The 72,089-nt window shown below is 36.0% G+C and overlaps 2 protein-coding genes and 3 pseudogenes across 2 annotated transcripts; all 5 read right to left on the bottom strand.

Annotated features, from left to right (window-relative positions):
• Positions 1 to 11,319: 11,319 nt before the first annotated feature.
• Positions 11,320 to 13,285, bottom strand: LOC113352942 (cytokinin riboside 5'-monophosphate phosphoribohydrolase LOG5-like). Its single transcript, XM_026596687.1, has 7 exons — positions 13,132 to 13,285; positions 12,907 to 13,004; positions 12,777 to 12,807; positions 12,596 to 12,695; positions 12,445 to 12,515; positions 11,757 to 11,900; positions 11,320 to 11,445 (listed from the first exon to the last, which is right to left on the bottom strand). The coding sequence occupies exons 1-7, from the start codon at positions 13,261 to 13,263 to the stop codon at positions 11,347 to 11,349; spliced, it is 675 nt and encodes a 224-aa protein (XP_026452472.1). The 5' UTR covers positions 13,264 to 13,285; the 3' UTR covers positions 11,320 to 11,346.
• A 23,294-nt stretch (positions 13,286 to 36,579) lies between these two features.
• On the bottom strand, positions 36,580 to 37,996 carry LOC113350620 (annotated as a pseudogene).
• Positions 37,997 to 41,242: 3,246 nt separating this feature from the next.
• On the bottom strand, positions 41,243 to 43,132 carry LOC113346776 (expansin-like A1). The gene is made up of 5 exons (XM_026590283.1): positions 42,949 to 43,132; positions 42,690 to 42,799; positions 42,418 to 42,596; positions 41,823 to 41,955; positions 41,243 to 41,711 (listed from the first exon to the last, which is right to left on the bottom strand). The coding sequence occupies exons 1-5, from the start codon at positions 43,061 to 43,063 to the stop codon at positions 41,448 to 41,450; spliced, it is 801 nt and encodes a 266-aa protein (XP_026446068.1). The 5' UTR covers positions 43,064 to 43,132; the 3' UTR covers positions 41,243 to 41,447.
• A 944-nt stretch (positions 43,133 to 44,076) lies between these two features.
• LOC113346775 lies at positions 44,077 to 50,389 on the bottom strand (annotated as a pseudogene).
• Positions 50,390 to 68,324: 17,935 nt separating this feature from the next.
• LOC113354654 lies at positions 68,325 to 68,424 on the bottom strand (annotated as a pseudogene).
• Positions 68,425 to 72,089: the final 3,665 nt, after the last annotated feature.

Below are 72,089 nucleotides of genomic sequence, written 5' to 3'. Positions count from 1 at the left end.
TCTCACTATTCTTCTAATCTACACCAAGATAAACTAATCGCACCTTCTCTACACTTCTTAATTTCTTATAATATGGATTCTCAATCTCACGGAAAAGGTAATGGTAAAATGGACAAAGTTCGGGGTCCAAAATCCACTCTCGCTGAAGATGAATGTATTTGTCGTGATTATGTTGTTTTTTTTTTACTTAAGATTGTATCGATGGTGTACAACAACATGGTAACAGCGTGTGAGAGAACATATTTCGGAAATATCAAGAAAAAACCATGAATATCAATGACGGTTATGCAATTGGGTTGGCACAACGGTTCATTATGGTAAATAAGGAAGTCGCCTCTTATATTGCTACGATAATGCAAGCCAAGAGAGGTTGTTGTGGATGTTGATGTGGAAAGACAACATCGTACAGAGTGGCAACGCAAGCATGAAAAATTTTCAAATCCTAAAGTTATTATCATATTTTAAAGGTGGTGTATGAAGTGTTAGTAGCTAATTAATCAACAAGTAACTGAAAGGTCACCATACAATTCTTTTCCCTCAATGCCAATTTGTTCAACTTTTTCACCAGGTCCATAAAATTCTTCACCAGATATCCCAAGAAACCAAAATGTCATCTTAGCTAAAGTTTTAAATTTCAAATCAACATTTGAGGTTTTGTTTGGTGTTTCTTCAGATTATGCTTTTCTTAAAACTTTTGGAGTTATTTGTTATCCTAATCTTGCTTACTCAAGAGCAGATATACTCTCACCAAAATTAGTTAGATGTATTTTTACTGGCTATAGTCCCCTTCATAATGGCTATAAATGTCATAGTCTTGTGATTAAAAAGCTTTCTATTTCCAGGCATGTTGTTTTTTCTGAATCATATTTTTACTATGCCATTCAAGATTTACCTTCTTATCATCCTTCCTCTTTTCCCGAAGTTCATTTTATTTCTTCTCACGAAGTTGTTCCTTATAGTACTATGGTTACTAGGTCTCAAAAAGGTATTTCAAAACCAAAAACTTATCCAGATCATGTTTCTCATTTTTTCTGTAAAACATCTTATTTCTTTTAATTATACAACATCGTTAACTACTTTAACTAATCCTAAGACTTTCAAGGAAGCAATTAAGAATCCAAAGTGGCAAATATCCGTGAAAGAAGAATATACTGCATTGATGAATAATGATACTTGGAAGTATGTTGCACCTGAACCTCATATGAATATATTAGGATCGAAATTGGTATATAGGATCAAACAAAAGTCTGATGGTATTGTTGACAGATACAAATATTAGTTGCTAAGGGATATAATCAACAAGATGGCATTGATTTTAACGAGACTTTTATTCCAACTGTTAAATCTCCAACAGCCAGAGAGTAGTTTTTTGTTTGGATATTACTTACAATTGGCAAATAAAACAATTAGATGTAAGTAATGCTTTCTTACATGGTTATTTGGATGAGAATGTTTACATGTCACAACCACAAGGGTTTCTTAATCTTGATTATCCTTCTAATTATGTATGCCATCTTAAAAAGAGTTTATATGGGCTTAAACAAGCTCCAAGAGCCTGGTTTCATAGGTTCAGTTCTTTTCTTGTCAAGTATGGTTTCAAGAAGTCTGTATTTGATACTTCTATGTTTGTGAAGTCTTCTTCATGGTATTCTTATTTTACTGTTATATGTTGATGACATCTTATTGATTGGTAGTTCTTCTCAATTGATTGATGATATTGTTAATTCCTTGAAGAAAGAGTTTGTTATGAAAGAATTATGAGATTTAGCAAAAAAAAAATCCTGGGCATTGAAGCAGTAAGGGATAGTGATTCTATTACATTAACACAAAAGAAATACACATTAGAGTTGTTACCTAAAGAAAATTTATTAGATTGTAAGTCTTGTGATACACCAGTGGTAAAGTCTAGTAGATTTTCTATACCTGATGATATTAAATTGGAATATCTAAATGCTTATAGGACTCTTGTAGGTGGATTATAATATCTAATTGTTACCAGACCTGATATATATATATATATGTTTTGCTGTGAATTATGTTTCACAATTTATGCATTCTCCTTTTGATATGCATCTTCAACCGGTTAACAAAATTTTAAAGTATTTGAAAGGTACAGTTGGTATGGGTATTTCATTCAAAAAGTGTGATGTAACAAGTTTAAAAGCTTATGTGGATTCTGATCGGGAAGGATACCCAGATACAAGAAGGTCCACCTCTGGCTATGAAGTATTTTTGGGTTCTAATTTAGTTTCTCGGTCTTCTAAAAAGCAGTCCACATTGTCTAAATCTTCTGCAGAGACTGAATACAAATGTCTCTTTGTTGATGCTACTGAATTACAATGGTTCTCATATTTGTTAGCTGATTTGCAGATTGTTGTTAAGTCAGTTTTATTGTTATGTGATAATACTAGTGCATCAGTTATTAGAGTCTTCTTCAACTTCAACTTCAATTTCTTTTATTCTTAAAATATCAAAACTTATCTCTTAGAGTTTCTTCTTTTGTTTCTTCATATTTTTTCAGTTTTTCAATTTGATATTGTGTCTGTTAGTATCACATTGAGGGGGGTATATTAGATATATGTAAGTGTGTCAATAAAGTGTGTGTCAAATCAATGTTGACTTGACCTATGTCATGTCAGTTTCCTGGTCTTGTTAGGACAACAAATAACTGTCCTTAAATACTGTGTAATACTCTTTCAAAAGATTATCTGAAAATACGTTTCTCAATAATATTAGATCATATGTTTCTCACAACTAATTTGTCATGCCACCTAATATGCTAAATAGAACTTTTGACATGCCATGCCACCTAATATGCCAAATAGAATTTTTTACATGGTGCACGAGAATATGTCTAAGTTCCGATAAGAAAATAGTACTCCAACTCTCAAGTCTCCAATCAAATTATTAGTTCCGCCACTGTTTTTAGAAGCGGAAAAAGTGAAACTTCGAGGAAAAAAAAAATACAGCTCCATGTTTTTGTCCCTAAAGTCTGAATAGGATGAGAATATGCACATGTTTCATAATACTTCGTTCGGACAAGTATACCACTCGATTTTAGACGACTTCGCTTTTAACACTCGATTTTAGACAACTCCGCGTTCATAATAGATATTTGACATTTCCACCATAAAATTATTTACATTAGCATGAAACATGCATAGTTGTTGTTGTTTTGAAAAGAAAAGGGCAAGATATATTAAGAGCTTCATTCATCAAAATGATGAGATGAAGGGCAAGCAAAAAGTTAGTTGTTATCAATAACACCATTCCAGATACAGATTAGAGTACTTAGTGAATAACCTCAAAGAGCTTAGTATGCACAAACCAATTATACATAGTACATTTTACAGAGATAATAAGATGTTCCAATCTTCTCTTCTTATTGTTGTATAGTTTGCAATTCCTCTCCTATGTTCCCCCAAATTGCAAAACACGAAATTGGCCAATTAACCCCAATAATGACAATTCCTGGGTGAAAAAGACATGTAAAATTTGATACTGTTTAAATGGACGAGAATGTAAAAATAGCCAGGATGTAAATAGTTTCATCCTAACCATTTTCAAATACTTTTTATTATTTTTAATTTACATCAGGATGCATCCAGTTTCACCCTCACTATTTTTTAATTTTAAGCCAAGATGAATCCAGATTAATTCTTGCTATTTTTTTGGTGTCAATTTCACCCATACTAATTTTTACTCGTCCATTAGAACTATGTTTTAAATATGTTTGGGCAATTGACCCAATTTCTCATTGCAAAAGGAAGAATTCCCCAAATTTTCTTCACCATTTAATTACTTTTTTTATTCCTCCACTCCCAAATTTTTGATTTGACACTCTCAGAGAAGACCCAATTAACACCAAAACTCTTCAGGAAGTAATTCTGAAGTTTTCTGGTTTCAGTACCTATATACAACAATAAAAAGAGAAATCAAACACCTTTTGCTTCATAACTATATTAGATTCCATGCAAGTGACAAGAAAGAGAAAAAATGGCCGTAGGCATTGAATAGAGTCAAGGTAAACTAAATTCTTCACATCAACACCGATTCTTGCTTCTTGTTTAACAAAGAACATTCTTCCAATCGTTACGTGTTTAACCCTAGATTCGTGCAAGATTCTATACGATTTGGGAAACACAACTGGAGGTTCTTCTCACAAGACAAATTGGTGTCTGAATTACAGAGAATTTTTATCCCTTCTTTACCATCACCTACGTGAATACCAATGGAAAAACATGCACCTCCTTCAACCACCAATCTTTGGCGCGCTACCTCGACAACAAACCTGCATAAACCAATTCCTCACAACTCCTCTTCTGAAAAGCAACCAGGAAACTCGCAACAAACACCATGCGTGGTTCCCCCAGAAGATCCATCTCCTCAAAAAGATAACCTAAAGGAGAAGAATAAAAACCTTTCTTAGGATTCTAATCAAACCTTCTTCTCCTTTTCAACTGCATCTGTCTCGAGTAGCACCGAGAAAATTAACAAAAAGGAAGAATCTAACCAAAACTTTTCTCAGGAACAATCACCCGACCATCATAATCAGAAAGGTAACAACAAATCAATCCATCACAAAACCCCACCATAAAACAAGTTAAAATAAACTTTTTTCCACACAAAAAAGGAACTTCATATCCCAATCTTCCAACTCACAGAAAGAATGCAGAGTCTCATGCAATCTCAAAATGAACACAATGTTGCAGTCAAAGTGGTAGGAGGGTATGATGACTTTTACCAAATCAAAAGAGTGTTAGATAACAAACTTTTCCCCATCCAGATCCACCACATTGAAACAAGTTCAACCTTGCATGTCATTCAGATGTCTCTAAAATATCATAGAGACAAAGATTTCATTATCGCAAATCAACCATGGGTAGCAGGACCGCATGTCATCTTATTTGAAGATTGGAATTTTTTTGCTCAATACCCAACCCTCTGCTTTAAGTTCTCCCCCTTTTGGCTTCAAGTTCTAAACCTACCCAGATTTTTTACTGATGAAGACGCGATCAAGGACCTCATAGAAAGATCTGAGACATGAACTGTATTGCAAGTGGACATGGAGAGTTCACCGCCAAGAGTTTATGTTATGATGGATCTAAACAAGCCATTCATTCCAGGAGTGATGCTAAATATTTTCAAAGGTACATGGGTTCAATCTTCATATGAAAACATTCCATTATTATGCTTCCTATGTGGATTCCCAAGGCATATGTTCAAGGACTGTACAAACTTCTTAGGAGTAGAACAATCTATGAACAATAGAAGTTTCCCAAATTTTCCTTATGGAAAACTCAATGCAAAGATTGAGGCTTCAACCCCAAAAACTTCAAGAGTGAACTGCATGCAACAATATCGAGCTACAAACATAGTTTTAGGGGAATCATCATCAACACAAGCTGAACTTGCAAGAGAACAACATCAACAGGATACTTCCCTCCAGAACGAACAACAACAAGGAAAGAACTTCACAGAACCAATACAAGATTCTCAGAAGGAGAAGATTTACATTTCTAGGGTTACTAAGTCATCAAACCCACCACCGTTCCCAACTCGTCTCTCTGATGAAATGACTCGGCGCGGTTTAGCATGGAGCCCGGTAACCCCGCAAAAAAAGTCTGACAAAGTTACTGCAACAAGCCAATTATCTCAGCCGTAAAAAGAGTGCAATAAAGATTGTGCCCATGCAAAATCTACGGAGAAATCCTCCGCAGAGTTAAGGAATGTCGGGAAAATATCTGAACAACAGGACCCATATAACGCCATGTCAGATATGCCAGCTCAGAAAATACTGGGAGTCGACTCACAGGTGGAGCACCATAAGCACAGAGGTGATAATTAACCCGGGCAAATCCCGGTAAAAAAGGCGAAGGAAAGGCCCACCTGGATGAAAACCCTGCAAAAGATTCAAGTTCATCGGATCAGCAGCAAGACCCGAAATTGAATACTTCCCCACAACCCAGAGCTAAACCGGGTATCAATAGAATGCTAGCTTTCTTCACAAATGATTATACTAAAGTGCTATTGAATGTGTTACAACGCAAGGATGCTAAAGTGAATCTTTTGTCCTTAATGTCAATGGAAAACCGGAAGTAATTGTAATCACAAATGCTGGACCGGAAAATCACCATGAAATTATGAAACCGTTAAGAACCTACAAAAGAAGGACTGTCAAAGCACCAACAAAGCTACCAGAAAACCTGATGCTCCCTAACACACCAGAATTTGCGGCATAGCCTCCACCAGCTAAAGCACGCAAATTTGCCTCCATAGCTCAACTGGAACTACAATACACAACTAGACCCAAAGTGTCGGCATTTGAAATCCCAACTCCAAGAATTAGAAAACTGAGGATTACCAGAGGACATAATCAACATTCACAGATCCCCAATGTTTCTGACACCCCAACAAACCAAAGAACGCACACAAATGCTGAGATGAACAAAGAGAATGGATCCAACAATCCTACTAATCCAGTCAAACTAGCACGGAGATTATCCTTAGATGCAAGGACTATTGCAGATGTTGAACAAAAAATTGCGCGAGGTGTTGGCTTGAACCAACACCCGCATAAGAAATGAGTTACATGGCCTGGAACTGTCAAGGTATTCACATTACCTTGACAGTGTCTAAATTGCATGATTACTTATGCAAATTTAGACCTTCTTTAATTTCCTTGTCTGAAACTTTAGAGACTGCTTCGCATATGTTTTTTTTGGGAACTTCTTTAGTTTTTTTTTGGATCTTTTACTGTACCTTGTGAGGGACATAGAGGTGGCCTCTGCTTGATGTGGACTTCCCACCTCAATGTATCAGTCTTAGTTGCGGACCAAAATGTTATTCATGCCTACATCAGTCCAACTCAACTCAACCTTCTCAACCATGGATGTTTACTGGCGTTTATGGACCCCCTCGACCAACTCCAAGAATGTTTTGGCAAAACTTTGATACCATCGTCTCTACACCAACTGTCTCATGACTACTTATGGGAGATTTTAATGAAATCATTGAACAACATGAGAAGAAAGGCGGAAGACCTGTGACAAATAGCCAAGTGAGAATTTTCAACAATTTCATCAATACTCATGGCCTTATTGATTTAGGCTTTCAGGGTGATGCATACACTTGGACCAATAACCAAATTGATGGAAACTTTATCATGGAAAGACTAGACAGAGGTATGGCAACCCAACATGGTTGGATGATCACCCACATGCTTTGATCATACATCTACTGAGAGTTGGTTCAGATCACGCTCCACTTTTGTTGCAAGAGAGGGCTATGACAAGAAGGCACACTAAAAACTTCCGCATAAAACATCTGTGGTTTCTACACCCACAAATGAAAGATATTGTAATAGCAACATGGCAAAAGCAGAATTCACATGACAATGCAGAATATGCAGGACAAAATATGCTAGAAAAGATGAAAGGAACATCCATAGCTCTCCAACAATGGCACAAGCAAACCTTTGGTGACCTACCTGAACTGCTAAAGGAAGCAGAATTCCAAATCCAACTGGCATAATCAAAGTGTGCAACAACAACTGGTGGTGAATTAAAATTCTGGCTCCAACATGAAACAGAGACACGAAACACGCATTTAATGTTACTTCACTGTCATGATGAATACTAGAAGCAGAGAGCCCAAACAGAAATGGTTGAAAAATGGAGATCTCAACACTAGGTTTTTCCACACCAAAGCGACCATCAACAATAGAATCAACCACATTCACCAACTACAAGACCAACAAATGGGTTTACAACCCAAGACAAATTGTGACAATGATGGTGCAACATTTTGAACAACAATACATAGCAGAACCCACGGTGATAGATATGAAACTATTCACCAACATTTCCCCAAGAATATCACAGTATCACTGTACTCAACTGATGAAACCACCAACCAATGAGGAAATACACCAAGCTCTGCAAATTATTGGATCAGAAAAAGCACCAGGACCAGATGGATACACAAGTAAGTTCTTTAAGGTTTTTTGGAACACAACAAATACCCAAATCATCAACCTGGTGACCAATTTTTTTTAGAAACTGGAACTAGCAACACCTTTCAACCACACCAACATCACCTCATCCCAAAATCAGAAAACCCAAACAATCCAAATGATTTTAGGCCAATCAGACTCTGTAATGTAGTATACAAAATTATATCCAAACTTCTGGTGGATAGATTAAGACCGATACTACAGTTCATGATTAGTTCATACCGAAGTGCTTTTGTACCTAATAGAGCAATCCATGACAACATAGCCATTACCACTGAGATTTTCCACCACATTCGTTCGACACCACCAACAAAAAACCCAAAAATTTCCATAAAACTAGATATCAATAAAGCATATGATAGTCTAGACTTGGGTTTCGTGAAACAAACCTTAGTTTCCTTGGGTTTCCCAGCTAAGTTTGTGGAATATATAATGTTGTGCATAACATCAGTGATATACTCTATCAATATCAATGGATCTCCACTGGGTCACATCAAGCCAATGAGAGGCCTCAGAAAAGGGGACCCCTTATCACCATACATATTCATTATGTGTGCTGAAATTCTGTCTACCAATCTAGCTTTACTAGAAAATGAAGGAAAGCTGAAAGGATTGAGTATTTCAACAAATACTCCACATATACTTCACCTGATGTATGCAGATGACTTACTCATCTCTTGTTCAGCTGATCAGAAGACTAGTGATAATCTCAACAGAATATTGCACAGCTATTCTACTTTAGCCGGACAAGCAATCAATTTACATAAATCAGTCATCATTGTACACCCAAATACAACACAGAATACCAAGGATTGGCTATCAGCAAGTTTCGACATACCAATTACACACAACCCACCTAAATACTTAGGTGTGGAATTCAAGCAACGGAGAAACTCTTCACCAATTTTTGCTTAATTACTACAAAGGATGGAGAGAAAGGCCAAAGGATGGATGGCGAAGTGTCTCAACCAGGCAGGCAGATGGCTTCTCATAAACTCAAGCCTCCTGCCGACAGCTAACCACATTATGCAGACTCAATTGCTACCTGCACATGTCCACCACAAAATAGAAAAAATTGCACGAAACTTATTCTAGGGACATGATAAGGCAACCAGGAAATTGCATATGGTTGGTAAGGAGAAACTCAATCTGCCAATAAAACAGGGAGGACTCGTAATAAGGAACACCAGGAAACATAATTTTGCACTATTGGGTAAAAGGGTATGGCAGATACATGCTAAACCAGATACACTCTGCAACAACATGTATAGATCCAAATACATGCCACAGGAGTCGATTTTGAGAAGAATACCACGGCCTCAGACTTCAGCAAGCCGGCATGGAAAAATCTAACTAAAATTTCTCCCTTTGTGCAGGCAAATTATGCAATCCAAATAGGAGATGGAAAGTCAACTGCAATTAATGAGAACTGGATACCCATGCATGCAAATACGTTAGCTATGTGAGCGGCAGGTAATAATCTGGTTAGTACATTATTTGAACCACGCTCATTTAATTGGAATACCAATATGTTGGATCAGCTGTTCCCACTGAACATCAGCAATTCAATCAAAGCCATGCATATTCCAAATCCTCCAACCCCAGACAAACCAGTTTGGCCGCACTCTAAAAAAGGGCAATATACAGTCAAAAGTGGATATGAAGTGCTAATACAGCCACACCCATCCACAAAAAATCCGAACAACCAACTAGTACCAGTTACATGGAACAAAAATACAAATCTATTTGGAAAGCAGATTGCCCTCAAAAAATCAGACTTTTCCTCTGGAAAGTCAGCTATGATGGACTACCTACATTCGCAGCTTTACACTATAGGCGCATAACGAGCACCAACATATTTCCTATATGTAACCTACAACCGGAGTCAAACCAGCATTGCCTTTTTGAATGCCCTATGGCCAAAAGGGCATGGGAGCTCGGGTGTAAACATGCCAACAGTGATGCAGAACAACACAATACTTATAATGGCATTGTCCTACCACCACACTCACTACCAGCCATAATCGGTCAGCCACATCAACAGACTAGGGCGACCCCGCATCACCAACAACAGAGAGGAGGAGACACGACAACACCGACACTGCAGCTACCAACAAATTTTGAAGAATTCTTGAAGTTGAATGCATCCCAAAAGGACTTCACACTGTGTTGTTTCATGATATGGAATATCTAGTTACAAAAAATGCTAAGGTGTACAACAACATCATCCAAACACCACGACAAACTTTCTATATAGCTATGCTGCTTAGTCAAGAATACAAATGGGCTATACAACATCATATCCACAACCAAACGAAAACCGGCCAACATACAAGAAGAAACACTACAACCATCTGGGTTAAATGGAATACACCAACACCAAACTGGATGAAAATTAATACAAATGGAGCTAGGAAAATGACAACCAAGGTAGACCGAAAGCAGCAGGTTAGATATGCAAAGACTCACATGATCAGTTATCATGGCAATGGCGGCGCCAATTGGTATCAAAACATCCCTGGTGGTGAAAACATGGGCTTTCCTCTTAGCTACTAAAATGGCGGTTACAAAGGAATGAGACAATATACAGTTTGAAACAGACTCGACGACGTTGTTGGCTCTCATTGTGCAGCAAGCTTCGGAAACCCCGTGGATCATTCAATCTATGCTACAGAAGATTCGCAGTCATCTCAATCACATTCAACAATACGTGATAACACACGTATATAGGAAAGCAAACCAAACGGCAGATGGACTAGCAAATTATGCGGCAAAGAAACAACTACAATCAGGAAATAACAACAACAACATTTGGACAAACATATGGGAGCATACATGCCCCGATTTCCTAAACGTAATTGTAACGAATGATTCGATGGGATACCATACACCAGAGAAGTTCATATTTAATAAAATAACGAGACTTCTTTTCAAAAAAAATAAAAAAAATAAAAAAAATAAGATTCCGTATACCGACATACACCTTTTGCTTCATAACTATACATATCCAAACCAACCATATTTCAGCTGATTTACATCTACTACTTGTAGTTGTACTTCCTGGTTCCTACTAGTCATATCTTATTTATCAAAACGCCTGAAACAATAACATATATAATATAATACTAGTACATATGATTAGAGAAAATAAGAAGTATGCACCCAGCTAAATTAGTGGTATACTGGTATATATAAAGTAAAAACGAGAAGCCCAGAAAGTCCCCCCATCAGCTGCTTTGATGCATGTCAGCATGTAATATATGATCTGTTTTCTTCTTTAACTTAGGCAAGCGTTTTTCCATCTAGGGCTATCATTAGTTCTTCGGCTACAGTTAGCGAGCTATCTCAGCCGGCAAAGTAGCATTTAATTCGACCTGTTCCATTTCCCATTTATCTTTGGCGACAATCCCATCATGCACAGGAACGTACTCCTAAGCAAAACAAAACCGCCATCCCTTCCGCTCATTAGATAAACCTTTTGAAAGTAAGCAACTAATTCCACATGAAATAAATAGACCACGAAGAAAACGGACTTAATTTAGCTTTCATAAAGCAGCAGTGAGTAGTACTAAAGTGAGTAAACGGACTTTAACTTTATAAAGTAATGCCTTCCACTTTGTCCATCTATCTTAGTTTCTACGTCCAAAGTCATGAATTTTAAATGAGGTAATTCTATTCATTGATTCACAATGGTTTTCATAAAGCAATAGTGAGTAGTACTAATTAAAGTGACTAAACATACTTCAAGTTTCTGAACAAGTTCTTTAGGGTTTGTAGCAGAGACAATAATATGACGTTGAGAAGGAGTGACGAAACCATCATCGATAGCTTTCTCTATGAATGTAAGGAGATAGTTGTAGTACCCATCTACATTCAGTAATCCAACCTGCACGGCAGTATCATTACTTCATATTATTACATTTTTCATGTTAAAAAATACGTCCAACTTTCAAATCCCTAACCGATCATCCTACATTTTTAACACAAAATTGGTTAAAAAGATCAAAATCAACAATTTCTGGGTGAAAAGGACATTTAGATTTTAATACTGTTTAAATGGATAAAAATGTAAAAATAGTAAGGATGTAAACAGTTTCATCCTACTAACTTTTAAATACTTTTTCTTATTTTTGATTTACATCAGGATGCATCCAGTTTCATTCTTGCTAATTTTTAAGTTTAAATCGGGATGAATCTTGTTTCATCCTTGCTAGTTTTTTATATGTCCATTTCACTCATGATAATATTTACTCGTCCATTTGAACCATGTTTTAAAAATATTTGGACAAATGATCAATTTTCCACATTTTTTAATTAGCATTGCAGTACTATCTATAATATTTATTGAAGACAGCTTTTATTCTGCTGAACATATTGATAAATATCCTCAGCTTTCTAGCTCACTGATCTAAAGAATTTACTTCTCTTACGGGTTTGTCATGGATGCCAAGCTGTGCCCAACTTATGACCTCTAATAGCTCCTCTAGAGTCCCATATCCACCTGCAAGAAAAGAAAATACATTAAGAAATAATAAAGATTAATTAAAGAAAGAGAATAGCGATCATTTATGAATACTATACCTGGCAAGGCAATGAAGCAATCAGAATGACGAGCCATTTCGGCTTTTCTTTCATGCATGTTTGCGACGGCTATTACTTCTCCAAATGTTTCACCTGTTAGCTGCAGTGACAGTTTTCAAGTGAGTTAGCCAAGATGCATGTATATTTCTAGTAAAACCATGACTACTTCACTATTATGCACCTCTTTGCCCATCAGAGTCTTGGGGATGATCCTGAAGAAAACAGATAATGAGAAAACAAAATCAGAAAAAGAAAAATAAATAATCAGAAACCATGCTGAAAAGAGAGGGGTGGGGGATAGAGAGACTTACCCAAGAACATGGCCGCCACCCTGATGAACAGCTTGGGAGACCAAACCCATCAACCCAATACTTCCACCTCCATACACAAGCCTCAATCTTTTAGAGACCTGTACAGGACGAGGTCATCAACATATACAAAAGTGAGGACGTATGGGGATCGTATCATCATATATGGGGTTCAGGAAATGCAGGAGATGGAGAGAATAATGCACAGAGTACATGACTTTAAATTACCAGTTCTTTTCCCAAGTCAAGAGCTGCATCTCTATAACAATCTCTTTTACCAGTACTACTCCCACAGAAGACACAAATACTATTAAATCTTGATTTTTTCATCACTCCCCCAACTTCTTTCTCTTCCACCATTTTCTCTGTCCACAACTTTCTGTTGATAAAAAGTTCTCTAGGAATATTTTGTTATCAAGTTGAAGCACTCCGAGTTAAATACCACACATCTAAACGATGACTTCATCACTCGTTCCATGTTTTTATAGCATTTAGAGCAACCACAGTCACGGCCAAATTTGGGGACTAAACTCAAATTTGGTCTCAGAATATGCCGCAACGGAAGGGACCAAACCCAAATTTGATCGCCAAAATTAGGGTTTCAGACCAAATGTGGTCGTTAACCCAGACTAAACGAAATATAGTGGGACGGAAGTATTAATAGCGTATGAAAGCAGACGAGATTTTAGTGACCGTATGAAATCAGACGGAAGTATAATTAACGTATGAATCAGGCGCATCTATAAACTCCGCCTAACCAAACGCATGTAATACATACGCCCCAACACAGACGTAGTTATATTGTACGCCCCAATGGGACGTTGGTATATTTTACGTTCCAATGGGACGTTGCTTTAATGTACGCCCCAATGGGACGTTGGTATATTCACTCGTTTAGTGGGCTAATACGTTATTAGAAGAAGATTAGTGGCTAATATTTATGTAAATTCACTAATCAGGCGGTCATTAAAAGTGCGCCTGAATCAGGCGGTCATTGAAAGTGCGCCTGAAATCAGGCGATCATTAAAAGTGCGCCTGAATTAGACGGACATTAAAAGTGCGCCTGAATCAGGCGCACATTAAAAATGCGCCTGATATCAGACGGTCATTAAAAGTGCGCCTGAATGAGGCGGACATTAAAAATGCGCCTGAATGAGACGGTCATTAAAAGCGCGCCTGAACTGGGACGGTCATTAAAAGTGCGCCTGAACTGGGGCGTTTGTTATACTTCCGCCTGACTAAAAATAGTCTTCCACGACTGTGGTTGCTCAGTGTAAAATGCCAATTTTTTTTAGTTTTTGGTCTGCTATTTGGCATTTGGTCGACTCCATGACTGTGGATGCTCTTAGATGAGTAAAGTATATCTGTAGTCAATCTCTGTCTCATCTAGCCTTCTATGAAACGTAAACCTTTCCAGACATCGAAATCCAACGGTTGCCCGAAATTACAAATGTCACCGACTACTCTGTTTAAAAATTATACGTGTGGAATGCAGTGATGTTAGGACCCACTTTTGATGAGATGGGGGGGAGTGTAAAGTAGAAAGTAATAATGGTAATAAATAAATCAGTAGTAATAAAAGTGGGGAATGGTGAGTGAGATGAGAAATTAAACCTACCTACAAGACTACGTACAGATATGATGATCTGTTAGGCCATCACCAATGCACAAAAAAGTGCTGGTTTCAATGTAATCACCGTCCTAAACCAGCCATTCATCCACTATTACTTGCTCATCTTTCTTACACTTTTCACCTTTAAACGCAATCCTTCCCTGCCGATGATTTCTTAACAAGTAACCCCACCCCTACTGCTTCGTGCGCGCATACATGCATATAAAGGTGAGCTCCATCTGATCATTGATCAGAACAAATTACAGATAACGTACTCCTTAATCATATACTGCACTCAAAGTTAGATGCTACCATGGTTGATATCAGCACTGGAATTGATGGCACGGAGTACTCTAAGATAACACACACTTTGGAACATGTCGTTTCTTAGCACGAGGTGAAATATGTATTTCGGAAATTCGTAACTAAGAAGAAATAACCCACGTGAGTTAAATTAGAGAGATGATTGTGATGGTGGGTGGCCCCTAATAAAATGTAACTAGTTCCATGTACGCCATGGTTTATTAGAGAGGCGACAGTGTGATAGTAATGTCCCTCTACTTAGTTGGGGATGTCCTATAAAAAGTGTAAATTAACTAGATTACTCTCCCCGTTTTTTAACCTAAATCAAAGTTAAATTGAAAATTTGTTTTCTTTCTTCTTCTCTTTTCCTCCTCCCATCAACCGTAACCTCCATTAAAACTCAAAATTTCATCATCTTCGACTAATTGACGATTCGAAAATTAATCAAGTGTAGTGTAATGACTTATATGAGGTATGTTTTGAAAACCCAATTAGGATTTGTTTATTTTGTTCGATTTAAGTTTAATTTATATCAAAAATTAAGGTTTTAAATGAAAATTAAAATTGAAATTTCTGGGTTTATGTGAGTTACGGTTGATTTTAACTCAATTACGAACCGTAACTGGATATTTTGATGTTGTTACGGTTGGTAATAGTTCAATTACCAACCGTATGTTCTTATATCTGAGAATTTTCTTCAGTTACGGTTGGTAACCATTTTAGTTTACGAATCGTAACTCAGTTACGGTTGGTATCGAGCATTTGGTTACCAACCGTAATTCAGTTACGGTTGGTATCGAGCATTTGGTTATCAACCTAACTGAGTTACGGTTGGTATCGAGCATTTAGTTACCAATCGTAACTGGTTTTACGATTGGGTTTTCTTCAAATTTAACCAGTTACGGTTGGTAGTTCATCTTTTACGAACCGTAATTTCGATTTACGGTTGGTTATGAGCAAAATTCCAACCGTAATTAGCTCTGAAAATGTAAAAAAAAATGAATTTTTTACGTAATTTAGATAACTTTGAGCAACAAAAAGCTAGTTGGGACTAATTTAGAAGTATACCCGATCATTTTGAGGTCCTGGTTCTTCATTTTTGTTGGTTAATTTCCTCAATTGATTGAGATTGACCTTCTCCTCTAAACTTTTTTTTTAACTCTAAAAATCTGATTTTGGTTTTGATTTTGAGTTAATATAAGTGAAATTAATCATTAACACTAAACTTAATTATCATCATTAAAGTAGGTTATCAATTATGAGGATTAATTTGTCATTTCTAATATTTTTTTTATAAAAGACACAATGATCATGTAATGATCCTTTTTATCCTATTAGAATACGGTCCCTCTAATAAACCATGTCGCCCCAATAACGGATTACAATAAAGTGGAGATACTCATTTCTCGTTTATTTAAGTTTTTGACGGCTACGAAACAGACCCTTAATCCTGAGTAACTACGTACCATTACCACGTAATAATGATTATTACTCATCATCTGTGATAGGACCCCTTTTTCAATTGGAGCCGCCTGCTTTTTCAAACGCATCACATCATAATCCCAATCCCATGCACCTAGCTCGGCATAGCTAAGCTAGAACGTCCACTTTAAGATATGACCTATGAGATTGCCTCATCGAAGATTTCTGCCCCCAAAGCTTGACCCAATTTTTCCTCTTAGCAAGTGTCGAACAGTTATCCATAGTTCTCATCTTCTCGAACATGATTACGATGAACAGGGGTGAGCATTTCGTCAGTAATTCGCGGATTTAATCGGGAACAACCGTTCATTTGCGGATGGATGTCCGGAGCGTTCTTTAATGGATTGGATGCGGATGGAATTTTTGAATTCAACGAATAATGAATCGAGCGCGGATGCAACCTTGAAAATTCGTTGGACATACATATCCGTTAAATGAAGGGCATCTATATAATTCTAGAAAATACTATGGATCATTTAGAAATTTTGAAGATGTTTGCTTGGAGTATAGTACATAGCATTTTTATATTCCAATACATATATAGGATATGTAGGTTTTATGAGGAGTCATTTGTGTTACCTTTATTTTCTTTACTATAAATTTTAACTAAAACAAATCCATTGGATTATAAGCATCCAATCCGTCCATCCGTGCATCCATTAGATTTAAATCCGTTGGATATGGATTGGATGCGGATGTCAAATTTGAAATCCGTAGTGCAATGGATTGGATGCGGACGAGGCGAAAACTGGTCCATACCGACCCATACTCACCCGTAATGATGAATCATGTTGGTCCTAATAATTCTGCCAGCCCAGATAGCTTCATGGACTTCTTTGGAACAGCTTATTAGTCGTTACAAAATGAAGGATTTGTAGGGGACTGTTGTCATTTCTACTGGAAATACTTGTCTTTTTTTTTTTTTTTTTCAAAAATGAAGGTACAAAAAATTAGTATCGCCCGAGAAAAATAGGCAATAACAGTCTACTAACCAACATACAGAAACAGAAGCAAAACAAAACTCCTTAAATAGTAAAATTAGACTCTATTAAGGTGGATTGAAATATGCTCTTGGCCAGTTCTCTATTACATCACCGAAGGAAGCATTTTGAAACTCCTTAAAGACCACGCACCATGTAAACATATCATATAGAGCTGTACGGATGACTGCATTTCATTATTTTGCTTGCCAGTAAAAACTCTAGAATTTCTTTCTTTCATAAACTACATAGAATCACAGCTGGATTATGCACCAAATTTGAGATTGAATCTTTGTATCAAGAGGTGGAGACCATGCCTAATGAAATCAAATTTAGAGATATAATGATCAAGAACCACTTTAACTTCTCGATGAAATGCATCCAGACCTTTTTGTGCAAAAGCACAGTGAATAAAAAGATGACATGCAGTTTCACTTTCACTGCAGAAAAGATAAGACTGTGGCACTTCCAAACCTCTTCTTTTGAGCATATCTCTAGTAGGCAAACTAGAGTGAGCCAAAGTACATAAGAAATAACCTATTTTAGGTAGTACCTTAAGCTGCCAGAGTAATTTGAAGATATGTTGAGTAGGTAATTTCACTCCTTCATTAGCTATCATAAGCCAATTTTACTGAGAATTTTTTCTTCTGAGAAAGTTTCCACTTCATTATATCATCCTCATTTAAATTGAGCTTCACATTGTTCAAATCACTCTACAACCAAGTCATTTCGGTTCTGACATTAGAGTTTAGCCTCCTGGTCAAACCCATATCCCAGTTATAACCACCTGCAACTTGAGTAAAACATTCAGAGACAAAGCAACTCTTTGTTCTTGAGATTAACATATATATTGGGGTAGACAGTATGTAAAGGAAAAGGATAAATCCAATTGTCTATCCATAATCTAAATTTTCCTATCCAATTGTCCTTCCATTTCATAACTCCCTTCCAAACAACTATACCAAAAGAATTACTTGGTAATTTTGATAACCAAAGAATATCTCATGTCCCATGTTTTTCCGAAACAATTTCTTTTCCAAAGACATCATATTTTCAATAGCAAATCTCCACAACCATTTAGATAAAAAAGCCTTACTCATATTTTTTTTAAACTCTTTATACCCAAACCACAAAATATTTTTTTCTTCTATGTAAAACATTTAATTTCACCAGATACATCTTTTTTCTACCTTTATTATCATTCCACAAGAAATCTCTCATCAATTTTTCTAGGTTTTCAACAACTAAAACTGGCATCTCAAACAAAGATATATAATAGGTTGGTAGACTAGATAAAACACTGTTAATAACCGTAATTTACCTAATCTTGTTAACAGTGACTTTTGCTAACCTACCGATCTGATGATGAATTTATTTATGACTTTGTCCCATTGAATAATACATTTATACTTATCGCGCAAAGGTACTGCAAATCATAAAATTGATGCAAATCACCTTCATAGCCCACACAAAAAATTTGCCTCTTTGCAAAATTGATTTTGAAAATGCAGGGGTCTAACAAATACACCCAACAATTCGTTTGGTAATCTGAGAGGACTTACTCCAATACACTTTCTAGAGAATCAACTAGACAGTCAGACTCAATCTAGAGTAAAGTATATCAAAGAGCTTAATATCTCCAACTCTTAATTCAATCCGCAATCAGGAAATAGTAATCTGCGAGTTTGATTGAATATAAGAGGAGTTACTTGAACGGTACCAAAGACCAATGTTCAAGTGTCAATCAATATAAATCAACAACCAAAGGTTGGATATTCTAATTGATTGATCTTAACGCACAACCTGTGATATTTCAATTATATAACAAAATATAATGCGGAAAAGAAATAACACAGACACCAGAATTTTGTTAAAGAGGAAAACGCAAATGCATAAAAACCTCGGAACCTAGTCCAGATTGAACACCATACTGTATTAAACCGCTACAGACTCTAGCCTACTACCAATTAATTTCGGACTGGACTGTAGTTGAACCCTAATCAATCTCACATTGATTCAAGGTACAGTTGCTTTCATTATGTCTCTGATCCCAGCAGGATACTACGCACTTGATTCCCTTAGTTGATCTCACCCACAACCAAGAGTTGCTACGACCCAAAGTCGAAGACTTGATAAACAAATCTGTCTCACACAGAAAAGTATATAAATTGAATAAATCTGTCTCCCACCGAAATACCCAAGAGTTTTTGTTCCGTCTTTTTATAAATCAAGGTGAACAAGAACCAATTGATAAACCGGACTTATATTCCGGAAGAACAACCTAGTATTATCAATCACCTCACAATAATCTTAATCGACTAGCGAAACAAGATATTGTGGAATCATAAACGATGAGACGAAGATGTTTTTGATTACTTTTATCTTGCCTATCGGAGAAATTAATCTCGAGTCAATTATTTCAATTGTACTCAATATGATAGAATCAAGCAAGATCAGAACACGCAACTACAAAGAAAATAGTTGGGTCTGGCTTCACAATCCCAATGAAGTCTTTGAAGTCGTTAACCTACAGGGTCTCGAAGAAACCTAAGGTTAAAGGAGAATCGACTCTAGTTATGCAACTAGTAACACACTGGAGGTATGGGGATTAATTTTCCCAGTTGCTAAAGTTCTCCTTTATATAGTTTTCAAATCAGAATTTCCAATCCAAGTTACCTTGGTAACAAAGCATTTAATATTCACCGTTAGATGAAAAACCTGATTCAACCAAGCTAATATCTTTCAAGAGTTAGATCGAACTTAGCTTGTTACACACAAATGAAATGTACCCTCATTTAGGTTTATGTAACTGTACCTAAACGTGTACACCATGTTGATTCACAAATAGTTAACCGAAGTTAGCCATATGGTTACTCTCATATCAACCTTATTCATCTTAAACATAACTAGTTCAAATGAAACTAGTTAAAGAGTTGTTCAATTGCTATATTCTCATAGAATTATACAAGAACACAATTGAAGCAAAATCGGTTTGATTCAATCGAATCAATCATGAACATTATAGCCACGGTTTGCAAAGATTGCATTCCTTATTATATAAATGTTTATGTTCATGTTTAAAACCGATTTTAGAACTTTAACCTTCAAGTATGCAAACGGGTATGCATACTTGAAATACCCGGACTAAGATTGAGTTACGCCAGTACGCAAACGGGTACGCGAATTACAAATCCTAGCAGAAATTCTTGGACATGAACCTATACGCCAGTACGCAAACGGGTACACATACTTAGGTTCCCGGATTTCTGAAACCAATAGGTACGTAAACGGGTGCGCATACTATGGTTCCGGACATGGATTACATATGTGCAAGAGTGCACTACATGACATATCCAATAAGGGTTAAGTGTTCTAAACTCTTATTTTAATCATTGAAACTTTCTTAGAGGATGACAATAGTCGTTTTTACACACTATTAGCATCAAAGCAATTTTCAAGTTATTGAAATAATCATTACAAAACATTTCAAGGAAACACCAAATGATTGATCACACAAACCATGTAAGATGTTACTCGGAAATTTTCACATGATATAAGATGAACTTGGTCGAAGCGAAAGCTTTCCAACATATATTTCGAGAAATATGTAAGCGAGATAAACTCAGCTCGAAATCTCAAATGTGTATATAGAAAACTATATCGTAATATGACTTATGTCTCAATATAGGAGATATAGTAGAATAGACTTTCCAAGTGATAGATGAGTTTAAGTCTCCACATACCTTTTGTCAATGAAGTTCCACAAGCTCCCCTTAGTAGTTCTTCGTCTTCAAATGATGAACGCCGTGAAAACTATGCTCAACTACACAATCTATGTCCTAGTCTGAGACATCTATAAATAGGCTAGAAATCAAGACTTATAGTTTTGATCACTAACATTAACAAACATCCTTGAGATAGAAACGCATGCGAATTCGACCAAGCAATGCTCTAACAATCTCCCCCTTTGTCAATTTTAGTGACAAAACTATCAATACATATGGATTATAAAATAAATAAAAATTTGTAGCTTCTCATCCAAATGCTTGATCTCCTTGGCATCTTCAACACGACTCGAAAACTTCGTCACTTCCAAGTACTCCATGATTCTAAATGTGTTCAACTCAGCATCATAGTTGTTGAAGATCTGTAGCGATAACAATGAGAAAACAAATGCTCTCAATCATTGTTATAAAGTGTCATGGTATTATTACACAACATCAAAGTTCAATTGTATCACAACTTTGACAACAATACTATGGTGATATGTATCACTTCCCCTTAGTCAATACTTCATCTCAACATGAAAACCACCCCCCCTTACATAATGATCCGTAAACCATATGTATTTGTAGTATGAAATTACACATTAATTCTCCCCCTTTTTGTCAATATAAATTGGAAAAGGTACGAAAACTAGTGGGATCCTCATGAAATTTTCATAGAGACACTTCATGACTAAAAGAGAATAACATACCAACTTATTTAGATGCAATCATAAAGCCGAAGCTAAATGCATTCATCAAGGAGTTTATAAAGATACAAGATAACCCCTATAATATTCCACAGCCGCACTCCCCACAAATATTTGGCAATTAAGCACAAGTTCAATTAAGAACTCTCCCCCATAATATGTCATTCCCGAAAGAACAACAAAGGCGACCTTGCTTTTACAAGAAAAAAAGGATTTCTTTTGATAAAACATGAATTTGAATCCAAAACTCTCAATTGAATCAACCACAAAAATGATCAATTCAATTGGTCATGCTCGACATAAGAGAACTTACGGAGCAACACAATATGTGCATAAAAATGTGGATCGGAGATCGACCAATACTGCGGAATATACAAGAATTCATTCTATTTTCATCACTATTTGATAGACATAATCCTTGTAAACAAAAGTGTATCCTTTCTTTCATCAAAATTTGCATAATGACATAAAAGGCTTTAAATTTTGTTTGTCAAAATTTCATTCTATCTTTTATCAATACTTTCATACCGACATGATAGAGATAACTTTTGAACAAGTATGGGACAGTCACAGGTTCACGGACGTAAACAACATATCCCATAAAAATTTGCAATACATAAAATCGTAAATATTAAAATTGCAGACATCATCTTCCAAAAAATTTAGAATTTAAATAAATAAATCTAAAAACATTGAAGATGAAAACGTTGGAGATAGCTATGTGTACTCGCAATAATGGCTATTTCAAACCCTATTAATCCTTCTAAAAACAATAAATTCTCATAAGAATTTTCCTAGACAACAAGAAAAACTCGCAATGCATATATAAGATGATTTGTCCTTGGAGGGTAGAATTAATCTTTTTCGCATGGATTTACACCAAGAATAGATACCAAAGGCGTATAAAAAGATATATATTTTTTTTAACAAAGAAGAACATGTAAAGTCATTAATAACCATGCACCATAGTTCACATAAGATGATTGTGAACATTCAAGAATCCCATAGCAATGCGTACTACTGTCCATTATTGAACTTCCTTCTTTGTGATTCACCAACAACATTCTTGTAAAAGCAACAAAAGATCTTAGAAGAGTATTACTCCAAGAATCCAAGTGCCCAAGTCCAAGAGAAGTGGAACAAGTGTGACAAAACGGAGCAAAACACTCAAAAACAAGAGACGGGACAAATACCAATCTTAACTCATCCAAATTCAAGAATTCTCATATCCATTTCGAATATAATTCAAAGGGGAAGAGAATGCAAAAGTAATTGAGGTAATTCCGAGTTCGAACGAAGAAGATACGACCAAAACAAAATTACCGAATATCGACGTCTACAGGTCAGTATGCATACGGGTATGCAAACGTATTTTCAGTATGCAAAATGGTATGCAAACGAATTTCCCTGGATTTTATTACAAAAACTCATTTGTAAACTGGTATGCATACATTAAGTGTACCATGAAGGCCAAAACATTCCGAACAACTATTTTCAAACCGGAACATTCAAGAACCTTAAACACAAATCAAGCTAGGTAGACATGCATGGTACACAAGGTACATAGATCATCATAAAACTTTCTCAAGTTTAGAGACATACTTTTTTAGAAGAATCCTATTGAATTCTACACCGTTACTAAGCATTCAAAATCATACCCAACATAATATTTGTGCGCAATTCTTGTTCTTCCCTCACCATATACATAACATGGAATTTCTTGGTAAGGATGCACTTTCAACACAATCAAGTTGTGTTGAGGTGAATAATGTCTTGCTCACAATGGCACCAAGAAAGAGTTTCTTTACAACAATTCTTGCATTTGACACAGTTGAGAAGAACCCAAGAGTCTGTTTTTACAAGTTTATCAAGAAATTTTAAGAACGCCCAAATAATTTTGTGTTCCTTATTTCTTGATTTACGACTTGACGCAGATTCTGCAGATTGTTTTTAGTACTGCGAATGGAAACTCTTTTGGTAAAAGGAGGCGTCCCAGTTTCTTCATAACAGAATATGGTACTATTACTATCTTGATATGAAGTATCAGGGATTGAGCAATGAATCAATTCATGCTTTGAGGTGATGTACTCAGATGACTGAGATTTAAAATCCTCTTGTAATTCGTTTAGTTTGTTCCAACTAATTGGATTACACGGAGGAGGAGTATTGCACTTATTGATTAGCAAATCAATATCAATATCAACCTCAACATAAATATTAATCATCATAACTTGATTTAGCCTGTCAAGAGACTCTTGATCTTTATGGAGAAATAAATCAACATCAGAAGAAAAGCTTTCAAGTTTCCGTTCAAGCCCTGAAAAACTTCGAGGGATTTTAAATCTGGCGGAGGTTTAGATAGAATTTCTTCTACATATTTAATTAAATCAATTATGGAAAATAATTCTGGAATTCCTGGATCTGGTGGTGCATTTATTGATATAGCACTATTGTCCATAATAGATCGTTACAAACACATACTTATAAGGTCTTTAATGTGTTTGCCTGCTCCGATGCCAATTAAAAATGCAGGGGTCTAACTACCACACCCAACAATTCGTTTGGCAATCTGATAGGACTTACTCCAATACACTTTCTAGAGAATCAACTAGACAGTCAGACTCAATCTATAGTAAAGTATATCAAAGAGCTTAATATCTCCAACTCTTAATTCAATCCGCAATCGGGAAATAGTAATCTGCGAGTTTGATTGAATATAAGAGGAGTTACTTGAACGGTACCAAAGACCAATGTTCAAGTGTCAATCAATGTAAATAAACAACCAAAGGTTGGATATTCTAATTGATTAATCTTAACGCACGGCCTGTGATATTTCAATTATATAACAAAATATAATGTGGAAAAGAAATAACACAGACACCATAATTTTGTTAACGAGGAAACCGCAAATGCAGAAAACCCCTCGGAACCTAGTCCAGATTGAACATCACACTGTATTAAGCCGCTACAGACTCTAGACTACTACCAATTAACTTCGTACTGGACTATAGTTGAACCCTAATCAATCTCACACTGATTCAAGGTACAGTTGCGTTCCTTACGTCTCTGATCCCAGCAGGATACTACGCACTTGATTCCCTTAGTTGATCTCACCCACAACCAAGAGTTGCTACGACGCAAAGTCGAAGACTTGATAAACAAATCTGTCTCACACAGAAAAGTCTATAGATTGAATAAATCTTTCTCCCACAGAAATACCCAAGAGTTTTTGTTCCGTCTTTTAATAAATCAAGGTGAACAGGAACCAATTGATAAACCGGACTTATATTCCCGAAGAACAACTTAGTATTATCAATCACCTCACAATAATCTTAATCAACTAGCAAAACAAGATATTGTGGAATCACAAACGATGAGACGAAGATGTTTGTGATTACTTTTATCTTGCCTATCGGAGAAATTAATCTCGAGTCAATTATTGTACTCAATACGATAGAATCAAGCAAGATCTTAACACGCAACTACAAAGAAAATAGTTGGGTCTAGCTTCACAATTCCAATGAAGTCGTTAACCTACAGAGTCTCGAAGAAACCTAAGGTTAAAGGAGAATCGACTCTAGGTATGCAACTAGTGACACACATGAGGTTTTGGGATTAGTTTTCCCAGTTGCTAGAGTTCTCCTTTAGCTAGTTTTGAAATCAGGGTTTGCAATCCAAGTTACCTTGGTAACAAAGCATTGAATATTCACCGAGAGATGAAAAACCTGATTCAACCAAGCTAATATCTTTCAACCGTTAGCTCGAACTTAGCTTGTTACACACAAATGAAATGTACCCTCATTTAGGTTTATGTAACCGTACCTAAATGTGTACACCATGTTGATTCAAAAATAGTTAACCGAAGTTAGCCATACGATTACCCTCATATCAACCATATTCATCTTAACCATAACTAGTTCAAATGACTCAAATGAAACTAGTTAAAGAGTTGTTCAATTGCTATATTCTCATAGAATTATACAAGAACACAATTGAAGCAAAATCAATTTAATTCACTCTAATCAATCATGAACATTATAGCCACGGTTTGCAAAGATTGCATTCCTTATTATATAAATGTTTATGTTCATGTTTAAAACCGATTTTAGAACTTTAACCTTCAAGTATGCAAACGGGTATGCATACTTGGAATACCCGGACTAAGATTTAGTTACGCCAATACAAAAACGGGTACACGAACTACAAATCCCAACAGAAATTCTCGGACATGAACTTGTACGCTAGTACGTAAACGGGTACGCATACTTAGGTTCCCCGGATTTCTCAAACCAACAGGTACGCAAATGGGTGCACATACTATGGTTCCCGGACATGGATTACATATGTGCAAGAGTGTACTACATGACATATCCAATAATGGTTAAGTGTTCTAAACTCTTATTTCAATTATTGAAACTTTCTTAGAGGATGACAATAGCCGTTTTGACACACTATTAGCATTAAAGTAATTTTCAATTTATTGAAATAATCATTACGAAACATTCCAAGGCAACACCAAATCATTGTATCACACAAATCGTGTAAGATGTTACTCGGCAATTTTCACATGATATAAGATGAACTTGGTCGAAACAAAAGCTTGCTAACACATATTTCGAGAAATATGTAAGCGAGATAAACTGAGCTCGAAATCTCAAATGTGTATATAGAAAACTATGTCGTAATACGACTTATGTCTCAATAGAGTAGATAGAGTATAAATAGACTTTCCAAGTGATAGATGAGTTTAAGTCTCCACATACCTTTTGTCGATGAAGTTCCACAAGCTCCCCTTAGTAGTTCTTCGTCTTCAAATGATGAACGTCGTGAAAACTAAGCTCAACTGCACAATCTATGTCCTAGTACGAGAAATCTATAAATAGGATATAAATCAAGACTTATAGTTTTTATCACTAACATTGACAAACATGCTTGAGATAGCAACGCTTGCGAGTTCGACCGAGCAGTGCTCTAACAGATTTTAAAACCAGTAAGCATTTCATAAGAAAGAAGTATTAATATGAGTTGTTGTACCTGTTCAACCTAATCATCCATGAAGATCTAGGTGTCATCTGAAAATATTAGATGACTAATCATTTTCCTTCCAACAACAACTTGAAAACCAGATATTAATCCTTGAGAGCTTGTTTTATCATGAAAGATAAAGCTTCACCAACAAGTAGAAAAATAAAAGGGGATAAAGAGTCACCCTTCCTTATTCCTTTGCAACTTTTGAAATAACCTGCAACACAACCATTAATGATTATAAAAAATCTAATAAAATCCACACAACACGTCACCAAGCTTCTCCATTTTGAACCATAACCCGTCTTGCCAAGAATTTCATCAATACAATCCCAATGCATATGATCAAAAGTCTTTTGAAAATCTACCTTGACCATATTTTCCACTTCTGATTCTAGAATCAATTAGTTCATTTTCCACTAAAATATCATCCAGAATTTTCCTATTTTTAATTAAAGCAGTCTGTTTAGAAGAGATAACAGAAGGAAAAGTTGTTTTAAATCTTTCAGCCAAAACCTTGGACACAATTTTATAAAAACCATGCACCAAACTAATAGTTCTTATGTCTTTAATTTCTCCCACGTTAGGTATTAGAGCTATAAATTTGTTTTTAAGCCACTGGTCTAAGAATTTCTTGTGTTGTAATTCATGAAAGATCTTCATCAAATCTTCTCTTATAATTTCCCAGCAAAGTAGATGAAAACTAATAGCAAAACCATCTGGCTTTGGTGCCTTGTTATGACCCAATAACATTATTGCATTTGAACACTCTCCCTCTTCTATATCCAGTTCCAACAAATTTTTCTGCTTATCCGAGATACACGTTGAAAACGTGGGGGATACCAAAATACGCCACCAACTTAAAATTCCCAGCAAAGTAGATAAAAACTGATAGCAAAACCATCTGGCCCAGGTGCCTTGTTCTAACCCAATAACTTTATTGCATTTAAACACTCTCCCTATTTTATATCCAGTTCCAACCAATTTGTATTCTCATCCGAGATTCACATTGAAAACGTGGGGGGTACCAAAATACACCACCAAATTTTTTTTAGGCAACCTGTATGGACAAAACCTAAATACAATTCCGAGAGTTCAACTTAATGAATCTCAATCGAGGAATAATATTCAGAGTTATATCTCTTTTTCTCACAATCAGAAAGTTTACAGAATCAAATCTGTGAACCTGATTTACGTGTGAGAGTTCTTGGACGATTTTAAAAATTAATATCCAAGAATCAATCAAGTCGTATCCAACAAACAAGGATGGATGCATCTACTTTGACTGATTAACATACAACCTGTGATATTTTAAATATAAAGATAAACAATATAATGCAGAAAAAGAAATAACACAGACACCATAAATTTTGTTAACGAGGAAACCGCAAATGCAAAAAGAACCCGGGGACCTAATCCTGATTGAACACCAAACTGTATTAAGACGCTACATACACTAGCCTACTACCAATTAACTTTGGACAGGAATGTAGTTGAGACCGAATTAAACCCTCACATCAATTCAGTTACAGTCGCGCTCCTTATGCCTCTTGAATCCCAGCAGGACTCCGTGCAATTGATTCCCTTAACTGACGTTCTTTACAGACTAAGAGTTTCATCAACTCCATTGAAGATTTTAAACCAATCTGCCTCCCACATATAAGCCTATTTGTGTGATTTCCATTTTGATTGTAGATCAACGTGATACAGGAGATCGATGGCAATAGACAAAGTCTAGCTAACCTCAATATCCATAACTATGCTTCCCGAAGAGCATCCTAGATTATTATTCACCTCACAAGTATTAAACTTGTGGAATCAACAAATTCTGAGGCGAAAAGAACTTTGATGATTTCTATCTATCTTGATTGATGGAGCAAGCTCAATAATCAAAAAAGATCAGGATACTCGAGCTATCAAGATAAAAGATAGTTGGACCTGGATTCACGAATCCCTATGGAGTCTTTGTAATTGCTAAACCAGAAAGGTCCCAGTTGAGGTTCCCCTTTTATAGACTTTCAAATTAAGCATAGGTTGTTTTAGGTTTAAGCTAAGATAGTTTCAAAACCAAGAAAACAATATCCACCGTTAGATGAATCTTTGAAATGTGATTGACATATCAAGATATATACTCTAGTTAGGTTGAACCATAACCGAATCATGTACAAAGACAATGTTCATAAATGATTAGCGGAAACTAGCGGATTGCACCATAAGCTTTATCATTTTCATAAACACTTAATACTTTAAATTTGAATCACAATCACAAGTTATAATGTGATCAATCATGTTTACATAGTGTTTTTAGAGATTTACTCAAATGCTAATTATCTCACAAAAATAATTTTATGTGCATCTGAAAATATTCGACAGGGCAAGTACGTGTACTTCAGCCTTGTTCGTGACTATATTTGTCATGGTACATGTACCGGGTATGTATAGCCTTAAGACAAATATAAGTTCCATAACTATACAGAACCTCTTCGATTTGCGTACCGGGTATGGATACCGTATCGGTTACAGAACCAACAGTTATTTTTCGGGTATGCATACTAGGTATGCGTACCAATACAGGTTCACGAGTTCACGGATTTTTTGTGGTATGGATACCGGGTATGCGTACCACTAAGTCGCTTCCGAACTATAGCTACGCAGATACGTGTACTGAGTACATGTACTACGGCTCCGGACCTATAACAGTTTTCCCAGTTTGTGAAACTGGTATGCATACTTTCTTGTATCCAAATTTTCAGTAGTTCTATATTTCTCTCTAGATCAATTTGAAACATTCCCAAATAACATCAATGACATATATCATTGTTCCAGGCTATTTTCGAATGATAATCTTGAATCAAAATTTAGATTACGAACAATAAATTGTCCTCTGAAATTTATCAAGTATGAATAAATGTTCATTAAGCTTAGTCATATATATTTCGAGAACTAATTACAAGATAAACTTGACTCGAAATCCTTGATATTATTATGATAATCTAATTATTTGCGCGACAACATATCATAGTTAGTAATATGAATATAACTTGAGAAATAGGTGGTTCAGTTTTCACTTACCTTTTGTTGAAGAATTTCTCCAAAAGCTTCGGTTGATCTTCGTCTTCAAGCGGTAGAACGCAATGATGACTGCCGCGATGTCCATTTCTCAACTACACTTCTATGCTAATCCGAGACTTAACTAATGGCAGATTAGAAATCAAGATATAGATTTGAAAACTAAATTGACAACAAGCTTGAGATAGAAACACTTGTGAGTTCGACCGAGCAATGCTCTAACACACGTAAAGTGCATATAGTCCATAGACACAACCCTAGTACCTTGAGATTAGAAGGCACTTTGGAAAAATAATCACAATACCTTGTTTGATTTCTTGTGCATCAAAACTCACGACACCATTCACTCAAATAGCCCCTATAAAGTTCCTTCTTCTTTTATCTGAAGCTAATTTATGAAAAATATTAGGTGTTGTTTTCAATTTGAATAATGTGGTTAATTCTTGATCTGTTACTCCATTTTTATGTTTTGGGAATTGATAAAATGTAGTAGTTTTGTCTAGCTTGTAGCCTATAATTCCATTTCACTTTATTGAGATCATTATGTAAATCCTCCTCCTCATGCAGCTGCATAAAAACCGCCTCTACCTCCTTCAATTTTTTGTCAATTTCCCAAACTCTTGCTTTGCCCATAATCTACGGATAAATTTTTGATGGGGAAATATACGATGGGCCATGAGGGACAAATAGGGAGCTACCATTTGTCAATTCAGTTTTTGTTCTTTGAAGTATTGTCATTTCAGTTAATGGTTTATAAAGAATTAAAGTTCTTGTTAATCAGATGGAAGGATATTTCGGTGATTCTAAAAACTTTCTCGTTTTTCAAATATTAAAATATTTCTTCTTCTTCTCCAAATATATCAACTGCTTGCCTCCTACACAAATTGCTCTAACAACCTGTTTATAAAACAAAAATTAAAACAATGAATAAACAAACTCACTGATTTTCCCCCATTAATACAATTCATACAAAAATAATCAAAATCATGATTTCGATGATCCGTTGAAATTACCTGACAGAAAGGGGAGATTTTCAAATCTTTATCACATTTTAAATCATTTTATATCATCAACAACCATTACTTTCATATCTATAGCATACCATGATCTATACTATGTTTTTGAATTAGAAATGTAAATTTATCAGTAATTTCAAAATTTCAAGTAGTGATGTATATAACTTACATTTTCTTAGTGGGTATTCAATTTTTAATCGAGGTAAGGTTGGGAATCAAAAGGAACAGGAATAAAATGGCGAAGAGGAAGAAAGAGGAACAATTTGGTTAAAAGCTTATTTTCTTTCAACGAGTTGCGTATTGTTTTTAAAAAAAATTGGGTTATTTTTTTTTGGTACTCAAGTTTTGTCCAACTTTTGAGTTTGGTCTAACATTTGTCCAGCTTGGTGTTTGGTGCTTGAAATTCACGTTGACTCCTATTGACCATTTATGACTAGGCTTTAATTAATTTTATGAAAATAAAAATTTTGAAAAATATGAGTTTACAATGATACCCCTAAAGTGGATTTGATCTAACGGTTAATAAGTATATAAAAAAAATCTATGATCCCATTTTATCTTCCACCTTATCTACCAGTTGCTGGCCCACGACATAACTTTCTCTTTTGTCCCAGTCCCAGCTACTGCTATTGTGGTCTCCATTATGTAGAACCTGCGATGTATTTTTTTTCTCTTTTCGTTAAAATCATCATATAAACATATCAGACTTGGATTTGATAATGAAAAAAACTATAGTTATGTGATTTGCTACTTATGTTGCAGAGATGATTAGGATTCTGTGTTCACTTAGGGTTTGTTTGTTTCTTTTTGAAGAATTGGGGTTTCAAACAAAAACTTAAATTAGAGTTCGATTGTTCTTTGACTTTCAATTTGATTTCTTGAAATAATAAATTCAACACGGGTTTGTTATTTTATTAGGTCTTCAATTTGCGATTTTATTAGGGTTTCAATTTGCGATTTTTATGAGACAAGAAGAAGTTATTGGTTCTTGTTTCATATTCACCAATCTAATTTTGGTTTCAGAAGGGTGTAGTCAAGATTTATTCAAGAGATTGATGATTTACAACTAAAAAAAATTAGCTGAATGAACAGATTTTGCATCTCGGTGATTTGATGCCATTAATGATGGTAGGATTTGTGATGATGTTGTGAAGTTGATGGAAGTGACATGACGAGTTGGAGAATCCTTGATATCAGTTCTTACCCAAATTCACAGTTGAAAGAAGAAAGGGGGTCTGGTTTGTGACTGTTGCTCATTTGAAGATTTGAAGCAGAGAAGAAAAGAAATTGGAGATGGGGTTTGATTGAGGTAATGGAAGAATAGTTGTTTCTGTCGATTGAAGTGATAAATGGAAGATATTAATGGAGGATTTTTTTTTATTGATTTTGATGCCGAGAAACAGATAAAGAGAAGTGGTATGAGTTTGAATCAGAGATGCATGAATGAGAAGAAGAGCAACTTCACTGTGTAATTTGAAGATCGAGAGACTCTGATAATAGCCGTTGAATTGATGGAAAAGATGGGAGTTGTTCTGAAACTAGGAGAGTTTACTGATACTGTAAATCAAAGAAAGGAAGATTACTGGTGATCAAAGTGAGTTGGTGATGTTGCTGCCATTAGAGTTGGAGAGGTGCTGCTACTGAAGATGATGCTCGACGGTGGCTGCGGCGATGATGGAAGAGAAGATGAGTTTGATGTAATGAAAATGTTAATAAGGTGATGGGTATAATTGTAATCTGATTTCACAATTTAATTATATATATATATTAATAATTTATAAACAGAAGTCAATATTTAACCTGGTCAACGGAAGTCAACGTGAATTCCAAGTACCAAACACCAAGCTGGAAAAATGTTAGACCAAACTCAAAAACTGGAAAAAACCTGAGTACCAAAAACAAAATAACCCTTTTTTTCGTTTTCTGGAAAATTAAAGTTAGTTTCGTGACATGGGTTTTTGTAATGGTGTTTTTCTCTCCGGATTTTTCTTAATTGGAAATTTATTTTCCTTTGTTATTGTACTGTGTTCGAGGTTTGGGAGTTGGGATGCGATCTAGTTTCCATAATTCCATGGAATTTGGGCGCTTTCGTTGTGTTTTATCAATTATCTATTTTTTGTAACTATTTATCTTCTTCCACTCAGAATAGATAAAGAGGTGATATTTTGATTGAATATTGAAAGTGGAGAAATCATGTCTTCTGGCTGAAGATATTTGGAGAAAAATAGAGAAGAAACGAAGAAGAACCGTAAATTAAGGCTATTATTAATTTACACCGTAAATACCCTCCCCTTAAATAACGAGAATTTTAATCTGTTACAAACTATTAACTGAAATGACAAGTGGCAACTTCTTATTTGTCCCTCACGCCCCAATCATCTATTGCGCCCCATCAAAAATTTATCCATATTCTACGCATTGGCTTTAAAAGCTGAAGCTTTTTGCACATACTAAAACCTGTAAAAAATTATTGTAGTCATATCTAGCTTGCATCCTATGATTCCATTGCACTTTATTGAGACCATTGTGTAAACCCTCCTCCTTATCCTGCTGCACAAAAATTGCCTCCAACTCCTCCATTCTTTTGTCTATTTATCCAAACTCTTGATTTCCCCATAATCTAACATTGGCTTTAAAATTTGAAGCTTTTTGCACATACTAAAACCGACACTACCTGACACAGAAAAAGAAAACTAGCACTTTCAAAATAAAGTCGGGGTGTGCATACCAGAATGTTTCACAACGAAAAGGACCTGGACCACCTTTAACCCCATTGCAGATGAGAGCAATAAGACTTTGATCAGAACGTGGACTGGAAAGATCCCATTGAACAACATTTGGAAAATTTAATTTCCCAACCAACTAAAATAAAATATCTGTCAAGCCTGCTACGAACACTATGAACCTGATTGTTGGTCCAAGTGTATGCAGCTCCTTTCATGGGCAAACCAATGAGTTCATGTCTTGATATGAGCCTATTGAATTTCTCCATTGTATTATTGGATTCAACACAATAAGTTCTCACATATATAAATCTAATTACATTCCAGTCACCACCCATCACCCATGGAAGATCCCAATAACTTCTAATTCCTTCAATTTCTCTCCAGAAATCTTTTCTTTCAAGAAAATCGTAGGAGCATGAACACCAGAAAAAACCCATTCAAAATTTGAATTGGGATTTTGACAGAGAATATTGATAGAGTAGTGCTCAATCAAGTGATCAACTATTGTTAGCTTAAAATCATCCCGCGTACATAAAATTTCACCACTTCTTACAACAGATAGAGCATCAAGCCTTTTAACATTTCTGTTATCTCAAGATTGGAAAACAACCAAATCATTGCATTGTTGGATATTTATCTCTTGAGAACAAAAATACTAGGATTCCATTCTCTTGTTTTTTGCTTAACAATATATCGTCTATTGAGATCATTCAAACCGTGAATATTCCAACTAACAGTTTCGAAATTCATTTAAAAAACAAACATCTTCAATCCCAAACTTTTAGGGTATAGGCTCTAAAACCACCTCTACTTACCTTAACAAACTTTGTATCTCCTCTAAACTGGAATTTCTTTTTTCTTTCTGAAACTAGATGCAAAAATGATAAAGTCTCTAAAATCATTGAATCATGTGAATTCACTAGCTATACCTTAGTATCTCTTATTGGTCTTTTTGTGGGAATTTGATACATGTGTATCTTCCTCTCCTCGAGAACTAGTGATCCTCAAGACAGGTTGAGGATAAAATTGTAATTTAGGAGAGATTACTGATTTAAGACAGTATTCCTATAGAAGCAAAATAAATTCCTAAGAGGTTTGGGAAACCAAACCAAAGTAAGGAAGTATACTTAGATAAGGAAATACTTCCTAGACAAGGTAATATACTTAGAAAAGGAAATATACCTAGAAAATGAATTATTCCCAGATAAGGAAATAGATTCCTAGAATGTTTGTGAAACCGTTAAATATATAAATGGAGATTTTTAGCTCATAGCTAAGACATCTAGAATGTGGTTTATGATACAAACACACTTAGATCTAGATAGTGTGGTTTGTGATACAAACACATCTAAGAAAGAAGGTTTGAGAGGCAAATCACCTAAAGAAGATTGTGAGACAATTAATTATTTTAAAAGCAAGCTTAGCAAGAGATTGTGAGCATAACAAAGAAAGAATTGTAATAGTTTTATTGTTCATAATCTAGAGAAATATTTTCTTCGAATCTAGTTTCTAGTGTGTTCTGTTTTCTAGTTTTCGTCTATTATTATTCTGAACTCCGCCTCTATAATAATAGTCACCAACGTACATAGATCAATACTTATCATACTTGGTCTGACTTTACGTAAGTAGACATTAAGCAACTTTTAGAAAGTGATCAATATTTTTGTTATTTGTAGGAATTTAGAATCTTAGGTACTCTATGATGGAAGTAATATTTCTTTTATTTATGGGAACCCAAAACAACCTTTGTGCATCAAGGATTGGAAGCTCCTTGAAGAATTAGCAAACAACAATAATCATCCTTGGATAGTGATATTAAACCTAAACACCACTCTCTAGGCTGCGGAAAAATCTGGCGGCAAACCTATTAATCCTAAATTCATCAGCATTACCAGCACCATCATTAGGGATATAGGTTTGATTGATTTGAATTCATATAGCCTATTTATACCTAGTCAAATAAGCAAAAGAAACCACACAAAATCCAAGTTACACTATACAGAGCACTTGCAAATCCAAATTGGATTTTTGTCAGCCGTAATACCACTTTCACCCATCTGACTCTTATTGGGTCTTACCATTCTCCAATCCTCCTTCATCCAAATCTTATGTTCTCTCAGCCGTATTCCTTACAAGTATTTTAGTTTGTGGTTGCATTACCCAGAAACTCTAAAGATTATCCAGGAATGCTAGGAACACCCAACTAGGATTCCCACCTTATAGAGTTGTCACTAACTTAAACTAGTGAAGAAACAACTATCTAAAAGGGGAAGTAAACTGAACACCGTACGAAACTCAGACCACCCACCTCTTAGAGAGGGTGTATTAATACACTCTGGATGGACAAATATGTTCACCTGAAGTACACCATCCCAAGCTAGTTGTTTGACATGTTGAAACACATATTATTTTTCCTGCATATAATTTAATCCACCGGCCGGGATGCTATTAGATCTTTTAACTTTTCTGTTTTTTTTTTACTTCTCACTCATATTTGGAAGGAAGTACATAAAGAATTTTGGAGAAAAAATAGGTGTAAAGAGGAATGAGAGGGGAGGTGTTGTATATATACGCGCTATAAAGTCGACCATTAGCGATATTGAGTTGAATGTCGGCGATATTAACAATATTAAGCGGTATTCATATAATACTCAGCGATATAGACTCTATCGCCGGCTAAATAAACAATATCACTTAACTTTTTACCAAAGTGGCATGGCGAATGTATTTTTTTGACACGATGTATAGGAATAGGCCTAAGTGGAACAAAATTGACGAAGAGTTGTTTATAATGTTACCCTTAGCAAAAAAGACATCCGCTTTTTTTTAATGTAAAGTAATTATAAGGATCACTACCTTAAAAATAACAGTTCTAATGTATACAGTTTATCAACAATAGTATACACTATAAAGAGATTCTTAAGCTTAACAAAACCAATAGCTAGTAACATGATAAAAGAAAAACAAAACCCTGATCAAAATGACCACTTCAGTTCCAATGTTCATGTTCACAACTAGCATATGAAGACGCACAACCTTCTTGAGCAATATCAGTAATTTAAGCACTTGAATCATAGATTTCACCAACTTTCCAGTTAGCAGGAATAACTTCATTGTTTGCCCATATAATTTTGCCATCAAAACCCCCTGTCACCAGCATTCTAATTTGCAATGCCCCAGCTGGTTCTCTACTTGTTTCCCATACTACTCCATTAGCATTCCTAGTCATGTATCTCCAATTTGCAGTTCCAACCTAAAAAATCAAGACCAATAAAATCTTCCGTAAACTGAAGATGGGTTGCATAAAAGGCACAAGCCTTTATGCCAGAAACTTATGTTGTATACATTAAGAGAGTAAAACTGTAAATTATAATTTACCTTCGCTATATCGACAGACATTATGTCTGTTTGACCACCTTGATAGAGAAACTTAATAGCCAAATAATTTGGTTTTAGGCTCTTCTCTTCTATTTTAACAGACAAATTCTTGGGTTTGTATTCACATGGTATCCTGCAATGTTAAAAACAATAAGAATGATGTTAAATTTACAATCGACTAAAGACTGTCATTTATCAACAATTTTTTTTGGATCCCAATTCACAAATGTGTAGGTAGGTATAACAAATCCACCAAGACCTCTACCTAAGAAGTTGTTATTAGAGTTTAGAGTCTAGATTGGAATTGCAGGAGCCACTTATTGTTGTATCGATCCCACTAAACTTCGGTTTCAAATCATTACTTTCACTGAGCCACAACACTTTGGCATCCCACTTCACAACCAGAGAGGATGAAAATAATATGCAGTTTACTAGTCTCCACAAAATAAAAACTCTGGTCTGAAGTATTTTGCACATACTAAAATCCATAAAAAGGTTATTGTAGTTTTGTCTAGCTTGCATCCTAGAATTCCATTGTACTTCATTGAGACCATTGTGTAAACCCTCCTCCTTATACAGCTGCACAAAAACTGCCTCTAACTCCTCCATTCTTTTGTCTATTTATCCAAACTCTTGCTTTCCCCGTAATATAACATTGGCTTTAAAAGTTGAACCTTTTTTCACATACTAAAACTGACACTACCTGGCACAGAAAAAGAAAACCTATCACTTTCAATAAAAGAAATAAAGTTGGGGTATGCATACCAGAATGTTTCACAACGAAAAGGACCTGGACCACCATTATCCCCATTGCAGATGAGAGCAATAAGACTTTGATTGGAACGTGGACTGGCAAGATCCCGTTGAACAACATTTGGAAACTGAATTTCCCAACCAACTAAAAGAAAATACATGTCAAGCCTGTTACGAACGCAATGAACCTGATTGTTGGTCCAAGTATATGAAGCTCCTTTCATGCGCAAACCAATGAGTTCATGTCTTGATATGAACCTATTGAATTTCTCCATTGTATTATTGGATTCAACACAATAAGTTCTCTCATATATAAACCTAATTACATTCCAGTCACCACCAATCACCCATGGAAGATCCCAATAACTTCTAATTTCTTCAATTTATTTCCAGAAATATTTTCTTTCAAGAAATCGTAGGATCATAAATTACTAGAAAAAACCCATTAAAAATTTGAATTGGGAATTTTACAGAGGAGATTGATAGAGTAGTGCTCAATCAAATGATCAACTATTGTTACCTTAATTAAAATCATCCCGCGTACATAAGAATTTCACCACTTCTTACAACAGATAGAGCATCAAGCCTTTTAACATTTCTGTTATCTCAAGATTGGAAAACAACCAAATCATTGCATTGTTGGATATTTGTCTCTTGAGAACAAAAATACCAAGCTTCCATTTTCTTGTTTTCTGCTTAACAATATATCGCCTATTGAGATCATTCAAACCATGAATATTCCGACTAACAATTTCGAAATTCGTTTAAAACCCGAACATCTTCAATCCCAAACGTTCAGGGTATAGGCTTTGAAACCACCTCTGCTTACCTTAACAAACTTTGTATCTCCTCTAAACCGGAATTTCATTTTTCTTTCTAAAACTAGATGCAAAAATGATAAAGTTAGTCTCTAAAATCAGTGAATCGTGTGAATTCACCAGCCATAACTTAGTTTTTCTTATTGGACTTTTTGGGGGACTTGGTATGACTCTATGAAAGTAGACATTAAGCAACGTTTCGAGAGTGATCAATATTTTTGTTACTTGTAGGGTTTTAGAATCTTAGATAAGAATTCTATGATGGAAAATAATATTTCTTTTCTTTATGGGAACCCAAAACAACCTTCGTGCATCAAGGATTGGAAGCTCCTTGAAGAATTAGCAAACAACAACGATCATCCTAGGATAGTGATATGAAACCTAAACATCACTCTCTCGCCTGCGGAAAAATCTGGTGGCAAACTGATAAGTGCATAATTCATACGATTTTAGTATCCATTTCATACTTGTTTTAGTTATTATTCTTGCATGTATTCGTATTATTACTCTTGTTTTCTCTTGTTTGTCTCCAATAGGTGAATCATCAAAAAAGGAGTAACAGAGTGCTGAAAATATCTAAGAAGAGAAGTATTCCAAGTATCCAAGTGCCCAAGTCCAAGAGAAGTGGAAGAAATGCGACGAAAAGGAGCAAAACGCTCAAAATCAAGAGACGGGCCAAATACGGATCTTAACTCATTAAAATTAAATATTTTTCATCATCATCTTGAAGATAATTGAAAGATAAAAAGAATGCAAAAATAATGAGGTCATTCCGAGTTCGGATGAAGAAGTTGTGGCCAAAACAAGTTTTTATTGAATTCCGAAGACACCCGTACGCATACCCTAGTTCCGAAAATTTCTGCTGGAATTTGAGGTACGCGTACGGGTACGCATACCTAGCAAGTAGGAAAACGTGTATAAACTCCTTGGAAGGCCTAAGGGCACGTTTGGATCGTTATTTCGTGTTTTCCGGTCGGGTTCTTGAACCGAACTAAATACTTGCAGATCAAGTAGTGTAAACCTATAAAAAGGTATTAGGTTATGTAAAAGAATATCATCGATCTCATATCACAAATTCTATATCAAAACCTAGGGTTTACTCCTTTAGGGGGAAACCACCATTATTCATTCTTCTTTGTAATACGAGTAGCTAAATCCTTTGTTGATTAAGGATGAATTCAATGTTCTAAGTGTGAAGCTTTATTACTAATACAAATCTATTGAGAGTTTTTATCATCTTCGTTTGTCTTTACCATATCTAGGGTTTATGAATGATTTTTAGATTGATTTGGGATGCATACTAGATTAGTCTATTGATTGTTCTACCGCTAGTAGAAGTTATGAGATAAGTAATCGTCGATTAACTCTCTAAACAAGTAGAAATCACGAGACCTTACAGAGAGATTCTGTGGAGCAATCGTGTGTGAAAAAACACCAGCAAGTAAACCTTGATCTAAGAGTTTAACTACTGGGATCAACCTAAATTCACAAAGCTTAAGGCGTTCGATTGGATTACACCTTGAGTGATCTACTACTTGGTGGTTCGTTGGATAGAATCTGGTAGCCGAGAACTTCCGTATCCAGTGATTGAAGGAGTTTTAGGGGTAACACTGATCTAGCTGTTATTCTACGGTTGGCGATGAATGGTTCTTAGGAACGATAGATAAATATTCTAATCTAGTTAACGCTTGGTAACGAGCGAAGGATTCCTTAATCATATCTTTTCTTCTTTATTGCCTTTCTATTTATCTTACAACCAAAACCCTCCTTTTGTGTTATTTACTTTATTTTGCTAATACAAATAACCTATCAATTACACAGTTCTTTGTGGGAACGATCTCTTACTACCGCTATATTACCAGTTAATTAGTGAGAAATATATTTATTAATTTGTTGAGCCTACGACAGCCCATCACAAACCTATTAATCCTGAATTAATCAGCAATATCAGAACCATCATCGAGGATATAGGTTTGCTTGATTTGGATTCATGTAGCCTATTTATACCTAATCAATTAAGCAAAAGAAACCAAACAAAATCCAAGTTACACTGTACAGAACACTTGCAAATATATATTGAATTTCTGTCAGTCGTGATATAATTGTCACCCATCCGGCTCTTATTGGGTCTTACCATTCTCCAATCCTCCTTCATCCAAACCTTATGTTCTCTCAGCCGTATTCCTTACAAGTATTTTAGTTTGCGATTCCATTGCCCATAAACTTTAAAGATTATCCAGGAATGCTAGGAACACACAGCTAGGATTCTCACCTTTAGAGTTGTCATAAACTCCAGTGAAGAAACAATTATCTAATCGGGAAGTAAACTGAACACCATACGGAACTCAGACCACCCATCTCTTACAGAGAGTGAATTAACCCAATCTGGATGGCCAGATATGTGCACAGGAAATACACCATCACCAGCTAGTTGTCTAACATGTTAAAAACTCATATTCTTTATCATGCATATAATTTAATCCATTAGATGAGATGCTATTAGATTTTTTTGACTTTTCTGTTTCTTTTTCTTTTTGGCTTCTCACTCGTATCTGAAAGGAAGTAAGAAAGAATAGGTGTGAAGAGGAATGAGAGGGGAGCTGTTGTATTTATACGCGCTATAATTAACTCTTTTACCAAAGTGACATGGCGAATGAATATTTGTTGACACGATGCATAGGAATAGGCCTATGTGGAACAAAATTGATGAAGAGTTGTTTATAATATTGTTACCCTTAGCAAAAAAGACATCCAATTTTTTTTTTAATGTAAAACCTTGAAAATAACAGTTCTAATGTACGCAGTTTATCCACAACAGTATACACTATAAAGAGATTCTTAAGCTTAACAAAACCAATATCTAGTAACATGATAAAAGAAAAAGAAAACCCTGACCAAAATGACCTCTTCAGTTCCAATGTTCATGTTCACAACTAGCAGATGAAGACGCACAACCTTCTTGAGCAATATCAGTAATTTGAACACCTGAATCATAGATTTCACCGACTTTCCAGTTAGCAGGAATCACTTCATTGTTTGCCCATATCATTTTGCCATCAAAACCCCCTGTCACCAGCATTCTAATTTGCAATGCCCCAGCTGGTACTCTACTTGTTTCCCACACTACTCCATTAGCATTCCTACTCATGTATCTCCAATTTGCACTCCCAACCTAGAAAATCAAGATCAGTAAAATCTTTCATAAACTGAAAATGGGTTGCAAAAAGGCACAAGCCTTTATGCCATATGCTTTAAGAGAGTAGAACTGTATATTATAGTTTACCTGCGCTATATCGACAGACACAATGTCTGTTTGACCACCTTGGTAAAGAAACTTAATAGCCAAATAATTGGGTTTTAGGCTCTTCTCTTCTATTTTAACAGACAAATTCTTGGATTTGTATTCACATGGTATCCTGCAATGTCAAAATACAACAATCATGATGTTAAATTTACAGTCGACTAAAGATTATCATTTATCATCAACGTCTTTTTTTTTTTTTGGTTCCAAGCCTCCCAATTCACAAATGTGTAGGTAGGTGTAACAAATCCACCAAGACCTCTCTAACTAAGAAGTTGTTATTGGAGTCTAGATTGAAATCACTTATTCTTGTCACGATCCCACTAAACTTCGGTTTCAAATCATAACTTTCACTCAGCCACAGCACTTTGCATCCCACTTCACAACCAGAGAGGCTGAAAATGATATGCTGCTTACTAGTTTCCACAAAATAAAAACTTTAGCCTGGTCTGGTCCTAACACTAACACGTAACACCTAGCTTAAACCGTTTTTAGTTTAAAAGAAATGAAACCAAAACCGAAAAATCGGGAGTGATACTGCAAATAACGGGAATTTAAAAAGTTATTTGCTGCTTACCTCTTGTATTCAACATCGACAATTCCAAGCTTGAGAAGATCATGAGACATACCATCAACAGCCATGGCCCTAAAAGCTCTGTTACTTAGAACAAAATCAGTTTTATTGTTGTGATTTAGATCAGTTAGTATCACTTTCGTTCCTCCATTGCTACACATTTTCTGATTCTTACACCTTATCTGCAAAAATTCCCAAAACAAAAACAGAATTATAAAAAATAAATAAATTAAAAAGTCTGTTTTCTCTGTTTTGGCTCTAGACTTTGTAGTTACCTGAAAGCAAGCTCCACAGCCAACACCATCTCTAAACAGAGAAGGAACACCAGCAGCAAGATGACCACCATTAAAACCTACTGCTAATGAACCATACCCACAAGCTCCAGCTGCAATAAAATTTAATTGAATTAGTAAATTAGTAACAACCCATTAACCTTTTGCAAATAAATTCTGTTGGGTATATGTCTTCTTTTCAGACCGAAGGGTTTTAATTGCATGATTAGTAGAATCAATGAAACAAGAGAAAGGAACTTACAAGAGAGTGAAGAAGATGAAGTGAAATAGGCAGCCTTGCTTTGATGAACACAACGATCACAAGCAGCTGAGTAAGAGATTAAGATACTGAACATTAAACAGAGAAAGATACTCATATTTAATCGGTCTTGAGTTTGAGTTTGAGACTTCGAGTTTAGAAGAAGAATGTGTGTGAGAAGTGATGATTCAGAAGTGTGTTATTTATACAAGTGGAGAGGGAATGTGAACCCGGTAAAGAGAGTGGAATACAGATGGCAGTTGAAACTGAAAGTGATTAGATTTGCTTGTTTTAGATAAAAAAAAAAGGCTTTTTTAATGGGAAATGGACATGAAAGAGACAAGAATTCGCTGATTTGCAGGATACACACACAGAGTGAGATGAGAGAAACGCGTTGTTTTTTGTTTTCGATCTCCTTTTATGGGTTTTGAGCTAGTGATAGTTTCACCGACTCATCTCAACTCTCTAGTGTAGTGCATGCACTGCATATAAAAATCATTGGGTAGGTAGTAAAGTGAGAACAAGAAGGCTAATTTGGATGTCGTGAGTAACTAATAAGTTAAAGTGTTAATCTTTTTTTCTTTTCTTTTTTTGATGTTGCACCTAAGTGATTATTTTATTATAATGGAGTCAATGAAGATGATATGGTCCAGTAAATAATGCATTACACCACTGATGTTATTATTAACGCAACAAATAATGCAAAACACAAAACTGATCTTAAAACATCGAGCTTATCCAATCCCTTTAACAAAAAAGAGGAATTCTACTAACGCCAACTAAACAAAAACTAAGAAAACAAAAACTATGCGCGTCTCATTCATGATAATACTAACAGGTGGCGCAGATTAATTGTTTGGATAGAGATGGGTGAGTAGTTGATTAGTATGACGGATTGAGTTTAGCTGATATACATAATGTAACCCAGAGTCCACATTATCCTAACCCTCCCTCTAAGCTCAATTATCATAATGTAACCCAGAATCAAATTGTTTGCTATGCTTACCATACCAACTATATTTCAAATCCACTTCAGGGCTCAAAGATAAGCGCAATTGATTGGAACTTTTGGTGTGCCTCCACGACTGAAAGCCCAGTTTAGCTGATTCAACAATCAATAAGTGAATGCAATTATGCAACACAAGGCCGTTAAACTCGAGATTATGTCATGCTTTATAATCACCATAAGTTGTTCCTAACTAATTACATGTTAACTGTTAAAACTTTACAGAAGAAAAAGAATGACTAACCAGCTTCTGGTAACATCTTCCTGTACAAAAATGTCAAGTCTGAGAGTAGTAATTTGGAAGAAGAAATCGAAACAAATTTCTTCTCCCTTGTTTGAGGTACTTTAATTCACCAAGTTGGGTCATATTGACAACTGAAGTTCCAAGTTCCAACACCTGTTGTAGCTTCAGATTGCTTTCTCTGACAGAACTGCTACCAGATCGGTTTTAGCCTTTTCAAGGGCGTCTGACAAGTTTTCAGGTTTCTTTCCACCTGCCTGAGCAAAATTGGCCACACCTCCTCCACCGCACAACTTCGCTATGGGTCCTATAAACTTACCTGCTTGGATTCCAAGTTTGACTGCTTCTGTGCTAAATGCAGCAACCAAACTCACCTTACCTTCACCAGGAGATGACCCAAGGATCACCGCAGCAGGATCTTCTAATGTATCAACCAAATATTCAGCTGCGCTTTTCAAAGAATCAGCATCCAAATCATCCATATTCTCAACAAGAACCCTGTGGAATATATGAGTGGGAAAGAATTTTGAGTTCAGCGACTTTAGAAAATTTCTTTATTGAGGAATATAAAAAAATCTAGAGAAAATAAAAGATCTTTTGTACAGATAACTTGCCAAGGATGATATTATTACCGTATGTTTGTGGAAGTTCCAATAGAGAAAGCTTTGGTCACAAGGGTTGCTTGCCTTGTATACTGCTGCTTTAGAGCGCACAGCTGAAATTTCATTTCTCGCCATCCGCAAATCCTCCATCAGACATTCCACTCTTGTCGTCAAATCTTCAGGTTTTACCTGTGCAGATGCATAATATTCACATAATCAACCCCAGGTGCTTCCATGGAATTACGTATAACTTTACAAGGAAAATATATATCGGTAGAGGAACATACTTTGAGGGTGGAGCATAGATGTTTCATGTGGCTATCTCGAACATTCATATAATCAATGTATGCTTCACCAGCTACAGCTTCAATACGCCTAACTCCTGATGCAATTCCCTGCTCTGAAATTATCTTGAAACCCCGTATCTCTGAAGTATTGCTGACATGGGTCCCACCACAGAGCTCCACTGATACACCTGGAACCTCTACAACTCGTACCTACCACACATTGTAAAGAAAAAAAAATATAGGAAATGAGATCATACAATGTTGCTGGTAATCCCAAACTAATAGGGAAACAATGTGGACCAATCAGCTACCACCTGTCACTCTTTAAAAAAATAAAATAGAACTTGAACATGAATAAAGATGAGCCAGACCTCCTCTCCATATTTTTCACCAAACATTGCAATTGCTCCGGCATTTTTTGCATCTGTCAAGGCCATCACTTTAGTATCAAAATTAGTTGCATTACCAATCCACCCATTGATTAATTCTTCAACTTCAGCGATCTGGTTGTCTTGGAGTGGTCGGTCAAAATTGAAATCAAACCGGAGACGTTCAAACGCCACCAGTGATCCCCGCTTGAGATGTTTCCTGGCCTATTACACTTTTAAGTGCAGCTTGTAGCAAATGTGTAGCAGTATGGTGAACCTGCACATCAAAACCATAGACCCATGTATAAATCTTCTAATGGATACCCACAAACAGAATAAGCAGGCAGCTAGAGATGAAAGATTTACTCAACCATGAGATGTGATGAAAAAAATTAAAGCTAACACTGAAATTTATACCTTGGCACGCTGCCTAAGTTTTGGATCTACTTCAGCCTCCACCTCTTTTCCTACCTCGATAGCTCCTTCCACAACCTTGCCCTTATGAACAAATATATTTCCAAAAGACTTTTTCACATCATTAATCTTAACAACAGTCTTTCGTTTACTCTCACCTAGTGTGAGATAGAGAGAGCCACTGTCTCCTATTTGCCCACCGGATTCAGCATAGAAAGGTGTCCTATCTAACAAAACTTCAACATCATTTCCTTCAGAAACCTGATTTACTGAGCTGCCTTCAAATATCAGGCCCTTTATTATTGCTCTGGCTGAGAGGGTATTATACCCTAAAAACTCTGTGTCAGAAACACTCTCTGTAAGCTCCGATGTGTCTCCAACTGCAAGTTTGATTGTATTGTGAGCTGCCTGGGATTGACGCCGCTGGTTCTCCATTTCTATATCAAAACCGTTTAAATCTACACTAACACCTCTTTCTTCAGCAACTTCCACAGTTATTTCTACCGGAAAACCAAATGTGTCATTCAGAAGAAAGGCATTCTTGCCAGACAAACAAGGTGAATTTCCATCCCCTTCCGAACTTAACAGTGCCTCGGTTAACAACTGGTCAAGCAGTTTTTCTCCTCTCTCTAGCGTCTGCACGAACCGTAGCTCTTCCCTTTTCAACTCATCGAGAATATGGGATGCCCTAGACTTTACGTCCGAGTCTATTTGGGTGCTTAATTCAATCACTTTTTCTGCAATTGCTGGAAGAAAAGCTCCGTTGCAATCCCCCTTTATACCAAGTAGTCTGCCAATACGAACAGTTCTTCTGATAAGAGATAAACAACTGCTCGTATATGGTCTCCAATAATCTGCACAGAATTAGAAAAATGATAGAAATTATTTAAACAATGAAAGACTGCCATTTAATTTGCTCGACAGCAACATACCACATCAAAGTTAATAGTGCAATAAAATACTTTAGAAAGAAACAGACGACTCATCAGTGACACCATACTTTGAAATTGGTCTTTATGTGTTCTTCTGCTTCAGCATATGGGATCATTGCTAACTCTGAGGCCTTCTCCATGATAGGATAAATCAAGTCAGTTTCGTAATTGTTGTCAACCTGTAGTAGAAGGTGGACGAGATATCAGGGTAAAAATGCTACCTGATTTAAACTTGAGCAAATAAAATTCCACCACGGAGAAAGGCTATTATAAACTTGTAATTATCACAAGCTCGTGATACTACGAATAAATACCTTTTGCAGGATGCGAGCCATTCGCTCGAGACCAAGACCAGTGTCTATATTCATCTGCTTTAGTGGTTCTAGGGAGCCATCATCCTTCTTATTATATTGCATGAAGACCAGGTTGTAAAATTCTATAAACCTACTATCATCATTCAAGTCCTGCATTTGCATTGCTCCAAAATCAGTACCAGTACAAGCAAAACTTGGAATAAGGTCAAGCATGGTTCTGAGTTGAAATGAAAGAGTACTTACCGTATCTGAATATCCTCTCTGGGGATGGAAATCATAATAAATCTCAGAGCATGGACCACAGGGACCGGTAACTCCACTAGTCCAGAAGTTGTCTTCTGCACCCATTCTCTTTATACGCTCTGCAGGAACACCTAGCTGGTGCAGATAAGGTATCACTTAATCAGTGAAAAAAATAAACACACTCACTCTCTCTGATGCAAGAAAACCCATTGTACACTTCCAGAACATACAGAATATGATGCTTACACAAAGGATTCATTAGAAAATAAATTGAAAATAAACTGTAGTAATAGTTAACATGAATTAGCATGTACAAGTATCAACAAAAGAAACGGCGTATCTAGATTAAAATGGAGCAATTGCTCACCTCATCATGCCATATGGAGAAAGTTTCGTCATCATCTTCAGAAATGCTAATCCACAAATTCTCAGGTGGCAACTTGAACCTATAGAAAGCAATATAGAGACAACAAATTGGTGCATGCTCTGTCGCAAGTGACGTTATAATTAATTGAAATTCCAAAGTGCAAATGCCAATCACTTTACAGTACAAAACCAAATAGACATGACAACAGTATAAAGCTGTCTTGTCGTATATGAAAATAGATAAACACGATAGGGATGCAGCTAGCGTGCAGCATAGAAGGGGGAGGTAATAGAAATAGCATCATCTAATCAGGAAGATGAACAAGACTTTGTTTTGACGATATTGCACGGCAATTATTTTTTATATTTATTTATTTTTTTAGTATACTTTCAGAAAATATGGTGTCCTACAAATAGCTGAAATACTAAATTCTCAGTTCAAGAACTAGGAGAGGGTCACACATCTATTCAATTGGATAGCAGTTTCACATTTTCATAGCGTTAGATTACTTTCACAGTCTAAGGAGCAGAAGGCTGATGTTAAGGAGTAAGCCTGATGTTAAATACAAAACGGATAAACAAAGAGATCATTGATGGGTCAGATGAACTCTGTTAGTGCACTCAAAATTACTAAAATATATATTTCTGTTGCAGTATCCAGTGCCAGTCGAATAAAATTTCTTTCAACATCGATATGCTGACACTTATAGGTACTACTGGGTATGAACTATCTGACCCCACCCCTAGCATCTATATTAACAAGTTGAACCCATTATAGATCGCAAGCTACTAACATCATTCAAGATATAGATCATGCTTCAGTTAAATATTGCAAACAAGCTTAATGCATAGCCCAAAAGCAAGAAAAGCAAAATACATACTCCTTGGTCGAAAGCTCCCATGCCCAATTGATTGCTTCTCTTTTAAATTAATCGCCAAAACTGAAGTTTCCCAGCATCTCAAAAAACGTTTGATGTCTAGATGTTTTACCTACATTCTCCACATCATTTGTCCGGATGCACTTCTGCGAAGTTGTAGCACGAGCTACTTGTCTAGGTACCTACATGTTGCAGCAATCTATTTACTTGCCATAAATTGGTTACAGAAAGAAAACTTAACCAGTTGCAGCATTCCCAAAATTACTTCGCAGTACAATGACACCTCTGAAACTATGTAACAAAGACTCATGTAATCTTAGTTATTTAACCACGGCAATATAAGAAATCGGTTACTAAGTTTCTAAGAGGACTTGCTCATTGTTTCACAGAACTACTCAAAACTAAGGGAGAAAAATTCTAATTACTATATCGAAACAAAGTATAGATGCTTGTGTCACCGATAGTATACAGACACAAAATCATTCCTGAATACCTATAAACTCATACAAGAAAACTGCCACATAGTTCTTTTGATCAGTAATTTCCATACCTATAATCATGCTCGTATCAGTTAACATTTTCTGTCAGGGTATTTTAGAAGATTCTATTTGGATGAGAATTCTTTAAGGAAACAATAATACATAGCGCACCGATGAAAACCCCATACCTTTCCAAGAAATATAGGTTTGAACTGCAGCATTCCAGCAATTGTAAGTAAAACTGTTGGATCATCGGGTACGAGCGAAGAACTTGGGAGGATCTTGTGACCACGGGAAGCATAAAATTCTAAAAATCGACGACGTATTGAATCCCCACTAACTGAGAGATCCTTGGGCTTATCCTCCATCACTTCTGTGGTAACAGGTTGTACTGAAGCTGTGAAAAACTGAAGAAGTCAAAATAATTTGGTGTAACTAGTTAGCAGAAGCACAAACTCTGGATTAATGGATCCAAATAAACAACCGATAGCTTGGTTGAATCCAATGGATTCATAAATAAACACACTGCTGTCAATGTAAAGAACATAGACGCCTCTTTATGATTCCTATATATATATATATATATATGTGGATGCCTATACATCACTACTATATATATTCCATCAAAAATATATATATATATATATATATATATGGAAACCAAATACGAGTAGGAAAAGAAAACTGTATGAATCTGAAATTCATGGAAACTAGTTTCTTGGATGATGTGTTCTCTACATAGCACATCAAGAAATATCCCTACCAACTCCATCACAGAAGATAATTTCCCACGCCAACTCCATCACTCCTAACCCAATTTCTCATCAATTTTCCTAATTTTAGCTAGGAATAAAAACGAAGAACTTCAAATTTCTCCAAGAATATAAATTGCAGTAACAAGCAAATTATAGAAGCAAAACCTGATGCATTTGATCTTCTAAATCGCTTTGTCCGTAACCCCTTCACATCGTGAAATATCCCTACCCCAACTCCTGCATAAGACCTGTAACCTGTATAACCACCATAAGTTTAAACTTAAGCTACAGGATAGTGGATGGAAAATTACACAACCTTGGGAAACCAAATTAACTAATAAGTTGGAAATTAATACCGATTGTAAGAGTGAAGTTATTCCAATTTGTTGTTGGTTTAAGAAATCTAGGTTTAGAAATTAAGTGAGATGTAGAAACAAGTGGAATAAGAGGTTTCCCGCCACAACTATACAGAAGAGAATCTGATGACAGCTTTAATCCATCCATGGCCGGGACAAAACCGGCTTTTATTTTTCTCTACAATCTTCAAAATCCGAAAAGCATCGAACTAGTGTTTTTGATATGCCCGTTAGAGTGGAGATAAGACTGTGTAGATCCACACATTCGTTTTTCGTCACTTCATGATCGTGTGGCTGAGGACAAAACCACACGACCTTTTAAATCAAGATTATGTTTATTTTGCGCTTCCCTAGTATAACGTGCCAGGCAAGTGACGCACAATAATTAATAATTGCACGTTATAGTGTCACAGGCTAAGTCAGTGTGCAGCCAAGATAGCGTGACACTGCGTAGACTGTCAAGTGTTAAGAATGGCAGAACCCCGCAGGGCCAGTGAAGCGCAAAGGTGGTGCTACAATGTAAAGACGTTTGGCTAAGTAATGAAGTTTATTGGCCGACACAATAAAGATTCATTGAAGGATTGGCAAGACATGGCCAAAGTTGTCAGATGCAACATGCGATGTTGGCATTAAGGCATATCCAAAGACCTGCATTTCATCATAACCACAAGCGGATGTTCTTGTCGACTGCAAATCAACAATTGCTGCTACTAAAGTTGATTTTGGAGAAGGGGAAAGGAAAGAGTAACCAGATGTGCATGGGCAGTAAAAATGAGTTCCAAATTTGAAGAAGAATGCAGTATTCTTGCTTTATGGAACGTAGGAAGTGACGCCTCATTTTCAAGGATTATGGCCTTGTTGAGATTGTCCAAGGGATTTATCCGCGAAAGTCATTGAGTGATATGACTTGCTGAGCTCTATGGTGATGCTCAGAATCACCAAGTTAAGTTCGTTCCAATTGTGAAAAGGTGCACAAGTTTGTGTCAAGAATTTGGGCGTTAACTGGCATGGCATATATGCAACAGTAGCATGCGCCAATTGGGATTTGGGCATGGCCAGGATGCATGATGCATGAAGAGATGCAAGTTAGGAGAATTATAGATGCATGGCGAAAGAAGGATAAAGTAGTGGTGATGTATAAAGATGTCATGTGTCCATTATTGAATAAATATTCATGAAAGCTAAAGCAACATGATAGCATCAGTTTGAAGGAGTATTCAACCAAGTGTCAATTATATTGTGCTTCATTATGGGAGTTCCATAAGAACGTTGATAAGCAGAAGAGTGCATGTTGCAAAGTAAATTGCTACATTGAGGACATTAGGTGATGTCTCGCTTCCTTGTTTGTTGCTTAGAAGCGAATATGAAGTCAGTATTGCAAGGCTTGTTAGGTCTTACAAGTTGCAATCAGTTGGCGCGAGTATTTGCTCAAGTTTGAGTATACTTTCAGTTTAGAGTCGAGTAGACCTTGGTGTCGGGAATTGTCCCTCTATGTAAGGTAGTAGTGAATGAGGGTATTTGAGACGGGAGTTCTTGTCTCTTGTGTTCAAAGTAAAGCTAGTTCACGTGGAAGATGCTACATAGCATATTAAGCCAAAATATGCAATAAAAGACGCTGAAAGTGAAAGGAGAAAATAGAGTTGGTGGCATAGTCGAGTTTGTTGTTGAGAGTTATGTGGAAGTGCGATGATATTTGGCAGTGATAGCATGGAGTAACGCAGGAAGAATGAATATGTAAGTCCATCAAGTATATTGGTTAAGAGTAACTCATAGTTTGGAAGAACATGATGTTGTTTTTCCGCCATATTAAAGCGTAGCAGTTTGAAAAAGCAAGTGATGCTTAAATTGCTAGTTTCAAAGGCGCGTGAAGAGGATGCCTTGTCCAAAGTGACGGTGGGATGTCCCAGATAATCCTAAGTCATGACTATAACAAAGTCATGCATTTTAATCAAGGTGTTGCGAAAATGCAAGTAAAGAACAACGAGGTGCTGGTTCTTTGGCATATAAATGATGCAAGTCCAAGAAGGTGAAGTTTGCAATGTGATTTGGAGGCCATATCTAATGAAAGTGCTGATGTTAGCAAAGTGCAGCAAAGGCTATAGATTTTGGCGCATACCAAGAGTGGTATGGAATCATAGAGTGCATACCTTAATGAAAATGCAGTGGTCTAACAACCAAACCCAACAATTCGTTTGGAAATCTGAGAAGACTTACTCCAATACACTTTCTAGAGAATCAAATAGACATTTAGACTCAATCTATAGTAAAGTATATCAAATAGTTTATATCTCTAACTCTTAATTCAATCCACAATCAGCAAATAGAAATCTGCGAGCCCGGTTGAATATAATAGAAGTAACTTGAACGGTACCAAAGACCAATGTTCAAGGATCAATCAATTTTAATCAACAACCGAAGGTTGCATTTCCTAATTGATCGATTTAACGCACAATCTATGATATTTCAATTATATAACAAAGTATAATGCGGAAAATATATAACAAAGACACGGTAATTTTGTTAACGAGGAACACCGCAAACGCATAAAACCCTGGGACCTAGTCCAGTTTGAACACCACACTGTATTAAGCCGCTACAGACACTAGCCTACTACCAATGAACTTCGGACTGGACTATAGTTGAACCGTAATCAATCTCACACTGATTCAAGGTACAGTTGTGCTCCTTACGTCTATGATCCCAGCAGGATACTACGCACTTGATTCACTTAGCTGATCTCACCCACAACTAAGAGTTGCTACGACCCAAAATCGAAGACTTGATAAACAACTCTGTCTCACACAGAAAAGTCTACTGGAATAGACAAATCTGTCTCCCAGAGAAATACCTATGAGTTTTGTTCCGTGTTTTGATACATCAAGGTGAACAAGAACCAATTGATAAACCGGACTTATACTCCCGAAAAACAGCCTAGTATAATCAATTACCTCACAATAATCTAAATAGTATGATGGTGAAACTAGATATTGTGGAATCACAAAAGATGAGACGAAGATGTTTGTGATTACTTTTTATCTTGCCTATCGGAGAAATTAATCTCGAGCAAACATCGGAGAAGATAGTACTCAAACGACAGAGTCGGGCAAGATCAGAACACGCAACTACAAAAATAATAGTTGGGTCTGGCTTCACAATCCCAATGAAGTCTTTCAAGTCATTAACCTACAGGGTCTCGATAGAAACCTAAGGTTAAAGAAGAATCGACTATAGTTGATGCAACTAGTAACACACATGAGGTGTGGGGATTAGGTTTCCCAGTTGCTAGAGTTCTCCTTTATATAGTTTTCAAATCAGGGTTTGCAATCCAAGTTACCTTGGTAACAAAGCATTCAATATTCACCGTTAGATTAAAAACCTGATTCAACCAAGCTAATATCTTTCAACCGTTAGATCGAACTTAGCTTGTTATACACAAATGAAATGTACCCTCATTTAGGTTTATGTAACCCTACCCAAACGTGTACACCATGTTGGCTCAACAATAGTTAACCGAAGTTAGCCATATGATTACTCTCATATCAACCTTATTCATCTTAACCATTTCTAGATCAAATAACTCAGATGAAACTAGTTAAAGAGCCGTTCAATTTCTATATTCTCATAAAAGTATACAAGAACACAATTGAAACAAAATCGGTTTGATTCACTCGAATCAATTCATGAACATTATAGCCATGGTTTGGAAAGATTGGATTCCTTATTGTATAAATGTTTAAGTTCATGTACACAACCAATTTTAGAAAGTAACCCACTCAAGTACGCGAATGGGTATGCATACTTAAGTAGCCAGACCGAGTTTGGTTACGCCAGTACGCACGGGTGCGCAAACTAATTCACACTTCCAAACTCCAGCAGAAATTCACGGACGTGAGACTTCTGCCAGTATGCGTACGTGTACGCATACTTGCCCAGACATCAATAACCGCCAGTACGCGTACGGGTACGCATACTTCAGGCTCCCGGTTTTGGACTTACACACAAATGTGATAACACATTATGTTTATATCCAAACATGGTTACTTGATTCTAAACTCTTTATTTCAATCATTGAAACTTTCTTAGAGGATGACAGTAGTCGTTTTCACATACTATTATCATCAAAGCGATTTTCAAGTTATTGAAATCATCATAATTAAACATTCCAATTCTACACCAAATGATTGTATCACGCAAACCATGTAAGATGTTTACTCAAAAAATTTCACATGATCATATTCTGACTTTCGTCAAGAATGTAAGATGAACTTGGTCAAAACGAAAACTTGCTAACACATTATCGAGAAATATGTAAGCGAGTTAAACTCAACTAGAAATCTCAAATGTGTATAATAGAAAACTATATCGTAACACGACTTATGTCTCAATATAGGAGATATAGTAGAAATAGACTTTCCAAGTGATAGATGAGTTTAGTCTCCACATACCTTTTGTTGATGAAATTCCACAAGCTCCCCTTAGTAGTTCTTCGTCTTCAAATGATGAACACCGTGAAGTCTAAGGCTCAACTACACAATCTATGTCCTAGTCCGAGACATCTATAAATAGGCTAGAAATCAAGACTTATAGTTTTGATCACTAACATTAACAAACACGCTTGAGATAGCAACGCATGCGAGTTCGACCGAGCAATGCTCTAACAATCTCCCCCTTTGTCAATTTTAGTGACAACACTATCAATACATATGGATTACAAAATAAATAAAAACTTTGTAGATTATCATCCAAATACTTGATCTCCTTGGCATCTTCAACACGACTGGAAAACTTCGTCACTTCCAAGTACTCCATGATACTAAACGTGTTCAACTCAACATCATAGTTGTTGAAGATCCTTGGAAATAACAATGAGAAATAAGTGCTCTCAATCATTGTTATACAGTGTCATAGTATTATTACACAACATCAAAGTTCAATTATATCACATCTTTGACAACAATACTATGGTGATATGTATAACTCCCCTTTAGTCAATATTTCATCTCAATATGAAAAATATTCCCCCTTACATAATGATCCGTAAACCATATGTATTTGTAGTATGAAACTACACATTAATCCTCACCCTTTTTGTCAATATATATTGGCAAAGGTACGAAAACTAGTGGTATCCTCATGAAATTTCCATAGAGATTCTTCATGACCAAAAGAGAATAACATACCAACAAATTTAGATGCAATCATAAAGCCGTAGCTAAATGCATTCATCAAGGAGTTTATAAAGATACAAGATAACCCCTATAATATTCCATAGACGCACTTCCCACAAAGATATGGCGATTAAGCACAAGTTCAAAAAAAGAACTCTCCCCCATAAAATGTCATTGCCGAAAGAACAACAAAGGTGACCTTGCTTTTACAATAAAAGAAGGATTTCTTTGGATATAACCAAATCACATTAAAACTTGAATTTGTATCCAACAATCTCAATTGAATCAACCACAAAAATGATCAATTCAATTGGCCATGCTCCACATAAGAGAATTTACAGAGCAACACAGTATATACACAAAGATGTGGATCGGAGATAGACCAATACTGCAGAATAAACAAGGATTCATTCTGCTTTTCATCACTATTTGCACAATGACATATAATAGACTTAATGCTTGTAAACGATAGTGCATCCTTTCTTCCATCAATATTTGCATAATGACATAAAAGGCGTAACTTTTGTTTGTCAAATATTCATTCTATCTTTTATCAATACTTTTATATCGACATATAATAGAGATAACTTTTGAAAAAGTATGAGACAGTCAAAGTTCACGGACGGAAACAACATATCCCATAACAAATTGCAATATGTGAAACCATAAAGATTAAAATTGCAAAAGATCATCTTCCAAAATTTTAAAATTTAAATAAATAAATATAAAAACAATGAAGATGGAAACGTTGGAAATAGCTATGTGTATTCACAATAATGGATATTCCAAATCCTAGTAATCCTTCTAAAAACACAAGAAATAAATTCTCATAAGAAGTTTCCTAGACAAAATTAAAGCTCTTTCAGAACCTCGTACCTTTGAATGAAACCATCATAGAAGGTATCACTGATTTCCTTGATTCTCTTGACCGTAGATACTCCATGCTCGTGAGTTAGAACACAAACCTTACGATCAACAACCCGAGCAAGTTGTCTATCCTTGAAATGGTCCACGACGAGCTTCTTCTGATTCCGTATCAGAATGTTTTGATTAACAAGGATTCTGGCCTGAGCATCTACAAGTTGGTTTATTTGCAGTTGAAGATTTGCAAACTCGACCTTGGAATTGTCTTGAAAACGAGTTAAATCCTTGACAGATTCATCAATCCAGGGGTTGTGCTCTTTCCTTGCAAGCGTCTTCTTCAGAATCAGCTCTTGAACCGAATCACGTCCTTGAGTGTCTTCCTCCATACCAAGATGCACAATCTTTTGAGATTTTGCAGAGTTCTCCATATAATTTTTTTGTTAGGGATGGATTACTAATATATATATATGTAGTTGTGAATAAGAGAAGAGACTTCTCATTAATGAAACCCTATGAACTCACACAGGAGGGTCACATACGTTCGTGGACCGGTTATATGCAAGATATGGATTAAAAGAAAATCCAATAAGAGGAAGTTAACATAGCTCAATAATTTAGAGAGAAAGTCTCAAATTAGAGCCTGAGACCGATAGCAGAATCGAACAACTCAAAAAGTTAACATAAAAACGCATAAAGACATACAACACATCTTGAGACTCCCACGATTATCATCCTTGCAACTCTCAATACAGATGCAAGAGTGGGATTACCTGGAATCAGGTAATGGTGTGAGATGTGATCTCACTATGAATTATGGGAGAATAGATGTACAAGTCTTTAGAGCGTTTAAAACATGTATTCCCTTCTTTCCATCGATTATAACTTATTCCAGAATAATTCGTCATAAACCTTTTTAAAGATCCACCAGAAGGATTTTTCTGAGGACTAAGTCTAGATCGTCTAGAAACGGGTTCCAGAGAAGAAGAGAAAAAAGGTTTCCATATTCTTGACTTAGACTTGCCAGACATATTCTTATAAGCACAAGGATTGTGTTCATTAGTGGCATAAGGGATTCTACCGTAACGAAGAATATGAAACCTGTGACTGATTCTTGAGAAGGGATCTTTCTTATAAGAATTCTGGTTTTCTGTAGGGAAGAAATTCACTGAAGAAGACGATGGTCGACTTACTCCATTGAGAGTATAAAGAAGCAACTTACGAAGATGTGAGATTTGTTTCTTTCTAGCAAAGCAATGAAGAGCATAGTGATTCTTTTTTCTGCAGAAGGAACAACATTGTGGATTAGAGACATGATAGCCTTGTCCCTTAAATTCTTCTGGCACATGAAAGTTTTGAAAGTGATTCACAGTGTGTAATTCCTTAGAGGAAATTTTCTTTATACTAGATAAAACCTTGTGGGTATCAGAAGAAGGTGTAGAAGGTGACTTCTTCATCAAACAAAGTTTTATTTTTTCAAGGTGTAATACTGTTCTCGAGTATATCGAAGTGATGCAACAAGCTTTTCTTTTTCAACACGAATACTGCTTATTTCAGATGAATGAGTCTTGACTAAACGTTCGTCTCTAATTGAGTCTTCTTTAACAGTATCTTCAAGCATACTAATCTTTTTCGCGCTGTAGAGTAGTTTCTTGAACCAGATTTTTGATATTGTTAGAGAGAGACTCAATGAAGCCGTGGAGTTCACGTTTCCTTTCAAGAGATTTCTCAAATTCATCAATAAGATGATCATTCTTTTCTTCAAGAGTCTTAATTTTAGAAGCTTGAAAATCAATGATTTCAACAGATTTTTTTAATGATCTTGTAAGTTCCATTTCAGATTCTGACACGATCTCACAAATCTTGTTTTTCCCCCGGGATTCGGAAGAATCTGCTAAGGAGTTATCCTTTGAGGCAAACCCAAGATCCTTGGCGTGATCAGAAACTTTTGGAGGCATCTCTATATGCATTATTTTGTGAGATACTTCTTAGGTCCTCAGATCTCAGATTGCTACAAACACAGACTTATAAGGTCTTTAACGTGTTTGCCTGCTCTGATATACCAATTGAAAATGCGGGGTTCTAACAACCACACCCAACAATGCATTTGGAAATCTGAGAGGACTTACTCCAATACACTTTCTAGAGAATCAACAAGACAGTCAGACTCAATCTAGATAAAAGTATATCAAAGAGTTTATATCTATAACTATTAATTCAATCCGCAATCATCAAATAGAAATCTGCGAGCCCGATTGAATATAAGAGGAGTAACTTGAACGGTACCAAAGACCAATGTTCAAGGATCAATCAATTTCAATCAACAACCAAAGGTTGGATTTCCCAATTGATCGATTCAACGCAGAACCTGTGATATTTCAATTATATAACAAAATATAATGCGAAAAAGAAATAACACAGGTACCAGAATTTTGTTAACGAGGAAAAGCGCAAATGCAGAAAACCCCTGGACCTAGTCCAGTTTGAACACCACACTGTATTAAGTCGCTACAGACACAAGCCTACTACCAATGAACTTCAGACTGGACTGTAGTTGAACCCTAATCAATCTCATACTGATTCAAGGTACAATAGTGATCCTTACCTATATGATCCCAGCAGGATACTACACACTTGATTCCCTTAGCTGATCTCACCCACAACTAAGAGTTCCTACGACCCAAAGTCGAAGACTTGATAAACAAATCTGTCTCACATAGAAAAGTCTATTGGAATAGGTAAATCTGTCTCCCACGGAAATGCCTATGAGTTTTGTTCCGTATTTTAATAAATCAATATGAACAGGAACCAATTGATAAATCGGACCTATATTCCCGAAGAACAGCCTAGTATTATCAATCACCTCACAATAATCTAAATCGTATGATGGCGAAACTAGATATTGTGGAATCACAAACGATGAGACGAAGATGTTGTGATTACTTTTTATCTTGCCTATTGGAAAAATTAATATCGAGCAAATCTTAGAGAATATATTACTCAAACGATAGAATCGGGCAAGATCAGAACACGCAACTACAAAGAGAATAGTTGTTCTGGCTTCACAGTCCCAATGAAGTCTTTCAAGTCGTTAACCTACAGGGTCTCGATAGAAACCTAAGGTTAAATTAAAATTGAATCTAGGTGATGCAACTAATTAACACACATGAGGTGTAGGGATTAGGTTTCCCAGTTGCTAGAGTTCTCCTTTATATAGTTTTCAAATCAGGGTTTGAAATCCAAGTTACCTTGGTAACAAAGCATTCAATATTCACTGTTAGATGAAAAACCTGATTCAACCAAGCTAATATATTTCAACTGTTAGATCGAACTTAGCTTGTTACACACAAATTAAATGTACCCTCATTTAGGTTTATGTAACCGTACCCAAACGTGTACACCATGTTGGCTCAACAATAGTTAACCGAAGTTAGACATATGATTACTCTCATATCAACCTTGTTCATCTTAACCATAACTAGTTCAAATGACTCAAATAAAACTAGTTAAAGAGCGGTTCAATTGTTATATTCTCATAGAAGTATACAAGAACACAACTGAAACAAAATCGGTTTGATTCACTCGAATCAATTCATGAACATTATAGGCACGTATGCAAAGATTGCATTCCTTATTATATAAATGTTTAAGTTCATGTACACAACCAATTCTAGAAAGTAACACACTCAAGTACACGAATGGGTATGCATACTTAAGTAGTCGGACCGAGTTCGGTTACGCCAGTACGTGTACGGGTGCGCAAACTAATTCACGCTTCCAAACTCCAGCAGAAATTCACGGACGTGAGACTTCCGCCAGTATGTGTACGGGTACGCATACTTGCCCAAACATCAAAAACCTCCAGTACGCATACGGGTACGCATACTTCAGGCTCTCAGTTTTTGACTTACACACAAATGTGATAACACACTATATTTATATCCAAACATGGTTACTTGATTCTAAACTTTTTATTTCAATCATTGAAACTTTCTTAGAGGATGACAATACTCGTTTTCACATACTATTAGCATCAAAGCAATGTTCAAGTTATTAAATTTATCATAATGAAACATTCCAAGTCTACACCAAATGATTGTATCACACAAACCATGTAAGATGTTTACTCGGCAATTTTCACATGATTATATTCTGACTTTCTTCAAGAATGTAAGATGAATTTGGTCGAAGCGAAAGCTTGCCAACACATATTCCGAGAAATATGTAAGCGAGTTAAACTCAGCTCGAAATCTCAAATATGTATAATAGAAAACTATATCGTAACACGACTTATGTCTCAATATAGGAGATATAGTAGAAATAGACTTTCCAAGTGATTGATGAGTTCAGTCGCCATATAACTTTTGTTGATAAAATTCCACAAGCTCCCCTTAGTAGTTCTTCGTCTTCAAATGATGAATGCCGTGAAGTCTAAGGCTCAACTACACAATTTATGTCTTAGTCGAAGACATCAATAAATAGGCTAGAAATCAAGACTTATAGTTTTGGTCACTAACATTGACAAACATGCTTGAGATAACAACGATGCGAGTTCGACCGAGCAATGCTCTAACAATCTCCCCCTTTTTCAATTTTAGTGACAAAACTATCAATACAGATGGATTACAAATAAACAAAAACTTTATAGCTTCTCATCCAAATGCTTGATCTCCTTGGCATCTTCAACACGACTCAAAAACTTCGTTACTTCCAAGTACTCCATGATTCTAAACGTGTTCAACTCAGCATCATAGTTTTTGAAGATCCGTAGCAATAACAATGAGAAAACAAGTGCTCTCAATCATTGTTATACAGTGTTTTAGTATTATTACACAACATCAAAGTTCAATTATATCACAACTATGACAGCAATACTATGGTGATATGTATCACTTCCCCTTAGTTAATACTTCATCTCAATATGAAAACCACTCCCCCTTACATAATGATTCGTAAACCATATGTAATTGTAGTATGAAACTACACATTAATTCTCCCCTTTTTTGTCAATATAAATTGGCAAAGGTACGAAAACTAGTGGTATCCTCATGAAATTTCCATAGAGATTCTTCATGACCAAAATAGAATAACATAACAAATTTAGATACAATCTAAATCCGAAGCTAAATGCATTCATCAAGGAGTTTATAAAGATACAAGATAACCCATATAATATTCCACAGAAACACACCCCACAAAGGTTTGGCGATTAATCAAAAGTTCAAAAAAAAAGAATCTCCCCCATAAAATGCCATTCCCGAAAGAACAACAAAGGCGACCTTGCTTTTACAAGAAAAGAAGGATTTCTTTGGATATAACCAAATCACATGAAAACATGAATTTGTATCCAAAAATCTCATTTGAATCAACCACAAAAATGATCAATTCAATTGGCCATGCTCGACATAAGAGAACTTACAGAGCAACACAATATATACACAAAGATGTGGATCAGAGATAGACCAATACTGCGGAATAAACAAGGATCCATTCTACTGTTCATCACTATTTGAACAATGACATATAATATACTTGATCCTTGTAAACAAAAGTGTATCCTTTCTTCCATCAATATTTGCATAATGACATAAAAGGCTTAACTTTTGTTTGTCAAAAGTTCAATCTATCTTTTATCAATACTTTCATATATGTTAGAGCATTTCTCGGTCGAACTCGCATGCGTTGCTATCTCAAGCATGTTTGTCAATGTTAGTGATCAAAACTATAAGTATGGCTTTCTAGTCTATTATAGCTAAGTCTCGGACTAGGATAGAAAGTGTAGTTGAGCTCAAGGACTTCATGGCGATTCATCATACATGTAGAAGAACTACTCAAGGAACCGGTGGAACTTCTCGACAAAAAGTTATGTGAAGACTTGAACTTATCTATCACTCAAAATTTTATCTACTCTATCTCCTACTCTTTGAGACAAGAAGTCATATGCTATATATATAGACTTGGATTATACACATTTGGTATTTCGAGCCGAGTATACCTCACCTATCTATATATCGAAATATGTGTTGGTAAGATTTTCGCTTCGATCAAGTTTATCTTTACCATGTGACGAATGTCATGATATGTTTCAATCATCTTGAAAATTGCTTTGACGAGAAATGGTGTAAGAACTGTATAACTTCCTCTAAGAATGTTTCAATGATTGAAATGAGAGTTTAGATTACATAACCAATGGTGGACATAAGCATTGTTGTGGAAACACATTTGTGTATGAGTCATATTCCTTGAACCAAAGTTTGCGAACTTTGTTGATCAAGAGAACCGGAAGAATGGCGTGACCCAAGTCCGCGAACTGCCGAAGTTCTCAAACCCGAGAATTTCTGCTGGAGTTGACAAACTACTTGCGTGAAGCTAAGTCCGCGAACTCATTCCGCGAACCCAGTCCGCGAACCGGCGAAGTTCTCATACCCCAGAATTTCTGCTGGAGTTTGTAAACTCTACCCGGTAACTTAAGTCCGCGAACCTAGTCTGCGAACTTGAGAAGGTTATATATCTAAAGATGATTTCTGAACTTTAACTTAAAAAGACTAAGGAATGCAGTTTGCAAACCGTGGCTATAAAAGTTCATGAATCGATTCAAGTGAATCAAATCATATTTGCTTCAATTGTGTCTTGTGTAGTACATAAGATTTCCTTGCAATTGAACAACTCTCTAACTAGTTCATTTAAAGTCATTTGAACTAGTTATGGTGAAGAAGAACATGGTTGATATGAAATGCTCATATGGCTAACCATTTGGTTATCTATTGTTGGACCAACAAGTGCATACGTTTGAGTACGGTTAACAAACCCAGAAGTGTGCATTGTCAAGTGTGTGTAACAAGCTAAATTTTTGATCTAACGGTTGAGAAATATTAGCTTGAATCTAAATCAGGTTTTCATCTAACGGTGAATATTGAATGCTTTGTTACTAAGCTAACATTGATTGGGAACCCTGATTTGAAAGACTATATAAAAGAGACATCTAGTATTGTGCAAAACTAATCCCCACACCTTACGTGTGATACTAGTTTGCGAGCTAGAGTCGATTCTCCTTTAACCTTTGGTTTTCTTCTTCTAAAACCAGGTTAACGACTTAAAGACTTCATTGGGATTGTGAATCCAGACCGATACTACTTTTATCGTAGTTGTGTGATCTGATATTGCATCTTCTATCATACGAGTACAATCTGATTGATTGTATTGAGATTGATATCTCCGATAGGCAAGATATAAAAAGTAATCACAAACATCTTCGTCTCATTGTTTGTGATTCCGCAACATCTTGTTCCGCTACCATACGATTAAGATTGTTGTGAGGTGATTGATAACTCTAGGTTGTTCTTCGGGAATATAAGACCGGATTATCAATTGGTTCTTGTTCATCTTGATTATTATCAAAATACGGAACAAAACTTTTAGGGTTTATCTGTGGGATACAGATTGATCCTTTGATAGACTTGTCTGTGTGAGACAGATTTGTTTATTGTCAAAGCCTACGATTTTGGGTCGTAGCAACTCTTAGTTGTGGGTGAGATCAGTTAAGGGAATCAAGTGCGCAGTATCTTGCTGGGATCATAGGTGTGGAGAGTACAACTGTACCTTGGATCAGTGGGAGACTGATTGGGGTTCAACTACAGTCCAGTCCGAAGTTAGCTTGGAGTAGGCTAGTGTCTGTAGCGGATTAGTACAGTGTGTGTTGAATCTGGACTAGGTCCTGGGGTTTTTCTGCATTTGCGGTTTCCTCGTTAACAAAATTTATGGTGTCTGTGTTATTTCAATTTCCGCATTATATTGTTTTATCTTTATAATTAAAATAATACAGGTTGTATGTTAGATCATCAATTGGAGTAATCCAACCTTTGGTTGTTGATTGTCATTGATTGATCCTTGGATATTGGTCTTTGGTACCATCCAAGTTATTCCTTGCATTTGTTTAGAACTCGCAGTTCCTGCTTGAGTAAATCAAATCAAGAGAGAGATATAAACTCGTTTATATGCTTTTAATTGATTGAGTCTTGTTGATTCTCTTAAAAGTATATTCGAGTTTGTCCATAAATATTGTTAAGCGAAATATTAGGTGTTGTTGTTACACCCCCAATTTTCAATATCGACATATAATAGAGATAACTTTTGAACAAGTATGGGGCAGTCAAGGTTCACGCACGTAAACAACATATCCCATAACAAATTGCAATATGTGAAACCATAAAGATTAAAATTCCAAAAGATTAGAATTTAAATTAATAAATCTATGAAGATGAAAGCGTTGGAAATAATTATGTGTACTCAAAATAATGGCCATTCCAAAACCTAGTAATCCTTCTAAAAACACAAGAAATAAATTCTCATAAGAAGTTTCCTAGACAAAATCAAATCTCTTTCAGAACCTCATACCTTTGAATGAAACCATCATAGAATGTATCACTGATTTTCTTGATTCTCTTGACCGTAGATACTCCATGATCGTGAGTTAGAACACAAACCTTACGATCAACAACCCGATCAAGTTGTCTATCCTTGACACAGTCCACGATGAGCTTCTTCTGATTCCATATCAAAATGTTTTGATTAGCAAGGATTCTGGCCTGACCATCTACAAGTTGGTTTATTTGCAGTTGAAGATTTGCAAACTCGACCTTGGAATCGTCCTGAAAACGAGTTAAATCCTTGAAAGATTCATCAATCCAGGAGTTGTGCTCTTTCCTTGCAAGCATCTTCTTCAGAACCAGCTCTTGAACCGAATCACATCCTTGCGTGTCTTCCTCCATACCAAGATGCACAATCTTTTGAGTTTTTGCAGAGTTCTCCATATAATTTTTTTGTTATGGATGGATTACTACAATATATATATATGTAGTTTTGAATAAGAGAAGAGACTTCTTATTAAGGAAACCCTATGAATGATAGACACATTTTTGTGTCCGATTTGTCTCGATTCTATATATTGTTAGGGCTCATTTTTGTACTTATTATGGTGTTTTATTTGTTTGTAGGTATTTTTGGCTAATAAACATTTTTGGAAAAAATTGGCTCGATAAGTTGTCGGAAAGCACCCGGAAGACATTTTCTATTCGGACTCTCACTTTGGATAAGGGGTAACCTAATTACTAAGGGGAATCCCATTTCCAGGCGGTTGCTAATCGCACCCCTACTCTGGATAAGGGGCAACCATCTTCAACATTCAAAAAAAAGGATTTTGGCGGGAAAAAAGTGTAGTTAAAGAGCGGTTTTGGCAATCATGATTTGGAGGAGTTTGAGGTCGATTAAACCTCTGATTTTCATAGGATAGACTCCTTATGGGTCTAGGAATCTGATATGGGTGTTTAAATCGATTAGATTGGGCTCAATCGACGAATTTTTCTCACAATAAGAAAATATGGAAAGTCACGTGTGTGACCTGTTTTAGGGAATTTTAGAGAGAATAAAACGCTGTAAACCTTCCCAAAGATTTGTATCTATCTAAGGAAGAGTTTAGAATAAAAAGGAAAGCTCAAAAACGCGTAGAAATCCTAAAACAAGAAATTGTCGTAACTTGGCCGTGAAGAGAAGGAAAGAGATTTTGGAAGATTTAGGAGAGATTTAATCGGTATTTTTGATATAAATAGATGTCTTGGGTCATATAGAAGAGATGTCGAGATTTTGGGAACCTAAAGAGAGCCAGAGAATAAGAAATCAAAGCTTTACCAAACTCTGTTTCTGCTGCTGCTGCTGTTGAAGAAGAAGAACAGCTGAAGAACATTGACCCTCGGTAGACATTCGCAGAAAAGTGTCACTGTTTAACAGCTGAAGAACATTAAGCTGTTCAGGGCAGTCTTATTTCAGGGCAGTCTTAAATCAGCGACAAAGAAACAGTTTTTCTGTAACAGTTCCATTGTAACAGCTGTTTTGCAACACCAATACACTGTTGGAAACAGTCTGTGTTATTAATTTTCACTCTTTTAATCATCTTTTGAGCAACAAACACATATTTTGAGATCATGATTAATATGAAGAGCTAAACCACATTGCTGAGGCGATATAGGAAGCTATTTTTCCAACAAAAAAGTGGTATATTCTATTTTATCTTTTTATTTGCAATAATTATATGATTATTTGCCCTGAACTATTATTGAATATAATTTTCATTTGAGTGATTGTGATCTATTTTGATGGAGTATGCTTAGTTTTAATACTTTTGATGCTTCATACTTGGTATTTACAATTATTACTTTTGAAAATCTACTTGTTGCAATATTTTAGAATCAAATTAAACAAGAAAATTGCATAAATATAAGTATTGGTTTAATCACTTTGAACTTGAAAATAGTGGAATCTTAGCCTCAGTGTTTCTTTTAGTGTTGATATCATCTTTGATTGAGTTTGCTATAATTTTTAGCGAGTTTTCTATTTTAATATTAGGATTTAAGTCTAATTAATATCCTTCACAAGTCTGAGAATCGAACCACTTTTACCACTATCTACAAATCACATCAATTTTTGGTGCCGCCGACGCGGACTTGTTTTTAGGATTTTAGATTTATTTATTTATTTATTTGTTTTTATTATTTTTGTCTTTTTTTATGTTTTTGGGTATTTATCTTGTGTCTACAGGTTCTGGATCATAAAGAAAATTGAGCCAAGGAGTTTGGTGATTTCATAAAGACTTGGAGCTAAAGATTAAAGCAAAAAGAACAGAAAAGAAGAAAATTTTATTTTTATTTTATTTTTTTTAGACAATTTTAGTTTAGGGTTTGTTTATTTTATTTAAAAAAAAACTGTATTAGGGTTTATTATTTTTGTAATTTTTCTTTATTTTTTTTGGATTTTTGGACTTTGGGACATTATTTTTTTTTATTACCCTACGGAAGGGTACTTTAAATATAAATTGTTTGCAGAGAAGGAGGACAATTACGATATTGTCTCTGCACCTTGGGTTCGTACACTAGACATCGGAGTCAGTGGCCCGAGTCGACTACAACCGATTCATCCCTCGTCTGGAACGGGAGGTAAGATTCTAAACACTCGCGAATCCCCTGTCAGCGAGTTACTGGACTCTTTCGTATGTATATATGTTGAGGACTGAATACGGACATTTATTTTTTTAGTAAAGGGCAAGGCCTGGCCATACAAGATAAGGGTTCGGATTTCATCACCGTTCTCTTCTTGCCCGCTTTAGGAACACGTAACCTACGCGAACCTAAGCCTAAAATTTTGACTAGAACGAGACCGATAGGGTAACGAGCTTAACAGGAAAGTCATTCGAAAAATATTGGTTACTATTTTAAGCATACTTCGAAGTTCTTGACGGTTTCTGTAAGTTGAATGCGTGACTGCGCCGCCTTGTAATACCGGTGAGGCCTTGGGTATCAAAGCTCCACCGAGCTTCCCTCGCCTATATTTAACTTACATTAACTCGGATTGATTCCAGAGGGGTTTGCCTAAATTGTAACGAATTCCCGTTCGAAGGATTAGAAGCTGGTCTAGAAACAATCTAAGTGGAGCCATCATGCTTTTTGTTTGCTAGAAATCAATAGGTTTGATTTGGTTGAGTCGGCCTTGATCTGTGTTTGCTTACCCTTTCCAATTTAGAAAATTCTATTGTATGCCTGAACGTAAAAGAGACGCACTAGGTAGATTTGTTAAAAAGAAACCTAGTAGTTCGAAGCGTCTCGATTACCTTAATCTAGAAAGTTCGGCTTTTGAAGAGTCTGTTTTTGAACGTTCTTTGACTGAGGAGAGAATCCTTGTTGCTCCGATAGCGCCAGAAATGGCAACTTTGAAAGCTTTGTTGAATCCAACTAGGACTACCCGTCCTTCGGGTATTAAGTTAGCTGAAACGAAGGCACCCTATGAACTGAAACCTGGGACCTTACATATGCTCCCAATATTTTTAGGGAAAGAAAATGAAAACCCTTATTACCATGTTAGGGATTTTGAGGAAATTTGTAGTACTTTAAGAATTAGAGGCTTAGATGATGATGTTTTGAAACTTAGGTTATTCCCATTTTCCCTGAAAGATAAGGCCAAGTCGTGGCTGTATAGTTTGGACTCCGAGTCAATTGAGACATATGAACAACTTACATCTGCCTTTTTCAATAAGTTTTTCCCTAGGCAAAAACATCGTCTATTAGGACGCAAATATGCACATTTTCACAACAAGAGGGAGAATCTTTATATAGGTATTTGGAAAGGTTCAATGATTTATTATCCCAGTGTCCTCATCATGGTTTAGAAAAGGTTAGGCTAGTTCAGATCCTTTATGAGGGTTTAGATTATTCCACAACGACCATGGTCGAGTCCCTATGCACTGGTGGATTTGAAAACCAAACTGTTGATGCGGCGATGGATTTTTTTAATGAAATCGCCGAAAAAACCCAGCAATGGGAAAACAGTAGGGCACCCCAAAAAACAATTCTTTTAAGTAGTGGAAACGTTAATAGGGTAGAAGGAGGCTATGAATCAGATGCCAAAATTGCTGCTATAGCAAAAAGGTTAGAAGCCTTACAAGTGGGCCAGACTAGTGGTAGAGTGGATCCTTTTTGGGAAGGCCAGAATATTGAAGAGCATGCCAATGCTCTTTATAATAACACTAGATTAGATAACCGTCAAAAGATTGACCCATATTCAGAAACCTATAATCCTGGTTGGAGAAACCATCCGAACCTTTCGTGGTCTAAGGGCCAAAGTCAAGATCAGTTTAGTAATTCTAATGCTCCCCCAGTTTTTGGCTATACTAAGAATCCTTCAGGACTAGCTCAGTTTCAGAATCAGTCAGATAAGAAAATCCTAAGTTTAGAGGAATCTCTCTCCTTGTTAACTCAGCAAATTGCAAAATTCCAGTTATCCGTAGAACATAGTCTACAAGCTAGTAACAGGATAGGACAAGAAAATAGTCAGGCTATTTCCGAGTTAAAAACCCAGGTTGGTCTGATAAGTGATTCTTTGAGAGAAAAAGGTAAGTTTCCTAGTCAAACACAACCCAACCCTAGAGGAGTTCATGAATTAGGTGCAAAACCATCGAATCAATCGAATGCTGTTAGAACCCTTAGAAGTGGTAGAGTTGTAGACAATAAGGTAACCATGCCCGATAGTGAACATACTGTAGTTCACCCCTCAGGATCTCACCTCTCAGGACCAGTAGCTGAAGAGACTGATAAAGTTTCTAATGATGTAAATTCGGTTCCTGAAAGGTCTGATTTTAGGCCTAGAGCCCCATTTCCTCAGCTATTAGTACCAACAAAGAAAGAATCGAACTTTAATGACATAGTGGAGGTTTTTAAGCAAGTTACCATAAACCTTCCCTTATTAGATGCAATTAGGAAAATTCCTGCTTATGCCAAGTTCCTTAAGGATATGTGTACGCGAAAGCGAAAACTTAGCGTCCATAAGAAAACCTTTTTAGCTAGTCACGTAAGTTCAATCATTCAGAACACCACAACTCCAAAGTACAAAGACCCAGGTTCTCCTACCATTGCTTGCACAATAGGTAACTTCCGGGTAGAAAAATCTTTACTTGACTTAGGAGCCAGTGTGAACTTACTGCCATTCCATGTATACTTACAGCTAGGACTTGGTGAAATGAAACCTACTCAGATGACATTGCAGTTAGCTGATATGTCTGTTAAAATCCCTCGAGGTGTTATCGAGGATGTTCTTATTGAGGTCGACAAGTTTATTTATCCAGTATATTTCGTGGTCCTAGATACCCAACCTGTCCCTGACCCAGAGAACCATATACCTGTGATTTTAGGTCGCCCATTTTTAGCTACGTCTAATGCGATCATTAACTGTCGAAATGGTGTAATGAGTTTATCTTTTGGTAATATGACTATGGAGATGAACATTTTTAATGTCACTAAGCAACCTCATGAGCTAGATGACACATATGTTGAGGAGGTGAACATGATAGAAGCCTTAGTTCAGGAGTCATTACCAAACATCTTGTCTGAAGACTCATTAGAAAGTTGTCTATCCCATTTTGGTTTAGATTTTGACGATGATAGCACTATTGAACAGGTGAATGCTCTATTAGATTCTACCCCTGTGTTAGACACTGATAGATGGAAAGCTAGGTTCGAACCGTTACCAGTTTCTGAGACTACCCTAATTCCTTCTTTAGAAGAGCCCCCAAAGTTGGACCTTAAACCACTACCCGATACTCTAAAGTATGTGTTTTTAGGCCCATATGAGACTTTACCTGTGATTGTAGCTTCCAATTTGGATAGTGATCAGGAAAGTAGGCTAGTAAATGTACTTCAAGACAATAAGGAAGCTTTAGGGTAGACTATAGCAGACATTAAGGGTATAAGTCCTACTGTGTGTATGCATCAGATTCATTTAGAGGAAGACTCCAAACCTTCTAGGGAGATGCAACGTCAACTGAACCCTAACATGAAAGAGGTAGTTCGAAAAGAGGTGCTTAAGTTGTTAGATGCCGGTATTATTTACCCAGTTTCAGACAGTAAGTGGGTCATCCCTGTTCAGGTTGTCCCCGAGAAATCAGGTATCACTGTAGTCCAAAATGATAATAATGAATTAATCCCAGCCCGAGTGACCACTTGATGGCGTGTGTGTATTGACTATAGGAAATTGAACAGGGTCACAAGGAAGGATCACTTTCCCCTTCCTTTTATCGACCAAATGCTAGAGCGAACAGCTGAAGAACATTGACCCTCGGTAGACAGTCGCAGAAAAGTGTCACTGTTTAACAGCTGAAGAACATTAAGTTGTTCATGGCAGTCTTATTTCAGGGCAGTTTTAAATCAGCGACAAAGCAACAGTTTTTCTGTAACAGTTCCATTGTAACAGCTGTTTTGCAACACCAATACACTGTTGCAAACAGTTTGTGTTATTAATTTTCACTCTTTTAATCATCTTTTGAGCAACAAACACATATTTTGAGATCATGATTAATATGAGGAGCTAAACCACATTGCTGAGGCGATAGAGGAAGCTATTTTTCCAACAAAAAAGTGGTATATTCTATTTTATCTTTTTATTTGCAATAATTATATGATTATTTGCCTTGAACTATTATTGAATATGATTTTTATTTGAGTGATTGTGATCTATTTTGATGGAGTATGCTTAGATTTAATACTTTTGATGCTTCATACTTGGTATTTACAATTATTACTTTTGAAAATCTACTTGTTGCAATATTTTAGAATCAAATTAAACAAGAAAATTGCATAAATATAAGTATTGGTTTAATCACTTTGAACTTGGAAAATAGTGGAATCTTAGCCTCAGTGTTTCTTTTAGTATTGATATCATCTTTGATTGAGTTTGCTATAATTTTTAGTGAGTTTTCTATTTTAATATTAGGATTTAAGTCTAATTAATATCCTTCACAAGTCTGAGAATCAAACCACTTTTACCACTATCTACAAATCACATCAATGAACTCACACAGGAGGGTCACAAACGTTCGTGGACCGGTTATATGGAAGAGATGGATTAAAAGAAAATCCAATAAGAGGAAACATTAAATTAGTTAACATAGCTCAATAATTTAGAGAGAAAGTCTCAAATTAGAGACTGAGACCGATAGCAGAATCGAACAACTCGGAAAGTTAACGTAAAAACGCATAAAGACATACAACATATCTTGAGACTCCCACGATTGTCATCCTTGCAACTCTCAAGACAGATGCAAGAGTGCGATTACCTGGAATTAGGTAATGGTGTGAGAAGTGATCTCACTATGCATTATGGGAGAAGAGTTTTACAAGTCTTTAAAGCGTTTAAAACGTGTATTCCCTTCTTTCCATCAGGTAATGGTGTGATGATAGCCTTACACCTTAACTTCTTCTGGAACATACAATTTTTGCAAGTGATTCACAGTGTGTAATTCCTTGGAGGAAATTTTCTTTACACTAGATAAAGCCTTGTG

Source organism: Papaver somniferum, chromosome 2 (assembly GCF_003573695.1).
Source record: "Papaver somniferum cultivar HN1 chromosome 2, ASM357369v1, whole genome shotgun sequence".
NCBI lineage: Eukaryota > Viridiplantae > Streptophyta > Magnoliopsida > Ranunculales > Papaveraceae > Papaver > Papaver somniferum.
Note: the sequence above shows the minus strand (reverse complement) of the source record. Positions and strands in the feature narration are given on the sequence as shown.

Bases quoted from the DNA above. Each gene is read 5' to 3' on its own strand.
- LOC113346776 (XM_026590283.1), bottom strand. From the start codon at position 43,063: ATGAGTATCTTTCTCTGTTTAATGTTCAGTATCTTAATCTCTTACTCA. The intron at 42,800-42,948 runs GTAAGTTCCTTT...ATTTTATTGCAG, and splicing joins TTCATCTTCTTCACTCTCTT to CTGGAGCTTGTGGGTATGGT. The intron at 41,712-41,822 runs GTAAACTATAAT...TTGATTTTCTAG, and splicing joins TGTCTGTCGATATAGCGCAG to GTTGGGAGTGCAAATTGGAG.
- LOC113352942 (XM_026596687.1), bottom strand. From the start codon at position 13,263: ATGGTGGAAGAGAAAGAAGTTGGGGGAGTGATGAAAAAATCAAGATTT. The intron at 13,005-13,131 runs GTAATTTAAAGT...CGTCCTGTACAG, and splicing joins TTGACTTGGGAAAAGAACTG to GTCTCTAAAAGATTGAGGCT. The intron at 12,696-12,776 runs GTGCATAATAGT...CTGTCACTGCAG, and splicing joins AGACTCTGATGGGCAAAGAG to CTAACAGGTGAAACATTTGG.